This window comes from Monodelphis domestica, chromosome 2 (assembly GCF_027887165.1).
Source record: "Monodelphis domestica isolate mMonDom1 chromosome 2, mMonDom1.pri, whole genome shotgun sequence".
Lineage (NCBI taxonomy): Eukaryota > Metazoa > Chordata > Mammalia > Didelphimorphia > Didelphidae > Monodelphis > Monodelphis domestica.
The window spans coordinates 369,357,368-369,429,456 of NC_077228.1; the positions used below are offsets into that span (position 1 = coordinate 369,357,368).

General features: G+C 36.5%; 1 long non-coding RNA gene across 1 annotated transcript; it reads left to right on the forward strand.

Annotated features, from left to right (window-relative positions):
• Positions 1–12,122: 12,122 nt before the first annotated feature.
• Positions 12,123–18,579, forward strand: LOC103094359 (uncharacterized). The gene is made up of 3 exons (XR_462800.3): positions 12,123–12,253; positions 12,814–12,847; positions 18,128–18,579. It is a non-coding gene; the product is annotated as an uncharacterized LOC103094359 (long non-coding RNA).
• Positions 18,580–72,089: the final 53,510 nt, after the last annotated feature.

Below are 72,089 nucleotides of genomic sequence, written 5' to 3' on the forward strand. Positions count from 1 at the left end.
TGTCTGTCTGTGTCTGTCTATCTATCTATCTATGTTGTTTTTTCTGATAGAACATAGCTCCTTGAAAGCATGGACTGCCTTTGAATTTCCATCACTTGGCATGAATTGTTTGTTGCTAATAGCTACTGAGGTCAAGTTGCTAGTGCAGTTCTAGAAATTCATAGGATGTTAGGTCATAGAGATACAAGGGACTTCAGGGGAGGTCAAGGGGCCTTCAAAGGGCTATAGAAATGTCAGTTATTATAATTAGTCTAACTGTTTTATTTTGCACAAAAAACATACAGACAATTTTAGTTGGAAAGAGTAAAAATGTTTCACAAGCAATTCAGTTTCAATTTTATTCATAACTCTGTTAATGGTGAGCCAAATAATTTGGGTGTAGTAGTTTCATTTCCTGATCTTTATATACTCATTAGTGACTCTCTTGATTCATTGATGAAAAATTCTATATATTAAATGAATAATGTGGTTTAAAAGACAAAACTAAACTAAACATCAAACCGTCTTCCATATGAATACCCTTCTGATATGAGCAGCTAGGTGGAACAGTGGACCTGGAACTAGAGTCTGGAGTTTAAATTAAATTTTTGTCATCCTCAGTTTCTCCATCCAAAAAGTGATGCTAATAGTACCAATATCTCAATGTTTTTATGAGAATAAAATGAGATAATTAAATGTTAATGAGGGGTTTTTCAAATCATAAATCACTGGATAAAGGCTAGTTATTATTATTTATTATTGTATGTGAAGACAGTGAAACATTATCTTCCCAGGTTAGAAATGCTCATTTCCTTCCACCAATCCATTAATTGAACTTATTCTGTTCCACCCATGTGGGTGAAAGGGGTCAAATTTAGGAGCATTCAGCAAAATTATTAAAAACACAGATTTTTATATGATTAAAAAAAAGAATTCCTAACAATCAGAGCTGCCCCAAAGTGGTTTGGTGGGTTGTCTCAGGACATATGAAGTTTTTCATCCCTAACAATCTTTGAAAAAATTCTGAACAATTATTTTTCAGGGAGGTTGTAGAGAAAATTCATGCACCATAGAGAGATTAGGTTAAGTGCCTGGTACAATGTGAAAAAGTACTGACTGCATTAAGGCAATCAATGCTTAGTTAATGACCTGGGTTTAGGTCTCCATCTCTGAGGTTTATTACATGCATGACTTTGGGCAAATCACTTAACTTCCATGGGCCTCAGTTTCCTTATCTATAAAGTGAGAGACTTGGGGTTTAGTATCTATGATCCTATGAACCTATAACTTCCAGGTTTAAGACTTGAGTTTTAAATAATGATTCTAGGATCTTGAAAGCTTGGAATTCTAAAAGGACCCTGCCCCAGGTTAATATTCTTCTTTCTCCTATTCCCTGTGACTCACTGTTTTGATTCAATCAGTTATTCTGATTAGACAAAACTCCTCTCCCTGCTACCTCTACTGGTCTTCTAATCCTCTTCCTGGTCAATTTTCCCTCTTTCCTTTATTTTTCAGTCTCACCTTCCTATGATGCCTTCAAGAACTCCTGATTTATTGTTGGCAGAATCCCTTTCCTCCTAGGTCCCTTCCTTGTACATTTTTCACATTTTGTGTTTATGGAAATTTAGCTTTCTCTAGAAGACACTGAAGGGTACTTATTCCTTTTTTCATGCCCTACATTGAGCCAAGAGGAGGAATCCACATGCTCCTTTCCCCCCCTAGATCGTCCATGATCTTGGGCTCAGAAAATTCCCTCTCTGATCTCAATCACTTGACCTTCCATAGTTTTCTGTGTCTCTCCTAAACTTATTATTTGCCTTTTGTCCCTCCTTCATGTTGTTCTTCTAAGCCATTATTACTCCCTTTACCTTTCTTCACTTTCCTCTAGTCACAACTTTATCTCTGAGTTAAACATTATATACTCTTCCACCCTTGCCTCTCTTCCCTTTGTGTGTTTTTGTTTTTGTTTTTTTATGATCTGTCCTCTCTCTTCTATGTGTATTCTAATCCTCAAGTGGGATTAGAACAGGTCCAATTCTACCATCTTGTATAAAATGCTTCTTTCAGGCATTCAGAAACCTTTCTAAATCTGGACATGTTACTCCTTCTTCTCTAACCTAATTTTCCATCACTTCTCAACATGAACTCTCTAACCTTGTCAAGAAAATCACTCCTTTGGTTTTTCTCTAACCCATTCGTAGTTTGAAAACATTTCATTTTAAAGTTCTCACTTATTTCCCTCCAAATTTCATCCATTGTTCTAAGGCTTCACTCAAATTCTACCTCCTCATTGAGATTTCTCTATTTTCTAAAAGATTTAATTTAGTTTTAAACCATGTAAACCCTGTTTTCTACACATATGATAAGCACGGGTTTTGTAACTACTTCATATGTTTCAGTACTACTGTCAGTGTGACCTTAGATTTATCAGCCTCATCTGTAGAGTGGAAGTTACCTAGTCTCAAATAATCATTCATTTGAATAAATAAATCAAGCCTCTATTCTGTAGGGATACAGAGACACAAAAGGACTAGTTAATTGTTTGTTGTGTTTTGTACTCTGAAGAGAACCAAAATGGCATCACTAGGTAAATGTCTTTTGACTCACACAAAAATTGGATTTTAGTGAGGCAGAGTTGCAAAAAGTAGTTGGTCTTATTCTTTCTTCCATAGCCACTGAAGTCTAGTAGAAAGACAAAAAAGGTAAGACCAGTGATGACTTGGGATACAGTGGATGATTTTGGCATCTTCAAAATCTGACCAAACTCTAAGCTTTTCACAGTACCTACTTTGGCAACCTTCATGGCCACTGGAACAAATAATTCTTATCTGTCCATTCTACCAAAGGAAGTCTTTGTATGTCTGGGGTAGACACCCTCCTAACTCAACAATGGTTTTGAAGCCTGTTCTTTATCTTCAATCTGATTTAGTCCATCGGCCAAGATGATTTTTATCTGGATGTGGCCACTGCACATACTACAGCTATTTGAAATCACAGGTGAGAGTTGGGTGGACATCAAAGGTAGATAAACAGCCCCGAAAAGGGCTCAGGAAACTCTAGCACCAGAAATACTAGTCTTTTCTGAACATCTTGTACTAAGAGGAGTCAGCAAGTATAGAATAGAGGGGACAGGTATATTTTAGAGGTAGAATAGAAAACACTTGGTATGAAGGGTGAAAGAGAGGGGAGAATCTCTGTTAGAAGAATGAAGTCATGAGGAAGAGCAGGTTTTGTGGGAAAGATAATAAACTTGTTTCTGGACATGTTGGCAAGACATTAAGGGAGAGATATCTTATAGGTATTTAGAGATATGTCACTAGAAAGATATAGATCTGAAAATAATCCATAGATTAGGAGGTAGTTATCTAATGAGGAGTGAATGAGATTGAAGAAGGTAAGTGTGTAGATAGAAAACACAAGAAAAGGGCCAACCATAGAAACTTAGAGAGGGGCGACCATATTGCATAGGAACTAAGAAAGTGGTTGGTGAAGAAATGGAGGTGTTAGTTGTGACAGGGAAGGAGGAGAAAAGCTGGTTTAGGAATAAGGACTGAATGAAGATTTTTAGAATTGGGGAGACATGAGCATAGTTGCAATAGTGGAGCAGAACTTGGAAATTCATGAGAACTATTTCTTCATTATAGAGCAAGGTCCTGGAGGTGGTGGCAAAGGATAGGATCAAGGCCATTGGTAGCCAGGTTAGTCTTAGAAAGGCATAGAGATAATTCCATTTAAGACACAAAGAAAAGAGAGCATTTGAGGATTTTTAGAAGTTCTGAGGAGCAGATGAGGGAAGATAAGGAGACTATTGTTAGGAACTCTCAATCTTATTAATTAAATTAAAGAGCAAAAATGAGAGCCAAAGTATGGCTTGAGAATTGAAAAAAAAATGGTTTGCAGAGTTTTTATTGTAGTATGGTATAATGGCTAGAGTGTTAGACTCAAAGTCAGAGAGACTGAGGATTCAAATTGCTCCTGAAACATACTGATTATATGACTTTGGACAAGTCATCTAATCTCTCTGGGACTCAGTTTCTTCATATGTAAAAAGGAGATTTTTTAAATGGACAGCTAAATGGCTCACTGAATAGAGTATGGGACCTAAAATTAGTGAGTTCAAATCTGACCTCAATTCTTAACAAGCTGTGTGACCCTGGGCAAGTCACTTAATCCTACTTGCTTGATGTCCTCATTTGTAAAATGAGCTAAATATTGAAATGGTATACCACTCCAGTATCTCTGCCAAGAAAATCCCAACTAGGGCCACAGAGAGTCAAACTTGACTGAAAAATGACTTAATAAAAAAAAGAGGGGGTATTAATAATAGCACCTTGAGGAGTTGGAAGAATAAAATGTGAAAATTAATATGTAGCCCTATATTAACATTATAGAGAGGAATTAGGATTGTGATTTCATTAGTGGAAGGAGCTCCAGGCAAAGAAACTTCCTTTCCTAATACACTGAATCATCTTATTTTAAAATCTTAGAGAATTGCCTAGACCACTATTACTTGGGTAAATTATTTGCCTAGGGTAATACTGGTAGTATATCTTAGAGGCAGGACTTGAACCCAGGCTTTGTTGCCTTCAAGGTCAAGTCTTTATCCACTATGCCATGCTGCCTTTCCTATATGTGTTGGCTCTTAGAGATAGTAAGTCTATAAAAATAAAATATAAAAATTGCTTGGCTTGAGGTTATATAACCTAGATTCATAATGGATTAAGTATGAGTTATTGGATGAAATTAAAAAAAATCATGCTGGAGAATAGAATTTCTCAGGTCAGAATTTTGGATAGTGAAGGTGTGGTACACCTAAAAGAGTGATGGATTTGGAAATTGAAATTCTGACTTTACAACTTATTCCTTAAGGTGTGTACCATGTAACTTGGACACTAACTTCCTAGGTCTTAGTTTCCTCCTGTGAAATGAAGATATTACAAAAGATGGCATCCAGTCTTATGCATCTATCTTTTATCCTATATAGTATTTTGAGTTTGGCAAAGTATGTTACTTATGAAATTTTATTTGATCCTTATACCAATGTAGGGATATAGGTTTTCTAACTATCCCTATTTTATTTTATTTTATTTTATTTTTATTAAAACCCTTACCTTCTGTCTTAGAATCAATACTATGTATTGGTTCCAAGGCAGAAGAGTGGTAAGGACTAGGCAATGGGGGTTAAGTAACTTGCCCAGGGTCACACAGTTGGGAAGTGTCTGAGGCCAGATTTGAACCTAGGACCTCCCATCTCTAGGCCTGGCTCTCAATCCACTGAGCTACCCAGCTGCCCCCCTATCCCTATTTTATAGATGAGGAAACTGAGGTTGAGAGAAATTAAGAAACTTGCCCAGGGTCACACAGCTATGTGTCTGAGGCTAGATTTGAACTCAAGTCTTCCTGACTCTGCACTCAGTACTTTGTACATTTCATCACCAGCTAACAGAGAACAACAAGGACAGAGAGAGTGCCAGAAGTAGGTTGTATGGAAAATTCAATGGAGCAAAGCTTACTGAAGTCTTAGTGGAATGAACAGTCTGGAAGCAGCAGTTAGCAACAAGAGTATATTGATGCTTTTTTTCTAGCTCCATGAGTCAGGAGAGTGGGAAAGTGAGGAGAGGGTATATGATGATAAAAGCATATGATATTCTCAAGGAAAAGCCAAGTTTCTGATAAAGTGAGGAGGTGGAATAGGCTATTTCAATTGAGATAAAACCAGGAGAGTTTATTGAGAAAAGAAAAAAGAGTAGGGGGGAAAAGTGCCATGGAGCACAATTAAATAAATGGGTTAGGAGTTAGAAGTATTGAGTTTGGGTTGGTGTTGGGAAGCAGGGCTATCTACATAAGGATGAGACTTTAAGTGAAGGTGATAAAGGACAAAGAGCTGGCATCTAAAGTGGTGACTGTGTGACTAAGGTTGGGGATGATATTGTTGTGGGAGGTAAGATGGAGTATCTTGCTGGTAATAGTGAAGGATTACACAACAGGCAAAAATTTAACAATGGGAGAATTCTAAAGTGAGCCAGTCCTACAGTTTTAAATGGTATGTGGGATGCTGGTGTTTAGGAATGTCTGTAGGAAGCTGACTACAGGTGTTCTGCTACCCACATGGTTGGTAGCTGAGGATCTTACTATATGTAGGATTTTATTTTTGGATTCCCAGTCTAGTTCAGGGCCCATTCAATTATACCCATGTTGGCAAACCTATGGCATGTATGCCAGAGGGGGCAGCTTCCTTCCCACTCTTCACCAGGCTTGAGGACATTTTTCACATCACCCACCCCTCTGCTCCGCAGTCCAAGGGGAGTGTTTCTTCCCTCCCCTGTTTGGAATAAAGCAGAGGCTCACAGGCTGTGTGAGGGTTGCAGTTTGGGCACAGAGTCGCTAAGATTTGCCATCACTGATCTATACCATGAGCCAGAATTCTATTCATGTGAGCAGCAGTAGTACTCCTTTGATCTCTGTGCCTTATCTCTAGGACCAAGTGATTGAGAATTTGCTATATATCACTGTCCTTTTGGGGCAGCTAGGTAGTACAATGGATAGAGGGCCAGGCCTAAAATCAGGAAGACTCAACTTGAAAAATTCAAATCTGGCCTCAGACACTTACTAGCTTTGTGATGCTGGGCAAATCACTTAAGCTCTGCTAGCCTCAATTCTTCATCTATAAAATGACCTGGAGAAGGAAATAGCAAACCACTTTAGTATCTTTGCCAAGAAACCCCAAATAAGATTACAAAGAGTAAGACATGACTGAAAAGACTGAACAACACTGTCCTTTTGAAAGTTCTGATGTTTTTACTCAGTAACAGGAAAACAAGTAAAAATAGATCTCTGAGCAAATTGATGCACTTTAAAAACAAACCCCATTTATCTAAACCCCAGGAATGTAGTTCTGTGGCCCATAGCTCTTCCAAAGAAATGGGAATTCTGAACAGTGAAGTCTGGAGCCTCATACTAGAGAATCAGAACTGAGAAGGGATGATCACATCCATATTTAACCATTTTTATCTAGAAATAACCCTTTTCTTTCCTTCCAATTCTCAGGACAGCAATAGAAGGCATTTATCCCTTTCCCTTCAGATTAGTCCGTTTATGTGCTGGTTGGGGGAACCACCAAGGGAATCTTTTGACAGAATCATCACAAGTTGAGATTGAAGACCCAATGCCATCCTGAGGTAGTACTTCCCTGAAGTATCAGATACACACCCACAATAGCATTTGGATTCAAATTAAATCATAATCAAATGAAAATTAAAGGAAGTCTCATGGGGGGGTGGAGGGGAAAGTTCCAAAGAAGCAGTTTTGTGATTTGTGTGTTGAACAGGATAGGGAGGCAGTCACGTCTTGGTGACTGATAGCGGAAACAGTGGACGAGTGAGTCAGTCATGAGTTGATTATATGAACCTCAGACTTTTTTTAGCCTCTTCTTCACTGCCCTGGCTATCTCTCTGTGTATACCAGCCACTCAAAGCTTTGGACATGCTATGATTCCACATTCTCTAAGGCTGATTCCCTGTGTTGATTTAGGAATGGAGTTCTCTGGAACCAGAGGATCTGTGAAATAAGGGAATTGAAAGGAGGGAATAAAAAGGTGAATTTCCTGGTGGGTAGAAAGCACCCCATCTGACTTTTTGGAAATGAGTGTGCTGATAACTTATATTATCTGTCTTAATTAAGTTATCTCCTTTTCTCTTTCAAATGTTCTCTTCCTTGTCCCACTTAGTAAATGCAATGATAAATGGATAGAAGCTATGCTGAAAATAAATAAATAAATAAGATAGAGGATAATAGAGTTGGAATGAGTCCAATTCTTTTTCCTTCAAGGACTTAAGAATATTCTGAAGCCACTGAGGACTATCAGAGTAGTTCTGGTTGTATGTCTCTAAAAAGGGTGAAACAAATTTGGAACTATGCCCAAAGGGTTTTAAAAGACTGTCTGCCCTTTGATCCAGCTGTCCCACTGCTGGGTTTATACCCCAAAGAGATAATAAGGAAAAATATTTATACGAAAATATTTATAGCTGTGCTCTTTGTGGTGGCAAAAAATTGGAAAATGAGGGGATGCCCTTCAATTGGGGAATGGCTGAACAAATTGTAATGAAATACTATTGTGCTAAAAGAAATAATGACCTGGAGGAATTCCATGTGAACTGGAACCACCTCCAGGAATTGATGCAGAGTAAAAGGAACAGAACCAGTAGAACCTTATACACAGAGATGGATACACTGTGGCACAATAGAATGTAATGAACTTTTCTACTAGCAGCAATGCAACGATCCAGGACAATTGTGAGGGACATATGAGAAAGATCGCAATTCACATTCAGAGGAAGAACTGTGAGAGCAGAAACACAGAAGAAAAACAACTGCTTAATCACATGGTTTGATGGGCATATAATTGGGGATGTAGACTCTAAATGGTCACCCTAGTGCAATTATCAATAATATGGAAATAGGTCTTGATCAAAGACACATGTAAAACCCAGTGGAACTGCTTGTTGGCTATGGGAGGAGGATGAGAGGAGGGGAGGGAAAGAACATGAATCATATAACCATAGAAAAATATTCTAAATCAATTAATTAAATAAAAATTTCAAATAAAAATATTTTAAAAGGAAAAAAAAATTAAAAGGGTGAAGCAGAGAGTGACAGAGAAGAAGCTAGTGGTTCTGGACAAGTTGTGATGCTACTGTCTGTAATCATAGTCAAAGGGCTGCTCCCTGCCAGGATCTTGTTATCAGACTTTCAGTAAAGCAAAGTTCTTTTATCAGCTGCTATGTGGGCTGCTGTTTCCTAGTGAAACTACTGAGTGAGAACTAAGGAAACTTTCTTTCCTGCTGTGCCTGGGAAGACATGTTACTCATACTGTCTCAGAGCAGGAGAAAGCATTGACTCCTGACAATGCTAACACCAGCATTTTGACTGCAAAATAATTATAAATAGGCTTTCTTGGAGAAGAACCCAAGATGAGACAAACCATTTGCCACCCAGCTTGCCATATCTGGTGATTTGATTACTAGGGGCATGAAATGGCCCCTGTACAAGCAATATTAAATAGATCTTCAAATTATGGTGAGAGAGGGAGACTAAGACCCCCATTGAAGGAGAGACTCCAGGACTTTTGTTTATTTGAGGGATAGCTGGGGAAGCCAAAGGCAGCATTTCACCTGGAATGCATTTCTATACCCTCTAAAGTAGTGTCCTGATGACTTCAGAGAAACTCAGAAAGATTTGTGTGAACTGATGTAGATTGAATTGTGTAGAACGAGAACAACTTACACTGTGACAAGGACATTGTAAAGACAAACATTTTTGAAAGCCTACTCTGATGGACATAATGACCAATCATGACTCCAAAATACCAGTGATGCCCCCTGCCACCTGCTTCTTGACAGAGAAGCTACAGACTCAAGATGCAGGACAAGATATAAATTTGGTCAATGTAGTCAATGCAAGAATTTGCCTCACTGAGCTGTTCATGTTACAGGGGTTTTATTCTCTCTCTCTCTCTCTCTCTCTCTCTCTCTCTCTCTCTCTCTGTCCATAAGAGAGCATAAGAGAGAGAAAAAAATAAGAGCTTCTTAGAAAGCAAATGAAAAAGTGTTTCATTAAAAAATTGCAATGCCCTGATGCAAAGATCACAGAAATGTAGTTACAGCTTTGACAACCAATGTTTACTTGTATTATAAAAGGATTTACCTTATACTTCCTTCAAGTGGAAAGTTTCCTTATTGCTTTTATTTGCCTAAAAAAATAAATATAACAATTTCTCTAGAACTCATTGGCATTGTTTTTAGGATGGGTTTATTAATGATGGAATGGATAAGCAAATAGCTAAAGTATAAAGCAAGATGGACCTTTCTTTTAAATGAACTATAAAATAGTCACCAAAGAGTATATTCAAATTGCCCTATTAGTGAAGTAAGTATGGAAAATTGGAAAGAATGCTTGATTTGAAATAAGGGAATCTGGTTTTGAATTTGAGCTTTGCTCTTCATTACATGTAGATTCAAGGGTAGAAAGCTAGGTGGTACAGTGGATAGAGTTAGGAGGAACTGAGTTCAAATTCAGCTTCAGACACTTACTAGTTGTGTGATCCTGGACATCTTACTTAACCCTATTTGCCTCAGTTTCCTTATTTATAAAATGATCTGAAGAAGGAAATGGAACATCATTCTAGTATTTTTGCCAAGAAAACCTAAAAGGGGTCATGAAGAATTGGACATGACTAAAAAGTGACAAAAACAATATAAAAAAAAGTTAAAGGGCAGTCCTGGGAAAGGGATAGAAATGATTGGAAGGGGAAAGGAGAGACCCAATTATTGCTGGCTGCTTAACTCTAGAAACATTCACCTCTAAAAGCCGGTATGGACATGAGCCAAAAGTAACTACAATTGTGTTTTTTCCAGGATATTAGACAAATATACTTTCCATTTTGGTTTGGCAAGTGTTTTTAAAATCATACTTTTAGAAGGATTACTCTACACAAAACATTCCCAAATTCACCAGACCACACACACAAAAAAAAATTACCATTATTTATGGCCACAGAATTCTCCTCCAAGAATCCCAGGTGTTTTTACTTTGGGACTATGCCCCAGTGCTGAGCCTTCCATAGACCATTAAAAGAAAGAATGCTTTTATATTGTCTCTTTATGTTGGTGAACCTGCCTGTTTGGAACCTGAAATCCTTCTCACACTCCAGGTTACTGTAGTTCTTCACTGAGGAACAGAGGAAGCTGGGTAAAGTTGTAGACCCTTGAGAGTTCAAACGACTAAATTTTACAACAAACCCTGGAACCGTAGGATCTCCGAGTTGGCAGGGACTTCAGACATCATTCAAGAATAGGAATCCTTTCTCTAAAACTCCTGATAAGCAATAAGTCAGTAAGATGCTTGGTAACGATGACCTGGGATGATGAAGTCATTACCTCCTGAGATGCCTCTTTCTGAGGAAAAATAGTGTATTGATTATGGAATGAACATCAGGCTGAACAGTTAGCATCATCACTGAAACAAACTATGGTTTCACTAGCTCTTCCTTCACCAGTCACAAATATAGCGTTGTTGGTACTGAAAAAGCCTGCTCATTCTGGTCCATCCATACGCTCAGAGCATTAAGGAAATTAGGAATGAAAGGAAGGTCCCTGGAAGAATTGATTGTCTTCATTGAAATATAATCTCAGTAACATGAGCAGAGGGACTTCTAGGTAGCACGGGGGATAAAGTGCCAGGCCTGGAGTCAGAAAGACCTAAGTTCAGATCTGGATAGTTGTGTGACCCTGGGCAAGTCATTTAACCAACTCAGTTTCCTCATCCATAAGATGGGCTAGAGAAGGAAATGGCAAACCAGTGCAGTATCCTTGCCAAGAAAACCCAAATGAGGTCATGAGAAGTTGGACACGACTGAAAATAACTGAAGAACAACACAGATGTGTGGTTCTATGAATTTGGCAATTTCCAAAGCTTTCATCCTAAGTTTTCAGGGCCCTCCACCCTCCAAAGTATTTCTGAAAGTATCCCCCCACCCCAATGTAGCTATTTTGTTTACATAAAATCCATTAAATGTACACTTTTCACATGTCAAAGAAAGTGTTAATATACTGAGGGAGCCAGAGCAGCTGAGCTATGGGGATGACAAGTAGCAACTTGAATGTTACTCCTGAAGACTGCAACAGTCCCCCGACCACACTTGAGATTAATTTACTATTATAGCCTGGCCCACTGTACATACACTGCTGCTTGCAGAGCTGGGATAATGTGGCTTGGTGCATAGAGCACTGCACTTTTGAATTAAGAAGACCTGAAATCAAATTCCACCTCAAGACCTCATTAAATGTACAACTCTTGAAGACATTCAACCTCTTTGAAACTTGGGTTTCCTCATCTGTAAAATATGGGTGATAATTGAATTGCAATTGTATCGTAGGGCCAGTAGAGTGTATACATGTCAACCATTATTACTGTCTGTAGAGAAAGTAAAGAGACACACAGAGACAAAGACTGTGCCATGATCTCTTCCCCCAGCAACCATGCCACTGTAGAGGGGTGGGGGCATGGTAATTCCTGATGGCTTTTTCTGGTGATGATGTATTCTCCTGTATTGTATATCCCCTTCAGGTCCGGAGGGGATGTCTCGAAGAGTGATTCACACTATGTTTCCTACAGTGTTAGGCACAGAGAAGAATAAAGAGCTTGGCCAATGATTCTGTATTTGTTATAAGATCAGTGGAGGCTGACATCAACTGTTAACCTCTTGTTATTCTCTCAGGTATGGTTTTATAAAAAGTTACTAGACCCTCAAAGTCAGAGATCTCAGCATCCCAAGGAAAAGTACATTATTGATATAGGTCCCATTCCATTCAGCAAACTTTTTTTTTTATTAAACTCCTACTGCACACAATGGACTGTACTAAATGTTTGCATTTCATTTCTTTTTTGACCACAGATCCATGTATCTTAGTTCTTGTTTCTATTAGTTTATGTTAATTTGCTTTTTTATGATGTATAAAATGGGACAATTTGTCTGATTAAACAGTGTTTTGGAATCCTTCCAGGGGTCCTCTATAGAAGTCAGCATTATCACAAAATGTAACACAAATAAGTGGAATTTGGGTTGTAAAGTACATATGTGTGTATATTGAACACAACTCAATATGCACATATTTTCCGGTCAACATTTTCTTCTTGGGTGGTCTAGCTACATGTTGCTATTAAACTTCATTTTAAATGTAAATTAAAGATAGCTAAATAATACCACTTTTATGTTAATTGCACAAGTAACAATTTATACTGTCCAATTAGGTCTCTTTTTTGTTGTTGTTTTTACAGGAAGTGAAATCTCTGGTGCTAGATAGAACAGTAGGTAAGACTGGGATTTCTTGTTTGTAATAAGTGTGTTGTTCACATTATGCCTTTCAACATTTATCCCAAATCAACCCTTTAATCTAGTTGTCTTTGATCCTAGCTCCTAGCTGGAGCCTTCAATACCAGAACTTCCCTAATGCTATTTTTGTGTAAATCGATATGATGGATGTTAGACAGCAATAAATGAACAATGCTGAATCTAGTGTTTATAACAACAGGGATGATTAACTTAATTATCTTATCCTTTTGAAATATCTCAAAAAAAGAATTATAGCCCCCAGGGGCCTTGGCAACAAACTAATCTCTCTCCAAGGAAAGATCAGTCTATGTGGCTGTTGTCAGCTCAGCATCACCCAGCTTGAAAAGCAAGAGTGTGTAGGGTCTTATCCTAGTGTCTGGATTCCATATTCACAGAAGGAGATGAACTGTTGAAGAAATGATATGATCATCTGTTGTTGGCCTTAAAAGGGCAGTTAAGAGTTTGGCCACTTTCATTTCAGGAAATAGAGATGGTTTGGGGCAGTGAAAAGTACACTGGACTGAGAGTCAGAAGATTGGAGATATAGAGCTAGAAAGGACTATTGAGGCCATACTCAACCCCTCTTTCTACAAATGAGGAAACTGAGGCTCAAACAAGTAAAGGAATGTGTTCACGGTTATACAGTCAGTATCAGAGTCAGAATTAGAATGAGCTCTTCCTGACTCCTCTACCACTGTCCTGGCCACTGCCTTCCCGACCGTAATTTCACAACTGTTAAGTCACTAGGCTTCCAATTTCATCCTTCTCATCCTAGATTTATGTGTGCAGATCACTATGCATTCTGGTTTTCTTTTTCTTTTCTTTTTTTTTTAATAAATACAAATGAAATTATTTTAGCTAGTATTTCTATAGTGCTTTAAGGTGTTTGAGGTACTTCATAAATATTATTTCATTTTATCCTTAAAACAGCTATGGTGCAGCTAGTGTCTGAGGATGGATTTAAGTTAAGTTATTCTGACTCCAGAGAGAGATAGAGAAACCAAGAAAGAGTGAGAGAAAGATAGAGAGAGGAGAGAGGGAGAGAGGGAGAGAGGGAGAAAGACAGAGAGAAGGAGGAAGGAGGAAGAAAGGAGGAAGGAAGGAAAAAAGAAAAGCAGGTTAGAGAAAAATTAGGTCTTGGTCAATATTTTAATTAAACATAGATAATTAATAACAAATAACTTCTAATCTGTGAAGGTATCTTGCCCCCATGATTGGAGTTCAAAATGAATAGAATTATAAAATAGAATTATAAATAGAATTATCAAATTATAAAAGGTAAACATTCAAGATAATTTGAATAAGGGAAGAATTTAACTGTTTCCCTTAAATTTAAATAATCAAATAATTAATAAAAAGAATTAAATTTAAATAATTATGAAGGCAGAATGGTATTAAGTTTTATGCCCAAGTTACTAGAGCCTTTTCTTCTAAGGCTACCTATTATTTCCTCTGTGCATCTTGTTTTACATAATTCTATCCATGTTATCTCCTGAATTAGAATGTGAGCCCTTGAGATCAGTGACCCTTTCTTCTTCTTCTTCCCTTTTTTAAAAGATTTCTTTCCTCAAACCTTTTCTCTTTTTACATTTTCCCTTGGCTATCATCTTTATTCCTCTAATATCAATTGTCACCTCTACACAGATGACTGCAAGTCTCCTTATTCTGCCCTAATCTCTCTTCCAAGCCCCACACTCACAGAACTGCCATCAGAACAGCTCTCACCCTAGCTCTCTTGTGATCACTTCCTGTACTACTAGGTAAGGTGCAGAGACCCACTTGGAGGAGCTTTGGAATTGACCCCCAGGGCTCAGCCTTTGAAGACTAGTGAGATCTCACTCAATTTAGCTAGCAATATTTTCTATCCTGCCTCCAAATTTGCCTTCCCATTCAAACTTTTGTTCATAGATCAGTAACCAAATGAACACTACTATTGCTTCTGTAAAGGGTACATGAATTGTCTATGCTATTGTTCTACTCATCACGACAATGATTTCTCAGACCAAAAGATCTTTCCCTGGTCACCACTGCTTTATACCTACTAGAATGTAAGAGGGACATCAGAGGGGAAGGACAGTCTCGTTTACCTAATTGCATTTCCAGTGTTGGGGACACTACCTGTGAGTGTGTAATAAATGGAAATAAGTATTTCCAAAATCAATTTTGATATTTTCTCCTAAATAATAATATTAATAGCAATAATAGTGATGAGTATTTATATAACACTTTCAGATTTGCAAAACACTTTTTTCAATTTTATTTAGTAAATATTTATTAGGTGGTTGCTATATGCAAGGCATTGTGCTAGGTACCAGGATGGAAAGACTAAAAAAAATCCCTAAAAATACTACTGTACTTTAAGAAATGATGGACAAGTTAATTTTTTAAAAACATGGAAAGATTTACATGAAGTTATAAAGAGTTGAAACAAGCAGAATCACGAGAACATTATATATAGTAACAGAAATGTTGTTTGAAGAATGACTTGTGTATTAATTTTTTTCAGTATAAGGCTACATTTATTTTTTCCTCCAAAAATAATATTTAGTAAAACTAGTTTTCTTTATTACTGGTTGATTCAGATGCTTTGTAGAGTAACTCAACAATGTAATTTTTTAAGGAATTTCAATGGATGTAATATTGCTTTAAATTACAACAAATACAATGAGTAATGTCAGTCATGTTTCATAATCATACATCATTAGGGTTGGAGATGACTTAGATTATCTAGGCCAATTGTCTTAGTTTACAAATGACAGAACTGAGGCCCAGAGAGGTGAAGGGGAAAAAAAGTCTTTTAGAGCTTTCCAAATGTGGAAGACCTTGGAAGGTATCTAGTTATTCCTTAGTGGATACTTTGAATCAAAGGATCTATGACTATTTACCAGCTATATAGTAGAGAGGAATGTTTCATGGTATAGATTGAACTAAATCATAGATAGACCCTCTAGAGACACTTGACTGTCCTTGACCCTCCAGAGAAAGAACTGATAAATAGAAATAAGCAAGACGTAGTTTTATATAATGTACATTTTTTGTCAAATGATGCTTTCTCTTATGGGGGGAGGGGAAAAAGGAGGAAGGAATAACCTGGATATTTTAATGTAACTAATCAATGAATTAATTATTTTTATAAAAGAATATTGCTCTATCAGAGCAAATGTTAAAACTAAAAAAAATTGCTGCCTTCAAGAAACCTATACTCTAAGGAAGACCTCATACTCATTTTTCCTTTTTTTTATTGCATTTTTTTCCGAATCTGACATTTTTATAAAATACTTAATCTATTTTATTTCATTTGATGCTCCCAGCAACCATGTCAAGTAGGTGATAGTATAACCTTCATTTTGTGTATAAGAAAACTGAAGTTGAAATAGGTTAAAGAACTTACCCAGGGTATCAAAGATAGTGTCTGAGGCAGCATTTGATCAGATCTTCCTGACTTCAAGTCTAGCCTTTTATTCACGGCACCTTCCTTCCTCATAGGTTTGATTTTATTCTTTGTCAGGGTAACCACTATTTTCCCAGTCTCTCACAACTAAAACTTTGTATTATCTTAGACTCTTCTTTAGGCTCACTTGGTCCAGAGGACCTGAGGATTCTACTTCCATAATACTGTGTGTTCTTTCATGACTATTCCATTGCCTACATCCTGGCGCAAGCCCCTGTTACCACTTATTTGGACTATTAGAATAGATTGCTCCTTAGTCTACTCTTCCCCTTTCAAAGCCATATTTCATCTTACTGCCAGATAAGTTTTACTTTTTTGGAAAATCTAATCTTAACATTCCTCTTCTCAAAAATTCATGTGATCTGTCTCTATGCATTATCCTTCATGAAAGCTACCTACTTTTTCTATCTCAAATAGTTCCATTTTCCCTTCTCTCTCTTTGCTTATTTCCTGTCTTGAAAGTCTTCCCTTGATCTTTGCCTATTGATTTCCCGCCTATTCTAAAAACAAATAAATAAACAAAATCTTCAAATGCTTTTTCTTCCAAGAAGCCTTCCTTGATTAACCCTTCCTTCCTCCCATCAATTCAATAAGCTAGCTCCTCCCCACATAGGACCTTTTAAGCATAATTGTCATGTGTTATTTTGGATGATAAGTGTATGTATTATGTCCCCACATTCGGATTTCAAATTCTGCAATGGCAAGGATGAGATCTAATCCAAAGTTTCTATTACTTCTAGCTCCTCTAACACAAAATTTTTAATAAATATTTTAAATGAATTGAACTTTTCTATAGGAACACAAGGAGTTTGCATGATATATTTCACTGAAAATAAGATTTAAAAATCCTTCATATGATATTTTAACTGCTGATACTTTACCCTGGTTCAGGAACTTACATCTAAAACTCTTGTAGTATTTGAGGTTGGTGGAAAGATTGGTAATTCTCATAATTGCATCCTGGTTAGACATTATTTCTGTGTGATATTGATAATATTGAATGTGAAAATAAACTCCTCTGGAATGCAATCATCACTTGAAAATGCTCTTTGGAATAGCTATGATAGAGTAGCATTTTCAAAAAGAAGAGGCAGAAAAGGGTTTTCTTATGCATGGCATTTAATTTGGAAGCAGAGCTATAACTAGCATTTGGTACTTGGGGCAGCACAAGCCAGGCAGTGATATTATTCTTTATTAGAAAAGGTTGAAGGAATTGGGGAGCTTGGCTCCATCCCAAGTACTAGAAAAATGGTGCATTGGTGGTTGTTGTCTTTTTTTAATAGAAAGTACTTGAGGATTTTATTTAATATTCATATGCTATATAATAAGTGTTAATATATAACATAATAATAAATTATAATAATATATAATAGAATATTTCATAGAAAGGATCTTTTCCCTCGCACAGTGCTGTGAAAGACATTGAATAGAATGACCATGGGAAAGCATCTTTGAAATCTCTGAGGACAGAGCCAGAGATGGGAAGTCCTGGGTTCAAATCTGGAATCAGACACTTCCTACCTGTGCAAACCTGGGCAAGTCACTTAACCCCCATTGCCTAACCCTTACCGCTATTCTGCCTTAGACCCAATACATAGTATTGATTCTAAGATGGAAGGTAAGGGTTTAAAAAAAAAGAATTCTCACAGGAAGGAAATATATCCTTTGCATGTTTTAATCTTGAAGCATCTTCAACTAAAAAAATCATTCCACAAGAAAGAGAACAATATATATGGTTATTATTGCTATAATGTTATATAATAATAATAATGATAGCTAACGTTTCTATAATGCTTAATGTGTTCTAGGAACTCGGCTAAATGCTTACAGTTACTGTCTTCATGATTCTCACAACAACCTTGGAAAGAAGGAGCTATTTTTATAACCACTTTATGTATAAGGAAACTGAAGCAGACAGAGGTTGAGTGACTCATCCCTGGAAATAGTTAGTATGTATCTGAATCAGGATTTGAATTCATGTCTTCCTGACTCCAGACACAACGATTTATCCTCTGTGCCAATTACAAGCTTGTGATTTCACCAATCCAGGAAATTCTTGAAGTGGAAACTGTCTCTAATGAAGAAGATCAACAACTCAATGGGAATTAGAGAATTGTGTGGGAAACTAAGAGGTCAAGAAATTAACTCTCAGCATCACAGACAGTTTTCGTTACAAGCAGAACTTGAATGCAGGACTTCCTGATTCCAAGAGTAATCCATTGTACACTCTGTCAGTAATATCAATAATAAATATTATAATCCCTAAGGAATGAACTTTCTTCCCCAATGAGAACAATTTCCTAATTCAAAATGCATTAAAAGGGTTTTAAAGTATTTTTTCCCCTCATAAGCATCATCAAATTGTGAAATGCCTTCTCAAATCCTTTTCTAAGCAATTTTTGTTTCCTGTCCATACCACCCCCAGAGTGGATTGAGTATATGAGTTCACCCAACAGTATTGAACCTGGAGCACAATTGCAACAGTTTTAGAGAAACATAAGCTGTGGGGGATGGAGAGTAGTAGGGATGGGTACATAACCATAGATAAAATCCTTATTTGGAGGACTTTTTTCTTTAGGAGGCAACTACATGACTCAGTGAATAGAATTCTGGGTTTGGAGTCAGGAAGACCCAAGCAAATCTGCCTTTAAATAGTTCCTAGCTGTGTGATCCTGGACAAGTCACTTATTCTACTGGAGAATAAAATGGTAAACCATTTCAGTATCTTTTCCAAGAAAACCCCTTGGGAGGGATGGTCCACAAGGTCATGAAGGACAAAACCACAATGGTTTAGATGAAGCAGTATGACATAATAGATGAAGGTCAAGCCTTGGAGTCAGAAAGACATATTCAAATTAAACTTCTATATTAAGATTTTGATCATAGTTAAATGGTTTGACCTCTTGGTGTCTTGTCCCTTTTTCTAAGATTAAAAGTTATAGATCTAATCTATATTTGTGGAGGGATTTTATGTAGTGGGAATGGAGAACCTTCCCAATCCGCTTATTTGGTTTAGACATCTTATGCTGTATCCACATTCTGGTTTTGGGAAATTTTCTGGTGACATGCCGCCATGCCTGATTAATAAAGTGAAATGAAATTAATATTGTGAAATGATCCAGTGGCATGGTTTATTGAAAGAATCATGGTAATTAGCAGGGTGCCATTAGAAAAGCACTAAATCTAGGGTGAGAAGTTCTGAGTTCAAATCCTCCTGAAGAATCTTTATAGATCCTGGGTGAGTCATAACCTTCTCAGATTTATTCCTGCCATTGTGAAATGGGTGGAGGGGGAGTTTAGGCTATATGAACTCTGAGGTTCTTTGCAGCTATACATTTATGATCTTATGAACCCAAATGATCTGGAAACACTGAAGTTGTCTTAAAGTCGGGGTTATTAATAGCCAGACTGGTTGTAAACAGCAGTATTTTTAATCCATTTCACAGTAAACATATGGAGGGGAGTGCCACTCTGTGTGAACAGGATCACATATAATTCACTATTTCTCATTATTTACGGAGTTAGTGGGTCAACTTGAGACAGTTCCCACTGAGTGGAGCTAGAGAATAAAACAGGATGGGAGCAGACGTGCCTAGCAAGTATGAGTCAGTGTGTTCTCAGACACAACAACGGGCACTGTTGAATAGACAGAGCTCTCGGCAAGGGACTGGAGACCATTAAAAAGTGAAATCCCTGCAGGGAGGCATTGTGAGATTCTACAGGAATACAGGAAATCTACATTAGGATATGTGGTTTCCTGCAAATGGGGAATCTAAGAGAAAAAGCATACATTCCAACTATCATCAGAGTCATAAAGACACTCCCCAAAGGTTTTCACTCTATATATGTCTGAGGCAAACATATGTAGGATTCATTCAAGGGTCAAAGGGCAAAAATTCTAGAGGAAAGGGATAACCAGGAGTATTCCCTGGGAAAAAAAATGATTGGGAAGTGGCATGAAGGATAGTGCTAAGTATTGCACAGGTGAAATAAAAAGGAGATTCTCAATTCATTTCACATAGTTGTAAGCATTCACATTTATGTCCTTTTGCTTGCTTATGGAGAGATTTTTTTTAAAAATGCAGTTCCTGCCCTCAAGGAACTCACTCCAAATGGGGAGAATAGGGGGAGAAGAGTTAATAGGACAAGAATGCAAATAAATATACATGGTAGAATATGCTAGGGAAGATGAGGGAGTCAAAGTGTTCCAGGAAAATGTGAAGAGGGAGAAATGATTTTTAAAAATGAGGTTATTAAAGAAGGCTTTATGGAGGAAGGAGAACCTGAGCTGGGCTGGAAAGGGAAAGGAAAGATTTTAATAGGCAGAGATGAGGCGCTTTTCACGGATGGATGACCTTGGCCAATGTATGCAAGTGGGGGAATTTAGGACCGGAATGTGGAATAGTGACTAGCCTAGTTTGATTTGAGCACAAAGTGTGTGAAGGGGAGCAACTTGAAATGAGGCTGGAGAGGCAAATTGTGCAGCCTCGTACAATTTCCTACTGAGGTTTTTGTTTTATCCATTAGCAAACCTATGCATTATAAGATTATTTTGACAACTTTATGAAAACAATATGGATAGAGTGTAGGACCTGGTTTCTTTAAAACCTGGATTGAAATCCTGACTCAAGCACTGCTTAGTTGCTTCCTGATATTTAAAATGTGTTTGATTTAAAATGTGGTTTGATTAGATAACCTCTAGATTCCCTTCCAGTTCTTCATTGATGACCCTATAATACTAAGGAGGGAGGAGTAACTGGAAGCAGAGACCAGGTTGGAAGCTGTTGCAAATGTCCAAGTGAGAGGTGAGGAAAAACTAAGCTCGGAAGGTAGAAATGTATGGAGAAGAGAAGATGCATGCAAGAGAAATGGTGACGAAAAATTTGACTGGATTTGGCAAAGTTATCTCCATGTTGAGGTCATCTCGACATGGGGGACTTAGGAAGAAGAAAAAGTCAAAGGTGATCCTGAAGTTTATTGTATAAGGATGGTGGTACCCGGAGAAACAGAGATGTTGGGAGGACAGCAGGCTTTTGCGGAGTGGGGTGGAATATGAATTCAGTTTTAGTTAGTGGGAAATTGTAGAGGTGTGAGTAGAACTCAAGGGGGACACTGTGGCTGGATACACAAATTTAAGATTTTGCTGAACAGCAGTGGTAATAAAAATTTGAAAGTCGTTTAACTCAGCAAGGGAGACAGGAGGCAGAGCCTTGGGGTAGAGGGTCACTCACATTTAGCAACTGGAAGCCAGAATATTCTTTAGCAAAAGAAATGGCAAAAGGTTGTTGATACAGGTAAGAAAAGCAGGAGAGAAGAGCCACAGAAAGGAGGCTAGAATATTCAGAATGCAGGGCCAACTTTGGCAAGTGCTACCAATGGGTCCACATAGTAAGGACTGAGAGAAAGTCCTTAGATTTGTTCATAAGTGGATTTCTGGAATTTTAGAGAAAGTAATTCTAGTGGAGTGGTGAGGTTGTAAGTTAAATTGTAAGGCTTGGAGGAGGAGGTGGGTAATGATGAGAGAATGAGCGAGGAACATTGCAGAAGGCCAGAAGTGAAGGAGAGAAGAGAGAGGATAATAGTTCCAGGCAGTTAGCAGTATCAAGGAAAAATTTTCCTCTTTTTAAGTATAGGAGAAATATGAGCATGTTTATTTATAAGAATGGGAAAGGAGTCAGAGAGAAGGAAGTGATTAAAGATAAGAAAGATACTCTTTCCCTCCCCTTCTTAATCTGTTCTTAATACTTTTGAAAGAGTGTGGGAAGGTTTGTTTCCTGAGGTTGGGAGTCTATGAATATGTAATATTTATTGGATATACTGTTAGGCACAGTTATATGTTATTTAGCTTTCCTGAACTGTTTTTCCCTCTCTTTATTTTTTATTTATTGTTCTAAGAAATAGCCCAATGAGTAGGGGAAGAGATGTGTATAGGCAGAAGGATGTATTCAGAAATAAAGGTAACATAAAAATAAAAAGAAGCAGTAAAAATGGGGTTGAAAAAAAAGAGAGGATAGATAGATCAAAGTGATGATTCCAATAGTGTTATTGTCCAGTCTTGTCCAACTCCCTATGACCCTGTGGATCATACTATCCATGGAGTTTTCTTGGCAAGGATACTAGACTGGTTTGTCATTTGTTTCTCCAGTGGATAAAGGCAAACAAATGTTAAGGGAGTTGTCTAGGGTCACACAAGTAGTAAGAGTCTCAGGCCAGATTTGATCTCTGCCCTTCTTGATTCCAAGTCCACTGTTCTATCCACAGAGGCACCGAGCAGCCTCTACTTCTAGATTACTGACAAGCAGGGTGTTCTGGGAAGACTAGCACTTCTGGTGTGAGGTCTTCTTACCAAGCCCTTTTCCAGGAATGCTCATCTTCCTTTGGTATCCATCTTTTACTCACCCGTGGCTCCAAGAAGCTGTAGTTTCTCAGCTTCCCCACTCCAGCAAAAATGTCTCAGCAGGACAGTTAAACCAGGTTGCTGGTAACTGACATATCTCAAACCCCACTTGTGAGTTAGAGGGTGTGTCTATTGCAAGCATGGGAAGAAATCCTCCAAGGAATGGGTAGATGAGAACAATTAGTTCCACAGGCCATGAAGGTGGCTGAAGTGGGTTTTGTGGAGTGCTTAGAGCCTGGTCAAACATTGAAGATACTAAAGGTCTTCCACTGTATCCTGGGCCACTGCCAGTCATCCTGACTTTTAACACTGGACTTCACTATCTCGGGAAACGAGAAGGAGGCTGACAGCATTATGCAACTCTGCTTCACTTAAATTCAATTCATGTGCAAGTTGAGGCATATTTTGAAGGAAAATTGAAATGAAACTAAAGATTAAAAGTAGACAAAGCATATCCATTTAAATAAATACCGTAGAGTGAACCAGATTTAAATGGTTCTTGAACATGTAAAACACTTGACTTTATTGTTACTAAGAATTCAATTCCTCTTGACTGTAGGACACTGGCTGAAAGAGAGCTTCCCAGAAGGTCGGGGGGTGTCAGGAATTTGGCCAGCTTTTTGGAAAATAATACTTAGGATTCTTTTTGCCACTACTACTACATGTTCAACTCTTGTCTACTTGTGCAATACTTAACCCATAACATATCAGTCAACCTTTCAACCCTGAAGTCTTTTCTTAAAATAAAGATTATGGTCTCCTTGCTGTCAAGAGGCTACCAGGAAGCCCAGTGATAGAGTATTGGGCCTGGAGTCAGGAAGACCTGAGTTCAATTCTAATTCACAAACTTATCTGGTTAATCCTGGGCAAGTCTTTTTCTTCTTTAGTTTTCTCAACTCTAAGAGGCTGGTCAAACATGGAAGATACCAAAGCTATCCATTGTACCCTGGGCCATTGGCAGTTGACTTTTGTCTTGACCCTAGACTTCAATATCTAATGTCATCATATGAAATGTAAGATTAAAATTAATATCGAATAACTCCAAGTATTATATTTTATAAGATTTATTAATAATCACTTGAAATAACAGAAAAGTATAGCCTGAGTAAAGAGCAGTTTGCCAGACTGCGAAAGCAAGAAGAGAGAAGAGAGAGCATGTGAGAGGGTGGGGTTACAGAAACTTATCTCCAAAATGTAAGGATGTAATGTGAGGATGAAAAGGGGATGCTGGGAAATGTAGTCCTGGGGTACAAAATTCTAATTATACAATCCCCCCTGTGATTCCCATGGAAAATGAGCATGTAGAAATCCCCCAGATTTACATGCCTAGTTTCCCCATGGAATCAGAACACTTAACCAACTTATAACTAAAGATTTTTATCTAAAGGTAGTTTCTAAGGGGAAATTACAATAATTTGGGGATGCTGGGAAACATAGTCCTGGGGTACAAAATTCTAATTACATACATGTAAAATTGGTATGATAATAACTCTTGCCTCCCCAGGTTTGTTATAAGGATCAATGAGATAATATTTGTAAGGTGCTTAGCACAGTGTCTGGCACACAGTGGACACTTAATAAGTACTTATTTTCTTCCCTTTAATGGACTATACCTATAATCATTTGACTTTCTTTACCCACTATTTATTATAATGGATGGTTGTGTTTAATGGAAAGGGTTATCCTCTTTTGTGAGAGTTGGGGGGAGGGACATAGATGTTAGGAAATAAAGAGAATGGATTGCACTGTAAGAAATGAGGAAAAAACATGGAAAGACATGAAGTTATGAAGACTGAAAGAAGCAGAACCAATAGGACATTAGATACAGCAACAGAAATATTGTTTGAAGAATGAATTGTGTATGCCCACCTCTAGAGATAGATGTTAAGTGGAAATGAGTAAGACATAGTTTTATATACACATATATCTTTTTGCCAAATAATGCTTTCTCTAGTGCAGGGAGGGGAGGGAGTTAACCGGGTATTTTCATGTAACAAGCAAACAAATAGATGAATAAGTTTAAATTATAAAAAAAGAAAGCCAAAAGATATCAGTAAAATTAAAAATAAAACAGTCAATAACAATAAAAGAAATTGACTTTATGGGACAGTAGAAAAAAATCTGGCTTAGTGTTTAATACATGCTTATTCACTGACTGATTTAGAATGAGGTTAAACTATATAAGCTGAATTTAGAATTAGATCTGGTTTAGAATTCTAGCTCTTCTACTCACTACTTAGATGATCTTAGTTGAGTGAATACACATCTTTGGGCCTCATTTTCCTCACTATAAAATGAGAAGGTAAGACTATAAGATCTCTTGTGTTCCAAAAGGGACAGTTCTAAATCTATAAGCCTATGATCTTCTAATATCAATATAACCAAAATAAAATTGAAAGTTAAGACAATTACTGGGGCAATTTATGCGAAAATAAATCTCACCTGTTTTATTCCTCCTCCTCAAATCTCCAAATCCCCTTACCCAAAGTAGCAAATGAAACAAAGGCTCTTGGACAAATCTTATTGGAAGTCCCTTCTGGACTATTTTAATCATCTGTAAAATGGGAGCGTGGACTCAAAATGCATTCTAAGAGCCCTTTCACTTGTGTGACCCTGAGCAAATCATTTAATCTTCGTTTGCCTTAATCGAACAGAGAAGGAAATGTCAAACCATTCCAGATCTTTGCTAAGAAAACCCCATTTGGGGTCACAAAGAGTCAGATATAACTGAACAATTGAACAATAACAAACATTACTTGAACCCCTACACTTTCTATGCTTGAAGGTGAAAATTAATTCTAAGCTTAGTAGATTTTCATGACTTAAATCTTCATGTTGACTATTTGGCTCTTTTGTCCTTCTATTTCCACCTCCTGATCCACTAGTTTCCTGTCATTTCCTTTTGCCATGTCTGCTTTGCTCCTTTCCAGCAGGCTATATATGCTCAATGATAAGAATTAGCTTGGAATAATTTTGTGCTGTAATTGGTGCCTGAAGCCTTGTTTGGATCTATGGGGAGCTAGTCACGGCAAAACAAAACAAAAGCAAAGAGGAAAAACTACCAGGTTCTCCCATATTTGGACAGCCCAGATGTTATTTACAGCATTGTTTATGAAGCAATTTCTTGGCTGGACTGGCTTTAAGCCACACACTTTGTCAGCTTGGAGCACACACGTCCTGTCACATGGCGACTGTGTGCCCTGAGTAAGTAAACACACTGGAATTCTATTATAAGGACATGGCCAAGGAGGTATTAAATGTAAACCCTACAAGGAAGACAAAAGAAAGTATCCAGGAAGATAACTAAATCTGCTCAGTTCACAGGATTTCGGAGCAATGGTAACTCCCATGGCGTGGCAGAAAGAACACGAGATTTAGAGTCAAGAGAGTGGGGTTTGAATGGTCATGCCCATTCTTACTTGCTGGGAACCTATAAACAGATATGTTAACCTCTTTGCCTTATTTTCCACAGCTGTAAAGTGGGAATTATACTACTAAACTTCACAGTAATATTGAAAAGAAAGTGCTTTGTGAAAAAAAACCCCACCATATTTATATGTCATTATTGTATACCACATTCAATTCAATTCAATTCAATTTAATTCAATTCACTAAACCTTTACAAAATACCTAGCCACAGAGGGCACAAAGGCAAAAACTGAAGCACTCTCTGCCCTAAAAGAATTTCTGTTCTACTGGGGTAGAATGGGGTGGTAGGGGAGGCAATAGGGACACAGTTGTATAAAATAATTTCAAAATGGAAAGAACATTAACAATTGGGATGATCAGGAGAATCCTTATGTGGGAGATAGCACCTGAACTGTGCCACTACTTGAAGCATCCAATGTTAAGGGTAAAATTAAGGTTGTTGACTGAATATATTATATTAGTGATCGCCAGGGATTTAAATTCAATCCCAATAAAATACTCAAGCCAGTTTGGGATTTTATGGTGGTTTAATTACAATAGAAGGAAGAAATTAAGAAGAAGAGAGAGAGGAAAGGGTATAAGATTTCTCTGGCCTAGCTTGAGCCAAGGGAAGTTCAGAGACCTCAGCCAAGGGGCCTTCTCAGATTAAATCTAGGGGGCAGTTGGATAGCTCAGTGGTTTGAGAGTCAGGCCTAGAGACAGGAGGTCCTATGTTAAAATCTGGGCTCAGACACTTCCCAGCTGTGTGACCCTGGGCAAGTCACTTGACCCCCATTGCCTAGCCCTTACCATTTTTCTGCCTTGTGCAGAATACTTCTGCACAGTATTGACTCCAAGACAGAAGGTAAGGATTTAAAAAAATAAAAAGAAGAAGTAGACGATTAAATCTAGCTTGGCTTCCAGCCTCGAGGCTTCCTCCAAGATGGGGGCTGGTCAAGGAAAGGAGAAATCAGCCTTGGTTTACTCACCAAGGTTGCTCAGGGAAGATGCCTCACCTAAACCACGCTACAGAGGCAAAACCCACAAGCACACCCAGAGCTCCCAATGCTGCTGAGAGGTGCTCACAGGAAGTGATGCGAAATATAAAGGCAGTTCTTTACATCACTTCCTGTGTCTCACATGTACCAATGGTGGCTTCAGCTTGACTTAGGACAGCCCAGGGTCTCAGTCAGTTGTTTCTAATTTGTCACTTGCTAGCACACGTTGGTCATAGGCGATCCTCCCCTACAGCTAATCCTTAAGTGGGGGTGTATACATTCCTGGGTGCTAGAATTCTAAAGACTAAGCAGGGTGAAGTAAATCTAAAATTCACACCAGGTAATTTAAAATATTTTGTTAACAAAATCTGTTGCATCAGAGTTGCTCATTAGATGTGCAACTAGAAAGTTCCTACATACACAAAATCTTTAAGACTAATAATCACATTTGAATTTAATGAAATTAGAGAGAAGTTAGTTAGCACAGTGGCTAGTCAGCCATCATACACTGATGCCACAGCAGCTAGTGACCTAAGAGAATCCCTATTCTTTACATGCCATAGTGGTTTTCTGTGGTTCAACTCTGGGAAACTTGACCTCTCCTTAGAGGATTAGGCTCCCCACTATTAAATTTATTGGCTCATCATTCCTATTTTGGTTTCCTGAGGAAAATTGTTAGTTATGGCAATATAATGTTTGGCTCTAGTTGAGGGTTTCCCTAAAAGGAGAAGAGAAAATGAAATAGGCATTTCACTATATAAAGTATAAATCAGATATGGAATAGATGCATTCCCATTCAGAAAAGGGAATGCTGGAGATTAAAGAATGCTATAGCATGCACTAGAGAATGATTAGCACAGAATCTAGTCACTAATTTCTGGTCTTTTGGGGACAAATACAGCTTTTGCAGTGCTGCTAATGATTCATTTTACATTTCACCCAGATGAGCATGGTTCAGTCAAACACCAAGCATGATCTTCTTGATGGCTCCACTCTTTCCAATGCTGACTCTTTTTTTTGGTGCTAGCTTATTCTTGCTACTGCTATAACTGCAAGCATTTTCATAGGTGTTGTTGCTTCTGGCAAGCCTTCCATGATCTTTCAGTGTTCTCGGGGTCAATGTTAAAGGAAGAAAACACATAAAGGCAAAAACTGAAATATTCCATTCCCTAAAGGAATTTCTATGCTACTGGGATGAGATTAGGGGACAGTATGGACACAAACAATTAAACACATATATGCCATTGTGGCAAAAAGCAACCAAAGTCCAAGCTGAATCTACAAAGTATATGGGGAGCCTCAACTGCCATTATATTGGGGTAGAGAGGGAGTATCCTCAACTTCTTGATTTACAGAATGTTTTGTTCCCTGAGAAACTGCAGCCAACAAAGATTAAAGTTCAGAAGTCCCTTCCTATATTAGATATAGCACTTTGCCCCCTTTCTGTTGCTAAAGTGTGTAGGGTGGGATGCTGCAACCAAAAGACCACTTAGGGTCTATAATTCTAAAGAAACCAATTTTTTTTCATTGTGGTCATCATATGGCCTGGAAAAGACACTACTTTAAAGCAATGTCTCCATTATTCTTGGGGTTCCCAATGTCTTCAAGAAATCTATGGGTATATTTTCTGGGATGGCCCCTAGAGTGATTCCCCTTTTCTATTCTCATAGAATTTTATGTTTCCTAAAGGCAATATTTGATCCATTAGGATCAAATGTAGTGTTTTGTTTGGTATTTAAAACTTTCCAATTTTCCAGTCTTTTATACATTTTTCTTTCTTTGATCACTCTATAATCCAGGTTTACTTGTTCCTCAAACATGATTCTAAAATTTTCCAAGTATTTTTCCTTCTGACTCTTATCCTGCATAGGTAAAACTAGGGCTCTTCTCCCTATCTCTGGGAAAACAACAACAAAAAGAAACAAACCCCCAACATATTCATGTTTCCTCATTTAATGAGTTTCCTTGTTACTTGAAATTGCTTGTATCTTAAATTAGTAAAATCTGAGCCACAAGTGAGAGGGTAAGGTATATGGGATATATAGGGAGGACCAGCACCTCTGGTATAAGGACTTGTTGAATCCTTTTCAGGGCCACTCATTCACCTTTGGTGTTCATCTTTCACCAAACTTTCAATGGATTACACCCCCATAAAACTATCTTGGTAGATGGGCTAAATCAGGTTTAGGGTAGTGGACAGATGTCAAACTCATCAGTGAATCAGAGGACTGTCTATCCTAAGCATGTGAAGCCTTTCTCTGTTGGAATGGATGGAATGGAAGGGATAGAGAACAATTTCTTCCAGTGGCCAAAAAGGTAGCTGAAGCAGGTGCTGTAGAGTACTTAGAGTTTGTTCAGATATTGAAGATGCCCAGATCATTTGCTGCATCCCAGGCAGTCACCAGTCATCCTCATTTTTGTTTTGCCACTGAACTTTGGTGACTCTGGAAGAGCATGAGGTCAACAACTTTGTGCCACTTTGCCTCATTTAAATTCATTTCAGGTACAAGTCAAGACATTACTCAATGATTTCCTTAGTCCTCTTCAAAAATGAAGGACCATCACCACTACCACCAACAAAAATGTGAAATAAGGTTGGAGAAATAAAGTTTTATATAATGGTAAAATAGTCTATTAAGTAATCATTACTACAACTCTGAGCTTTGGTCAGAGACTAAACTTATGGTAATCCTAGTGAGGAATCTCTTCCATAAAGTTATGTGATGGAAGAAGGTAAAAGAGACCATTTCTCGCTTGAGCTCAAGTGCAAAACTTCAATATCCAGGAATGGAAAAGAAGGAAAACCACTTGACCTAAGGGGATTTGGCTGGGGTCATTCCATTTGGCTAGGATTGGGTGAGATTCTAGAGAGTGAAACCTCAACATGCTTTATGTACTCCCCAAGTCCTTGAGCCTTTGCCTCAAATTTTTAATTAAGGGTTGGGATTGGTGAGGGTCTGGAGTTTGGGGGTTGGAGAAGAAAGGGAAGATTGAGTTTAAGTTTTAGCTCAGGAACTGGCTACTTTCCCATCCCACACAGGTCCAGATGATACCCTTTGGAGGTTCAGGAAATGTCTGGGGTCAGATGCTGAAAATATGATGCTAGTAATATTTGTAATGCCATACAATATCAAGATGTTAATTTGATGAACTCAGAACATCAGCTCATCCTTCTTGAAGGTGGTGGCACCTCTAGGAACCTTTGGCATTTGTCAGGTTTTAAGTTCTTCAAAGCAAAGAAACACAGAGTTAAAAAATACCGTGAAGATTAGAATTGTGATTGAAAACCATAAGGGATCTCAGAATCCATCTAATTCCACCCCAACCTACAGATGAAGAAACTGAAGGTGATGGTTATTAGGATAGTTCTTTCTTATATTGAGTGGAGAATCCCTTTACCCTACTGGACCTAATTTTGATTTCAGAGCAATAGAGAACAAACAATAATAATAACTAGCACTTTGTAGCACATACTGTATGCTAGACACTAAGCTAAGGAATTTTAACAAATATTAATTTCATTTGATCTTTATAACAATCCTTGGAGGTAGATGCTATTATTATTATTACTACAATTTTTACAGAAGAGAAAAGTGAGGTTAAGTGACTTCCCCAAAATGATATGGTTAAGTAAGTGCCTGAGACAGGATTTGAAGCCAGGTTTTCCCCACTCCAAGCCCAGTGCTCCATCCCCTACACTACCTAGCTATAGCTTTCTTTCTCTACCTCACAACCATGTCCACATTTTAAGACTATCTCTTGCAGGGCACAGTTAGATGGTTCAGTAGCTAAAATGTCAAAGCAGGAATTGAGAGGACCTGGGTTCAGATTTGACCTCAGACATTTCCTAGCTGTATGACCCTGAGCAAATCACTGAACCCCAATTTTTTAGCCCTTGCTATGCTTCTGTTTTAGAATTGATACTAAGACAGAAGAGAAGGGCTTTATTTTTTTAAAGGTGTCTTTTTTCCAGCCTCAGTAACTCACTCTGCTAATGATTCACTTTGTAACAGCCAAATTTAGTTCATTTTCCTGTAGCCCTTTCATTGTTGTAGTTCATTATTTTGAAGGTGAGAGGTTTTGTTTTGTTTTTGGGAGGGGGAGGGTGCTGGAATAGAAGGTTGTTTCCTTTTATTTTCCAGTGTTTTATAATTAATTCCTCATTCTGTCTTCAACCTCTTTTTTTTTGTGCTTGTTCCTTCACCTGTTTCTAAAATATTTAAAATATGTTGGAGGATAGTTACAAAATTGAATAGGGAATTAGAAATAGACTGACACAATATATAATAATCAGGCCACTGAGATCTCAAAGAAGGACCACTTCAGATAAAGAATAGGACAAAATGGGGAGAGGGGAGGGAAAGAAAATGATTTTTGTAATCCTGGAAAAATACTCTAAATTAATCAATTAAATAAAATTTTAAAAAATATACAAAACAAAAAATAAAAAGAATAGGACAAAAGAAAACCTCCCATCTCATAGAGAATTCCTATTAGAAAAGGGATAAGGATGTTCATGTAGGATGGTGGAAGTTTCCAGAAAGATAGATGAATATGGTATTAATCAGGTATTTTTTGGTCCTAAAAAAATTTGTCTTCTTCCAAGATGTGAAATGGGGTTAGCATAAGACTACTCCACCTTTTTTCCTTTTCTATTTCTTTTTCCTTCCCTTGTCTTTCTTTCCTTTCCCTCCCTTTCCTTTTCTTCCCTTCCCTTTTTTCATAGTACAAATTACCTTGTGGGTTCAATGAATTCAATCAAACAACTAGTATATTTGGTAAAAATAAATACTTCAGACAAATTAATCCTGCAATTCAATAGAAATTATAGTTGTTAGTAGGTCCAAGTTGGAACAGCCTCACCATATAACCTAGTACCAGTTTTAACCATTGTGATTATAGACTAGAAGGTCTTGAGGGTACCTAATAGAAACTGACTGTATCTGAAGTGAACCAATGAAAAACAGGTATATTCATGAAGTTGGTAGTACTGTGGAGAAATGAAGGAGAAGAAAGATTGACAGTGGGGAAGAAAGAAGAGACATAGAAGAAAAAGAAGGGCAGGAAATTTGTGAAACAAAAATACAGGGACAAAAAGAAAAAATGAGGAGAAAATGGATAAATCTCCTCTTGATTTCATAAAGAATCCATGAAACTATATAGAAATAAAAACTTTCAACAAAACTTATTTTTAAAAAATAGTCCATGAAACTATCTTTTGAATAATTGGTCTTGGCTGAGTACTGGAGATGACTGAAAGGTAGGCTTAGTTCCCTTTAGAAGAGGCTTAGTGGGAGGTGGAACCACCTTGTGATAAAATATTTATAATATTTTTTCATTGATCCCTCTCTTTGGTGGACATGGCTAGAGATTCAAAAGTGAAGCAAAGTTCTAGAACTATAACCAAAGACGATTAGAGGAAAAGGTCAAGAAGAATCCTGTATATTTTTGAAAGGGGAAAGTACACCCTCTGAAACCAAAATTAACAAAACTCAGTTCTCCATCAACAGGACTGTTTACAGGAAATATTCCCAGAAGTGATTTGGTGATGGCTTACTGATAAAGATAAGGTCCCTCCCTGTATGTCATCAGGAAGAGCCATCCAAAAATGTAATCAGTGTAATATTATCTGTAAACTAGGAATTAGAATATGCTAGGAAAACATGCTGATAAATGACATATGTAAACAGAGTGGAATGGTCAGCCTGAAGTCTAAAAAAAGGAGAGTTAAAAGCATAAACATTTTTTAGCTTATTTCTCCAGACTCCCTATAATTCAGAGACTATTGCGGCAAGAAACTTGAAGTGGGTTTTGTGACTAAATGTAGGTTTTTGTGACATTATAGTGACTATCACTATCTCCCAATAGGCCTCTTTCAAGGGAACTAACTCTACCTGTCAGTCATCTCCAGGACTCAGCCAAGTCCACTTATTCAAAAGACAGTTTCATGGACTGTTTTTTAAAAAATAAGTTTTGTTCTGAGTTTTTATTTCTACATGGTTTCATAGATTCTTTATAAAATCAAGAGGATTTTTATCCATTTTCTCCTTATTTTCTTTCTTTTTTTATCCTTGGACTATTATTTCACAAATATGTCACTATCATCAACTTCGGTGCTGATAACTTTTTAGATTTTGTTCTTTTATTTAAAAAAGTCTTAAAGTCGTTTTTGTTTAGTTCAAAATATTGTCATACTTTCTATGACACGATTCCTAATCATATCTTTAATTTCTTTTACAAAACATTGATTATTGCTGAATCTTCAAACAACTATTTGGTCTTTTTTCTAATTGAATATGAAGATGTGAATTTCAATAAGAGATGTTATGCCTCCTTTCACTATTTCCTTAAAAACCTTTAAAAATGCTCCAGAACAATTACAATTCATTCTCTAGGTTATTCATAAGTTTCTTTTCTTTTCTTTATTCTTCTTTCCTTTCTTTTCCTCTTCCCCTTATTTGAAACATGTTTTAGTGCTTGGTTTTCCCAGATCAGTTTTGCCAAAATTGCTTATCTTTCTCATTATTTGATTTTTTTCCCTTTCCTTCTTCTAATTCTCCCTATTCTCTTTTAAAAAATTATTTATTCTAATTCTAATATTCTTGTTACGACTATGGATTCGAGATAACATGGATTTGATTAATCCTTACAATTCCTTACAATAATTCAGAGTGCAACCCAAATAGGTTGGAAATAAATCAAATAGGCCTCTTCCACAACCTCCCTTAATTTTTCACTGTTTCCACCTGATTTTCTGGTGACCTTCCTAATCTTCTCTCCACATCTTGAGGATGCCAGTGGGGACCAGACCTGTCACTGGTGTTCTCTCTCTGTCTCCCTCTGTCTGTCTATCTGTCTGTCTGTCTGTCTGTCTCCCTCTCCTTTCTTTTCTTTTCTCTTCCCCTTTCTCTATCTTTCTCTCACTCTTTGTTTCTATCTTTCTCTTTCTCTCTGTTCTCTCTCTCTGTTTTGCTTTGTCTTTGCTGTTTCTATCTCTCTCTTCTCCTACCCTTCTTCTTTCTTGACCAGGCTATTATCTTTTCATACATTTGCCTGATGACATATTTTATACCTCTTCTCCTTCATAATTCCTTATTTATAATGTGATGCAGCCTGATCATGCTCACCATGTACCTATGTAAAAAACAATTATTGCCACCCTACAATACTGAGTTGACAATCTGATGGAATTGACAAGCTCACTAAACACATTGTTAGTGGAGCTGTGAATTAATGCAATCATTCTGTAAAGAAATGTGGGATTATATGAGAAAAAAAATGATTAACAAGTCCATTCTCTTTAACTAGAGAGTGAAAAGAGCTTTGGATTTTGAGAGATAGAACCTGTGTGACTTTTGGCAAGTCGCTGTGTGATCTAGTCACTTCCACCAGCCTTGGTTTTCTCATCTGTAAAAGGGAATTAAATTAGATGACTTCCCTTTCAGATCCAACCACAGACTTTTTTTTTGTCTTTCATTTGTCTTTTTCATTGCAACTTGAACTAATCAGATGCTCAGTGTTCTCCATTTCTTTAAAGAAGGAAGGTGATACATTTTCTTCTCTCTTCTTTGGGAAGAAGCTTAGTCTTTATAAGTGTTCAGTTTATTTTTACCCACTTATTTTATTGTAGTTGTTTATATAGTTTTCCTTTTTCTATTTACTATATTTTGTATCAGTTCAAGTAGGATTTCCCATGCTTCTCTGAATTATTAATAGTAATAATTTCTTATATAACAGAAATATTCCATTATATTCAAACACCATAATTTGTTTTGCCAATTGATAGACATCTACTTTACCTCCAATACTTTGCTACTACTAAAAGTATTACTAGAAATATTTTAGTACATTAGGAATACTTCTTTTTGCCTTTGATCTCCTTGGAGTTTATACCTAATGGTGGGGTCTCTATAGTATAGACTTTTTAGCTAATTTCCTAATATAATCCCAAATTGTTTCCCAGAATGGTTGTACTAATTCAAAGCTTTACTAATAGTGCAGTAGTGTGTCTACTTTTCTACATCTCCACCCACATTGATTCTATTGATCTTGACTAGTTTACTGTGTGTGCAATAAAAGTCCAGCATTTTGGGATTTGCATTTCTTTTGTTATTACTGATTTAGAACAAGATTTTTTATGGTTATTAGTACTTATCATTTCTGTTTTTGAAAATGACATGATCATATCTTTTGACTGCTTATTTTTTGGGGAATGGTTCTTGGTCTGATATATTCATGACATTTAACGCTATGTCTTGGAAATTAGACTATCATAGATATTTGACTAGATTTTTCTTCCATAAAAAGTTTGATTTTATTCATGCAAATTTCATGTAATTAAAATGCTCTATCCTATCTTTTGTTATCATCTCTACTCACTTTTGTTTATTATCTTTCACAGTAGCCATAGCTATGAAAGATGATTTTCTATTTTTTTAATATAACTGTTACTATTTAGGTCACACATCCATTTTGAGATTATTGTGGTATATGGTAGAAAATGCTAGTCTAGACCTAAATTCTGCCAAACTAACTTTCAGTTTCCCCAGAAGTTCTTGTCAAATAAGGAGATTTTCATCCAAGTAATTTAAGTTTCCACCAAAGGAAGCATCAAGAGCCTGACTTGAATTGCTCTCAGTTTGGATATGACAGTTTGAGTAAAATGTCCCTGGGAACAAGAGTTGGTACTGAGAGCAAGAGAAATAATTATTCCGTTATGATCTTTAGTTATGGGTGCTATTTGCCACAATTTATTTCTCTGCTCCATTTACATTCTAATAAAACAAATATTTTGATGTTTTTTCCATACTGAAATTATTCATGGGATAACTTTCAGTGCTTTTATTTTTTTCCCAGTCCTTGCTTTTCCTTTGTCTTTCAAAAATATTTTAAAACACTTATGGTTTTATAATCTTATGTTTATTCATAGTACAAAGATATAAGGCCATCAAGTTTTAAAAATATTTTACTTATATTATTATTATTATTGCACTTTCATTATTTATAGAGAGCATGACAGAGTGGAAAGATGTCTGGACATGGAGTCAGGAAATAATTTGAATGTGAGCACTGATGCCTACTACCCATGTCTTGGGCAAAGAGCTTAGTCTTTTTGGACCTCTATTTCCCCATGTGTAAATTGAAGATAGTCAGCTAGATGACACAGTAGATAGAATGCTGGGCCTGAAGTCAGGAAGACCCATCTTCTTGAGTTCAAATCTGGCCTCGGACACTTACTTGCTGTGTTACCCTGATCAAGTCACTTAATCTTATTTGCATTAATTTTCTCAAGTATAAAATAAGCTGGAGAAGAAACTGGCAAACCGTTCCAGTATCCTTTTGAAGAAAACTCCAAATGAGGAAACGAAGAGTCAGATAGGATTGAAATGACTGAACAACAGCAAATTGATGAAAATGATATTTACACTAACTGCCTCAAAGCTTTAAGATTTTTAAACCCTAAAGAATCCTAAATGAATTCTATTATAGATAGAAAATATCATTACAATTCAATTTATGTAATGACAGACCTCTAATGAATGCCTATTAACTGAAGAAATGGATTTTATTGGTGGATAGTAAGTAGTCTTGAGATTAAGATTTGCCCTTGGATTATAGGAGAGGAATTCATTAGAGGTAACTGTGGTTGGGCGCATGGCTTTTAGAAATAATATCATTACTTTATAAATACATACTCTATATGTACATCCACATTGGTTATCATTTTCAAACCAACCCTTTAAAAAGTCTGGTGTATTTTTTTTTTGTTAAAAACCAAAGTTTGTACTATGTTCTTTAGTGAAACTGTCCTTCCAATTAAGTATCTATGTATAAAATACAAAATATAAGAATAGACACATTTTGCAAGACAACAAATTTACTTCTTCATTACTTGATCATTAGTCCTCCTGCACTAGAGATCTCATGGAGGAAGTCATAGTTTCAAATCTTGCTCTCTGATACTACTACTCACAACTTGACTATATCTCACTCCATTGAACCAGGAAGGACATCCTCTTCAGAAAGGAGGCTGGAGCAAGGCTTACACACTTCCCTGAAGCCACAGAAGAGATGACTTCTACTCCAGATCTGGAGACTTCCACTATGATGATTTCAGGTCCAGGAGCAGACCCTAGATGACTACTGCACAGACTCATGTGAGAACCACAGCTGATCCAGAGACCCAGAGTATGATGGGAGGTTTTTGGAAGAGGTAATGAGAAAAGAGAGGGTAGGATAGAGGAGAAGATCTTACAGAGATGAGGAAGAACTCTATTAACCTCAGCTCTACCTCCATTCACTGAAACTAACTCCCAGCCTTCTGGAGAAAGAAAGCTCCAGAAGACCCTAGCCCTTAGGCAAGAAAGTCTGATGGTCTGACCTGATGAGGTGCTCATCAATTTTGTAGTTTTTGTATGTTTTGTAAGGTGTGTTGTGGGTGGGGAACAGTCCCTTCTGTTTCTGCTCAATAAAGTTTTTAATCGCTTGGGGGAAAATTCATTGCTAGCATGTGTGATATGACATCTAAATGACTTCTCTGAGGGGTCAGTAATTGGGAAGATTTTTAAAGTACTATCAGAACCATCATTCTCATTAATTTGAACATTGACTAGCGTGACCTTATGCCTCTTCCCTGATCTTTCTTTCAAGCTTTCCTGTTTCTGTTGAGAGCACTACCATCCTGCTAGTCAATCAGATTTGTAACTTTGGTGTCATCCTCAACTCTTCCCTTTCTCTCATTCCCAAACCAATCTGTTATCAAGTTTTGGCAATTCTAACTCCACACAAACTAGTTCATCCTTCACTCTTCTCTCTAGTTATACAACAACCATCCAAGTTAAGGCTTTCACTACTTATTTCAATAGGCTCCTTAACGGGATTCTATGCTTCCAGTATATCACCTCTCCAACTCATCCTTAATAAGATGGTCAAAGTAACTTTCCTAATGCACAAGTCTGACTACATTATTTGCTTGATTAAGTACCACCAGGAGCTTCCTATTGTCTCTAGAATAAAATATAAACTTCCCAGTTTGGCATTTAAAGCCTCTCACAACTTGCCTCCACTCCACTTTTCAAGGATGTTTCCAGGATGTTTCCAGGATATGCTCTGCATCCTAGTCAAACTGAACTACTTGATCTTCCCCTAACTTAGCATATCACTAGCCAGTGTCATGCCTTCTAACAAGTTGCCCTTCATCCCTATAATGTGCTCTCTTTTGTCCAGGAATTTGTCAGTGTACCAACTAGCTGCCCTACAAAAGCAGTACAGTATGATATGATATGATATGATATGATATATATATATATGTATATATATATATTTGTTGTTTAACAAATATTGAACATTTATTAAGTACCTACTAGGTTTCAGGCACTACAAGCAAGAAAAATAAAATTAATCCTAGCTTTCAAGAAATTTATAATCTAATGGAGGAAGATAACATGCAAAAGGAAGCTGAAAATAGTAAAAGGCATGTTGAAGGTGGAGTCAAAACTTGGCAGGGCAGCTCTTGGGAAATAAAGTTAGGCTGGTTTTAGCCTTATTTAAATGGGTGGAGGAGGTATGGGAGTAATTTTTTGTTCTATCCTCCAGCCCTCCAATCCCTGGGGCAAAGTCAGAAGGGAATAACTAACTCCCTGGGCCTCAACTTTCTCTTCCATAAGACAAGGGGATTGGACTCACTGACCTCTAAGGTCTTTTCTAGCTCTAAGTCTATCATCCTAAATAACTGGTAGTAGGTTCAATGAGACCCTTTCCTCAACCTAGCTAGGTATAGTAGGAAAAACAAGGGATAGATTTCTAGTTGCGAGGACTTGTGATTGAATGGGATCTGCTACATATTATATTTATAACCCTGGGCAAGTCACATCATCTCCCAGGGACTGTTTCCTCATCTGTTAATTTAGGGAGTTAAATTAGATGATTTCTAATGTTGCTTTCAGCTTTAAATTCTCCAATTCTATTTATACCAGAAAAAATTCTGTTCCAAGCACCAAACATTTTACTTCTCCTTTTTTATAGATTTGCTTTACTTGTATGCTAATGTTCCTATTCAGATTCAAGAATGTAACCAGGATGTTTTATAACAGAAAACCATCCAACTGGAACTCCTTCCTTCTTCCAAAGATAAAAGTTGCATGCATTTGCTGCCATTGTTGATTCTTTCCAAATTCAAGTAAAATGTGTCTTACACACACACACACACACACACACACACACACACACACACACACACACACACACGCAGTCCTTCAAAGGCTGTTCATAAACTTCATTAGACAAAATTTGATAGAATGCTCTAGGCATTTACTGAGATTAATAAGATCTCTTTGAAAGTAAGAAAAGATCTAGGTTAAAATATCCCTAGTGGAAGGGTCCTTCAGAGAAAGAGTTTGTGCCCCTAACAGAGGATACTCCAGAGTCCACTGATGCATGCGTGCATGCACATACACACACACACACATACACAGATATAAAAACATAAATACACAGAGTCCTCTGAGCAAGCTCCTCCTTGCTCTGTTGATGCCTGGTTCTAAATGCCTCATAGATAATATTATAGACATTTAAATGTTCTGTCTTGGAAAAAGAAAAATGCACTAGATTTTGAATCATACAACATGGATTTTAAATCCTAGCACAAGGATTGCTCTGTGAACCTTGGGCAATAATACTTCATCTCTCTTTTTCTCAATTTCTTAGGGGCAGCGAGGTGCAACAGTGGATAAGGCACTAGATCTGAAATTAGGAGGCTCTGGGTTCAAATATGACCTTAGCTATTTCCTGTGTGACCCTGGGCAAGTCACTTAACCTCTGCTTTTCTAGCCCTTGCCATTCTTAGAGTTATTTTAAAGATAAAATGCAAGAGTTTTAGGAAAAAAAGAACTCACTTTCTTCAAGAGGCAATTGACTAAATGAACTCTAGTTCCCTTATAACTATAAATTCTAAGTTTCCATGACCCTGTGATATAAATAATTTAAAGTAAATAAGCATAAAATCCAGCAGCAAATATGTTCTGTGCCTCCTTCCTGTGAGAAGATTTTTATACTTTGAAAAGCAAAGGTTAAAATTTTTGCATAATGGATGGTAGGAATTTGTTGTCCAAATTTTACTCTTAATCACATTTATTACTACAGAATGAGAACTTTTCTTTCTTTCTTTCTTTTTTTTTTGGTCACCCTACATGCCCCCACCCCACCAACTCTCCCTCCCTCGTATTAATTACTCCTTTACCCACCACCCCATTCCTTATATATCCCCCTTCTACTTTTCTATAAGGTAAGGTACAATTCTATCTTATTTGTTTTTCTTTTCCCCAAAGAACCAGCTCCTAGTCTTATTAGTTCAACAGTTCTTTTACTTTCAATTTTATTAATTTCTCCTTTGATTTTTATGATTTTCAATTTAGTTTTTATCTGGGCTTTTAAAATTTGTTCTTTTTCTAGTTTTTTAAAGCTGTATTCCCAATTCATTAATATTATCCCTCTCTATTGATATAGGCACTCAGGGCTATAACTTTCTCCCTGTGTACTGCTTTGGCTTTATCCCATATATTTTGATATGTTGTCTCTTCATTGTCATTCTCTTCAATGAAATCAGTAATTGTTTCTTTTATTTGTTCTCTGACCCACCAGTTTTGAAGAATTAGATTATTTAGTTTCCAATAGATTTTAAATTTGCCTCTCCATGAACCCTTATTATGATTTTTATAGCATTATGATCTGAGAAAGTTATGTTTATTATTTCTGCTTTTCTGCATTTGTTTGCAATGTTTATATGACCTAGTACATGATCAATCTTTGTATATGTATCATGTATTATAGAAAAGAAGGTATATTCCTTTTCGTTTCATTTTTTAACTTTTAGTGTAGTATGTATACTGAAAAATGCTGTTTATTTAGTGTCCTATGTTTCAGTCCCAATTGGTCCCTCTGGGGGAGTTTCCTTTCACAAAACTTGGAATGCATCTTGTCTAGGTGTTTCCAAAATAGTGAAGACTCTACTTGTACATGTTATTATTGTCATAGTTGCTATTCAGTCATAGTCTGACTCTTTGAAACACCATGGATAGTCCATGGAGTTTTCTTGACAAAGATACTGATCTGGTTTGCCATTTTCTTCTCCAGTAGATCAAGGTAAACAGAGGTCAAAATTACTTGCCCAGAGTTACATAGGTAGTAAGTGTATGAAGCCAGATTTGAAGTGAGATCTTCCTGATTTCAGGCCTAGTGCTCTACCCACTGAGCCACTGTAACTTCTTACTCAATTTGTATATAGTAGGCATTTAATGAATGTTTGTTGAATTCAATTAGCTCCTTGGGCTTGAGATTAACTGGGACAACAGCTTAGTTTAACCTAATCATGTTTTAGTGTGGGACTTCTGTCTTTACTTTCAAGGAATAATATCTAGGGTAGAGATGTCATCTTTTTAGACAACAAGTATGACAATCTGATTGGAACAGAGGACTTTGGTTTTGTTTTTGTTTTTTGAAAATTTTGTTTAATTAGTCAAATTTAAAACATTATTCCTTGGTTACAAGAATCATATTCTTTCCCTCCCCTCCCCCATCCCTTCCTATAGCTGATACACATTTCCAATAGGTTTTATATATGTCCTTGATCAGAACCTATTTCCATGTTGTTGATGTTTGCACTAAAATGGTCATTTAGAGTCTACATCCCCAATCATATCCCCCTTGACCCATGTAATCAAGCAGTCATTTTTCTTCTGTGTTTCTGCTTCCACAGTTTTCTCTGAATGTGGATAGCAATCTTTCTCATAAGTCCTTTAGAATTGTTCTGGATCATTGCATTACCACTAATGGAGAAGTCCATTACATTTGATTGTACCACAGCGTATCAGTCTCTGTGTACAAGAAGAGAGGATTTTGTATACCTACTGGTGTCATAAGTGAAAAGGAAGCTATGAAGTTTGCTTATCTGGGAATATTCCTATTTTTCTTTCAGTTCATCTGGGAAAGAAGTAATGAAAGGTGTGTATTTTTAGGAAATGAATGATTATTACTTGCTTCACTGCATGAATGGATCTTATGGCATATATACACATATAAACATATATATGTTTGTGTATATATACAGTATGGTAGTATGTTAATTTCATTGCATAACTATCATTTTCCCCAATATACTTTTTCAGGGTCCCTTGGGACCTCAAAATCCTCTAATCCTCTAAATGAGACAGAGAGACAGAGAGAGACAGAGAAAGAGAGACACATGTATAGAGAGAGAGAGAGAGAGAGAGAGAGAGAGAGAGAGAGGGAGAGAGAAAGAGAGAGAGAGGGAGAGAGAAAGAGAGAGAGAGAGAGAGGGGGGTGGGGAGGGAGAGGGAGAGAGAAAGTCTTAGGAATTAATCAGGCAACCAGAGTTTTTCTTAAGTACCCATCAGGTACATACCAGATAAGTGCTAGGGATACAAAGAAAGGTTAGAAAAAAACTGATCTTCAGGAACTCACAGTCCAATGGGGAAGGCCACATGGGAACAACTCAGTACAAACATGATAGATGATGGATAGATAGAAAGCTATAAATAGAGACAGGGATAGCTAGCTATATATATATATATATATATATATATATATATATATATATATATATATATATATATATGAGGAGATTACTGGTTTACAGCCTGTGGATTCTATTTCCTTCACTAAAGTGTCAAGAGAAAGTGAATATCCATAAAGGTAAAATTAGATATTCTTTTGCATTTGAGTGTGAATGGTAATTATTTGTTCAAATAAAACCCAACCCCTTGATTATATAATTATTATTAAATAAAATTATTGAGTAACCCTGTTAAGAGACAGAAGAGTTTGAGGATCACACAAAGTTTTGATAGATATCTATTTCCATGTATCTAGCTGTTCATCTGTCTATCCATCCTTCCATCCACCTATCTATCTATCTATCTATCTATCTATCTATCTATCTATCCTTAGATATATATTTTACTCACACACATGCACACACACAAATGGAATGTCTTATGTGAGGAAAAGCAAGGAGGCCAGTTGTGTGTATGTATGAGTGTGTAATTTTATAGATTATGCTCCTCCTGAAGAGTTGGAACCTAAGTTGCCAGACTTGCCCTATGTACTCAAACTCCCAAACCATAAAGTACAAAAGTGATTAGCCTTTTCTTAATAGTCAGAAGCTATGGCACATTCATCCATTGAACCCACTGACATATAGGAAAGAGTACTGGACTTTCAAGTCAGGACAGACCTGGGCATACCTCTCCTGCCTGATACAAGGTGAGCCTCTGAACCTCAGTTTCCTTTCTTTGAAAATGGATCAGAAAAGTAATTATCCTATCTAATGCATAGGGTTATTATAAGGGAAACAGTTATTTTAAAGGGCTAAAGAAATGTGAGCCAGCATCACTCATTCAACAGAAATTATTAACTGCTAATACATGTGAAGCACCAAATGAGTAACTGGGAAGGATAGTAAAGATAAACAGGTTCCACAGTGTAACGCAGGTTCAGTTCCACTTTAAAGATGACTATAATTTTAGGGAAATAGTGTGGTGGGATAGGCCTGAGAGTGGACTAGATTTCTGGATCAGCTCTGCCCTGACCATTTGTGTAGCTTTAGGTTTTTTATCTTAAAAAGAACATGTTGTGTTATATACTCTCTAAGGTGATTCCTAGTTCCAAAAATCTATGACTCTATGAAATAAAATAGTCCCTTTAATAAGAACATTGAGATCAAGCAATTGGGTTTCATTTGCACTAACAAATGATTATCCTTCACATTCATACTCAAATGAATTTGTGATCTTATTGGGGGTATTCCTTCCAGTAATCTATAACTCTCCTTTCCTATGTGACTTTTGTCCTTCATAAATTAACCAAAACTGGTCCAGTCAATAATTTGGAAACCTTCCTTATTTCCTCCTGACATTTTAGTGAAGAGAATGAAACCCACATGCTGTAGATCAGTGGTCCCCTCATTTTGACCAATAATGAGTCCATTTTCTTTTAAAATCATATTCTTTGGTACCATTCTTTACACTGCTTCCCCTTCATAATCCACTGTTTATAATGTTTGTACTCTATTCCTATTCATCTTTCTTTTTTTAATAATTTTAAAAAAATTAGAATATTTTTCCATGGTTACATGATCCATGTTCTTTCCCACCCTCTTCCCTCCCCACTCCTGGAGCTGACAAGCAATTCCACTGGCTTATACATGTAATATTGTTCAAAACCTGTTTCCATGTTATTCATATTTGCAACAGAGTGATTTTTTAACATCAAAACCCTAATCATATCCCCATTGAACAACGTGATCGGTCATATGTTTTTCTTCTGCGTTTCTGCTCCCACAGTTCTTTCTCTGGATGTGGATAGTGATTTTTCTCCTAAGTTCCTCTGGATTGTCCTGGGTTATTGCATTGCTGCTAGTAGAGAAGCTCATTGCCTTCAATTGTACCACAGTGTATCAGTCTATGTGTTCAATGTTCTCCTGATTCTGCTCCTTTTGCTCTGCATCAATTCCTGGAGGTCATTCCATTTCACATGGAATTCCTCCAGTTCATCATTCCTTTTAGCACATTATTATTCCATCACTATCAGATACCACAATTTCACATCCATCTTTCCATTGCCTTCTAAATGGCATTCTTTTTCAATACTGCATATTCTATATGCATATATATAAAACAATATTCAAAAAATAATAGCATTAAATTTTTAAAGAGAAACTTGAATTATTTATTAGAATGTTACCATTTCCTAAAGGTAATTCAACTCATTCTCTTCCTTCTCTTCAATATTAGACATATATATGTGTGCGCATATATATGTATATATATGAGCACACATATGAAAGAGGAAGCAAAAGAGATTAAGAAATTATAAGGGAATAGTTTCAGAGGAAAGGCATTAAGATGAAGGATGACTTAGGGAAAGGTTTCCTGCAAAAGGTTACACTGGAGCTAAGGCTTAAAAGAAGACAGGGAAGATAAGGAAGAAGAGCTCCATAGGTTTACTTATAATTTTATATACAATCCTGTAGACTCTCCGTCGATAATATAGCTAAAGCAAGACTTTCATGGACAAGTATTCTTTAATTTGTATCTTGAGTCCTTATTATTCCTAAATCCAAATCTCAGCACATTGAATCAAGACGTTAGGCCAGCTATTTTAAGAGCTAGTGGCCTCAAGCAAATGGTTCACCCCCCTCCAGGTCTCAGTTTTTGCATCCTCTAAAATAAGGAGGACTGGATGAAGGGATATCCCATATAACTTCAGGTTCTAAAATGTAATGACACTTCCATGAAATAGTAGTTCTCACACACCTGGATTTGTATTAACTGATAGAGAAATTGTATAGTATGGTGGAAGACACACTGGGTCAAAGTCTAAAAATATTTGGGTTCAATTCCATCCTGTATTATCTGCATATGACCACAGGCTAATCTTTTTACCTATGATCCTTTCTTTCCTCAAGTATAGATTAGGGATAACTATACCTGCAATATCTCCCTATTAGAATTGGTATGATGATCAAATGAAATATTATATATGATGTACTTAAATCATGAAGTGCTTTACAAATGTAAACTGTTATTTTAGAGCAAAATTGTTTCCTAACCACATAGAACTTTTCCTCCATTCATTAATTCAGCAAATATTTATTATATACCATATATGCTAAGCTCTGTGGTAGGCATTATGGGATATAAAAAAATTATTAAAACACAATTCCTATCCTTTCAGGGAATTTATAGTTGGAGAGGTAAAACATGAATGCAAATGATATCATAAAAACTGAAATGGACTGAGTGCATAAATACAACTATCTATTTTTGACTCTAAAGTTTCTCAGAAAATAAGTGGTAGAATGATAATTATAAAGCAGAATTTCTTAATTGCTATAGGTAGCTAGTTGGAATAGTGCAGAAAGAGCTGGGATTAGAGTCAGGAAGGTCTGAATCCAGTTCCAACTTTAGACTCTTAATTAGTTGGGTATCCTTGGACAATTCATTTAATTGCTATATGTCTCTGTTTCTTCAAGTGTAAAAAGAGAATAATAATAATAATAATAGCACCTACTTCTGAGAGTTGTTGGGAAGATCACACGAGAAATTCATGAAGGACTCAGCAGAGTGTCTGGCACATTGTTGTTGTTTAGTCTTTTCAATTATATCTAACTCTTAGGGACTCCATTTGGGGGTTTCTTGACAAAGATACTAGAATGGTTTGCCATTGTTTTCTCCAAATCATTTTACAGATGAGGAAACTAAGGCAATCAGGGTTAAGTGCCTTTCATAGGCTAACACAGTATGAATTTTAGAATTTCTGTGCCCTGATTAGTTTTAAAAATCCTAACAAACAGGAATGTCTACACCCCTAATTAAGGATTAAGTGTTTAGGGAGGATGGCCTATGACAGACATGTGCAAGCACGTGACAAATAAGAAACAATTGACAGACCCCCTGGGCTGTCCTAAGTCAAGCTTAAGCTACCATTGGTACATGTGAGATACAGGAAGTGATGTAAAAAAAAAGTCTATATATTCTCATCACTTTCTCTGGCCAGTCTCTTTTCGCAGAGACGTGGCTCTGCCTCTTTCTCGGAGACATGGCTCTGTCTCTCTTGTGGAGATGTGGCTCTTGCTCTGGCTGGTGTGGCTCATGGCAGTGTGCTGGGTGTCCTGGGAGAAGCTCTGTAGCATGGTTTAGGTGAGGCATCTTCCCTGAGCGACCTGGGTGAATGTTTAGGCTGATGCCTTTTTCCTTTACCTCCTAAAATGCTATCCTTTTAGGAGACCCCTCATCTCGGAGGAGGCCTCTTGGCTGGAAGCCAAGCTAGATTAAATCTTCTGAGGAGTACTCCTGGCTGAGTTCTCTGAACTTCCCTTGGCTTAGGCTAGACCAGAGAAATCTTATACCCTTTTCTCTCTCTCTTCTTCTTAATTCCTTCCCTCTATATTAATTAAACCACCATAAAATTTGAGTTGAGTTGAATATTTTTATTGGGATTTGAATTAATCCCTGGTGACCACTAGTATAATATATTCAGTCAAAACCCCCTAAATTTACCCCTTACAACAGGTACTAAGTATCTGGGGACAAATTTGAATTCAGACGTGCCTGACTCCAGGTCTATGCTCTATCTACTGTGCCATCTAGCTGTCCAACTGGCACAGAGTACGTACTTAATAAACACTTGTTCCCAGTATCACTGAAGTTAGAGGTAGCTTGTATGAAGGGAAAAACATTAGATTTGCCATCTGGACACTATCTAAATTCATATTCCTCCTTTGACACTTACTAGCTTTACTGAGGTCAAATGACTTAAATTGTCTGAACCTCAGTTTCTCCATTTGGAAAATGAATATGATGATAATACTTGTATGACTTACCTTACAGGGATCAAAGGAGATACTCTGTGTCATGTGCTCTGCAAACCCTCCATCTTAATGCCAATTATTTCCATAGGAATAAGGTCACAGGAAACATTTAATCCAATTTTCTTAAGAATAAGGAATCCATCACTCCTTGGTTATTGTCAATCAGCCCTTCAGAGACTGACTATTCTTGAATACACATTAGGAATATGTTTCTCATTATATGACATGGGGGAAGCACACCATTATTCCCTTTCAAGTGATGGGAAGAAGGGATAAGACTTGTCCAAAAAGTTGGTTCTCAAGAAGAGTTCTGAAGAACTGTCATGAAAGCAGCCAGGCACAAAGGGGAGGGTGGGATCCTTTAGATGGCTTTTGATTTGGTTCTTCCTGGAAAAGTTACACAGGGTCACTATTCACGAAAGTAAGCCTTGTTTCAACTTGTTAAATACTGTCATCGGAGTTTCCAGGGAAGAGAGACTTGGCTTCCAGTCAGCTAGATGAGTCTGAGTCTTAAGGAAGATTAACTGAATCGTTTCTTTGAAGGGCTTCATACTCAAGCTCCTTTTAATTCTTATATAATGAAATAGCACAATTGCAAGTACATTTGAAAACACACACACACACACACACACACACACACACACACACACACACACACACACCTTAAGACTTTCTCCTCCCAGGGTATAGTTTTCCAGTAGGTGATGAATAGATGGAACATTTCTTTGCCAGAGAATGCTCCATGGTAACAGGAGGAAGTGGTGTCCCATCACGAATTATTGGTGACTTGATATAACTTTCTAAAATCTTCTAAATGAAATTCCTCTGATTGATTTGCTCATTTAGTTTCTGTGGAGGAAATGGGATTTAGGAGGAACATGAGGTCCTGAGAGAGGAGGTGTCATATATTGAATATCTATCTTTATCAAAACGATAGTGTTATGAGATATATTTCAATTTATCAAACTATGATTCATGAAGTACCTCTTGTGTGCAAGGAACTGTGCTTTGCATTGAGGATGCACAGTCAAAAACCTTCAAAGAACTTAGAATCTAACATTCTTGTGACTAGGGATTGTTTGAGTCTGTGTTTTGATTCTGACTGCCTTGACCTCTGAGTCACATTGTAGGTCTTTAATTAATGTTTGCTGATAGATTCTATAAAGAGACAATATCATGTACATACACGTAGATCTAAAATGACGTCTGGTAATTTTTATAGTATGAGAATGTATCTTTCCAAAAAATCATTGAATTCTTGAAGTGGAAGCAATATTAGAAGCCATCTAGTTTAACTCATACCCGAAAAAGAATGCCCACTCTGTTATATTAGATAATTGGTCACCAAACTTTTATTTTTTAACCTTCTTAGATCTCTTTGTTTATTTTTTATATTCTGTACATTTGAATAAGGATTCATGGCTATTCTTTTCCTAGTTATTCTAGTTTTTGCTTCTTTTTGAAAAGGAACTAATGCCTTTCTTTTTGCTAATTTCTTTTTTTCACCAGGCTTTTTGCTCGAAGACCTAAAATGAAGGAGAATGCAACACCTCTGGAAACTGTCTATTCCATATGGAATAGAGAACAACAAACACACATCCTCATTAGAAAAAGGGAGTCTATATGAATCAAGCTAATGTGAGAGAAGGGAGGGGGACAGAAATGAAGGTAGATGGTTTTGGGGGGTTTACTCTAAAAGGGTAACAAGCTGAATCCACAAATAGGACTGTCAATGTACTGAATGAAACAAATTTTGATATCACACATCCATATACTAGAGACTAATTTCAGGAAGATCAAGTTAAATCATTTTAGATAAAAAAGCACTTATTTTAGTTCATATGTAACAGTATTTGAAGTGAAGATCTAAAGAAAAGAAAAAAGTAGTCTCTGCTACTCTCTGTGAGATATGTATTTCTCTTCAATTAAAATCATGAAGAGTATTTGCAGGGACAGCTAGATGGCTCAGTGAATAGAAAGCATGCATAGAGTTGGGAAATCCTGGGTTCAAATTGGCCTCAGACACTTTCTAGCTGTATGATCCTAGAAAAGTCGCTTAACCTCAATTGCCTAGCTTTTACTTCTCATGCCCCAGAACCAATACTTAGTATTGATTCTAGGAGAGAATGTAAGGGTTTAAAAAAACAGTATTTTCATAGCTGCTGTTATAGAATTCTTCTGCTTGTCAAATAGTCTCACAGCTATTTAAAATATTCTATAATAATTTTGAATGGAATTTCTTCTTGTATCCTTTTCTTTATAGTTCTGCTGGTGATATACAGGAATGCTGATGATTTTTGTGGTCTTATTTGATTAAACTACTATTTACTGAAGTTATTAAAAATTAATAAATTATTATTAAATTAATACATATTAAATATTTCTGTTAATAATAGAATTCCAAGTAAGCCACAAATCATAATTATGTTTATTCTTTACTTATGCTTATTCCATAATCGTTTTCTTATATTTTCCTACGGCTAGTATTTATAAAACTATATCAACTCAGTGTGGTGACAATGGACATTTTACAGAAGTTGCTAGCTCTTGACTTTAGATAAATACTATTTAATCTATTAATAAGTAGTCTCTTTATTCCTTTCCTTTCTGATAAAAAATAGTTATTGGATTGAGTCTGTAACAGTTAAATTAGTTTCTCTACTAAAAGTATTATATTTTTAGAGGTTTATTAAAGATTATTAGAAATGAAGGATAAAGAAATACAAAATAAGAAGGCAGGTGCCTAGAGCACTAGCCCATTCACAATTCACTCACTACATCTTGAGAGCTGCGTGTGCCTAGAAGCAGAAGCAGAGAGATCAAGTAGACGGTACAGTCAGTTTAAATACCCATTTTGTTCTCGACTCAGGTGGGTATCTCTGGTGAGATTTTAGGGCATTCTGGGAAGTGCCAAGGACTTCTGGGGATTGAAGTCTGGGGTTCAAATCTCCATTTTTACAAGTCAAAGGCATTTTAGCACCTATTTTTTGCTATTTCTAGGATCTATTATGTTTATTGTTTCCCTAGTATTGAAATGACTGAATCATATATTCCATATATATTCTATATGTAAATCTAACCTGATCATAGAATATTGCTGTCATTGCTGCAAACTCTTTATTAATATTTTATTAAATTTGTGCATCAATATTCATTGGAAATATTTAGCTTTAGTTTTCTTTCTCTGACTTCTCCCTTCTTGGTTCAGTTACAAAGACCATATTTATTTATTGGGAGGGGCTTTGTAGAAGTCATATTTTTGTAAACAATTTAATCAGAATCACTGTTTGAACATATGATAGAAATCAGTTTAAATTCTGTCCCCACTCCCACTTTGAAAGTTCATTGAGAGTTTTTTTTCATTTTTTGCTGAGATTGGATTTTATTTAAATTATTGAATTCTTTTCTGATAAAATTGATATTTTTATAAATATTCATACATTTCACTTAAGTTATTTTTGCTGGCTCATAATTAGGCAATATAATTTATAATTTCCTTTATTTACAATTCACTTGTTGTGAGTGCTCCTTTTTCATCATTTTTTTCAGATTAAGAATAGTTTCTTTAAATAGCTCATAATTTTATTTGTCAATATAATGATTTTTTGTTTTCAGTATTTTAGCAATTCGTTTACTTTCAGAATTTCTATTTGTGTGTTTAGTTGGTGCATTATTTTTAAATTTTTACCTTTTTGACACACTTGACTAATCTATCTGTTCTTTTATTCTTGTTGATAAAAATATTTAAAGGTATATATTTTCCTTTTAGGACTATCTTGGCTAAATTCCCAAAGTTTGGTTGTATTTTTTCATTGTTATCATTTCATTTTCTTTTGTGAAAATAATTATTGTTTTTGTGTTTTATTATTTATTCATTATTTCTTTAAAAATATAACCCTTACCTTCTGTCTCAAAAGCAATATTTAGTATCAGTTCCAATGTAGAAGAGCCATAAGGGTGAGGCAATTGGGGTTCAGTGACTTGCCCATTGTCACACAACTGGAAAGTATCTGAAATCAGATTTGAAGCTGACCATAGGCCTGATTTTTAATTACTGAGTCACCTAACTGCCTCTACTCACTGATTCTTTAGGGTTGAATTATTAATTATCCATTCAAGTTTTAGTTATTTCTTCATAGTTCTTTCATTAATTATACTATTTTGTGATCAGTTAGACATTTCTGAATTTCTTTAGGAGAAATTCATGCGCTTTTTACATAATGAGTATAGGTATGGATCACTGAGAAATATGCATATTATTTTCTATTTTGATTCAGCAAATTACCAGAAATTTATTGTATCTATTTTTTTTCATTCTATTCAGGCACTTAATTTTTCTCCCTGTATTTAACTTTTTTGTTATACTTGTCTAGGTTTGAAAGGAGCACATTAAGTGCATTTATATTACTGACATTTAATTATCTATGGTATCTTTAATCATGATTTAGTTTCTCCATTTATCTCTTTAATTCATTTCTATTTTTTCTTTGTACCTTCTTTGAAATCATAATTGTGACTTATTTATAAAAAAATTTCCTGAAGGATAACCTTTGCTCCCACTCTTTATTTGAACTCTGTGTAAATATTTGTTTTTTTAGTGCATTGCTTAGAAATTAACATATTACTATATACTTATTTCTAAATTTATTCTCTTTCCTACCTCTATTTTATGGATAAGTTTATCCAAAGTAGGGCTTGAAGTCAGGCCATCCTGAGTCCAAGGCTAAGCCTCTAGCTATTGTGAATTTTAGATTTACTCCACCCTGCTTAGTCTTTAGGATTCTAGCAACCAGGAATGTATACACCCCCACTTAAGGATTAACTGTGAGGAGGATGTCCTATGACCAACATGTGATAAACAAATCAGAAACAACTGACAGACCCCCTGCACTGTCCTAAGCCCATTGGTACATGTGAGACACAGGAAGTGATGTAAAGAACTGCCTATTTATTTTGCGTCACTTCCTCTCTCTGTCTCTCTCAACTTAAAATTATCATTTGGAAGCAATTATACAGAACAAGACATTTATGATTTATAACAAATAAATATCTTTCTACACAAAATAAAGTTAAAAGAAAATAGAAAGTTATTGGTTTTGAAAAAATTATGGAAAATATGACATAAAAATTATCATCTATAATACATGAAGAACTATAATAGAATAACCAAAATAACTCCTGGTCCACAAGGAATAATTAACAAAATACATGAACAGAGGATTTTAAATAGAAGAAATAAAACTTGTTTAATAATTACTTAACAAAATGCTCAATATTGTTAATTATCAGAAAGTTGAAAATTAAAACAATTTTGAACTATTCATTTCCATACATCATTTGCTTCTTATTATAATTATTACTCTTGAAATCATGAATCTTTGGAAGAGCAGTAATGATTACAAAAATAATCACATCCTTTGACCCAACAATTCCATGCCACTGTTAGAAATGAGAAATGTACTCTGAAAGTTATCAAGCATAAATATAACCCTTACCAAGATTTTCATAGAAGCATTATAACTAATTGGAAAAACCCAAGATAATAATGTTTGCTTGTCTAGTAAATAGGCAGCCCTTGCTATCCATCATTTTCTTCCTTCTTTTTTTCTTCTTCTACCCTGCCCATGCATACTTTGTATGGACAGAAATTCCCTGAGACTCACTTCTCCTTTAGAACATGATTTATTTCCTAATCATTTACTCAGTTCCCTCCCTTCTGGGAAAGTGTAATCCTTTTAGACCTGGTGCCCATGAGTCCCAGAGATGAATGGCAATGCCTGACTCACCAATCACCAGCTGGCCTATTTTTATTCAAAGGACTCACCAGCAAAATTTTTCTCTTTCCTTTGGGAAGCTGCTAAAAATAAATCAATACATTTTTCTTCTTTTCTTGAATATGAACCCCCAGCACCTAATGTTGGCAACACATCAGTTTCAATTTCTTCACCTCCTAGGGTTTCCCAGTTGTTACTCTTAACATTGTATCCCAAATTTGGGTACACATATTTTAACTCGTAAACATGGTTTTATTAGTGGCTTGAACTACAAAGAAAAAGAAGGCACAATGGGATTTTTAACTAAGTATGTTCCCAGATATTGATTAGTGAGTGCTTATAACCAAAAAGACAATTACTTAGGTTCTTTTCCCTCTCCTACTTTTTGCCCCATGTCCTTCTTGCCTTCTTGAAGGGAGTGCAGGAAGGAGATATCTGGTCCATAAACAAATGTACAAATTAGTTCATTGTTGAGTTTTGATTAGCTAGGCTATCTCATCCACTACCTTTTGTTTCTGCCTATTAGCTCCCAATCCTGACTGCTCACAGAGAGTTCAAGGAAGGCAAAGGGAGTGATTGGTCCCCCAACTGGTAAATCTATCACAAATGCCACTTTCCTGAGCCAGCTGGATTCTTGATTCCAACAGGGTTACCTGGCATATCTTTCCTTCTTCCTTGATTTTTTCTTCTTTCTTCGGAGGCATTTTCACTTTTCATCTTGTAATTGATACCCTGAAGAGAATGAAAACTGGAGTGCATGTGTCCTCTAATACAGTCACTTTTCCAATTTTCACTGATTTATCTCTTGAGCAAGACCATCAGCATCTCAGAGGGCATTCTGTGCTTGGAAGATAAGATCCTGGAGGGAAGGAATTATTTTCATTTTTGTCTTGGATCCCTAATACTTCGCAGAGACTAACATATAATAGAATTTGATGTAGGCTTGTTGAATTTAAATGAATTTAATTTAATTACAGGAACTTAAATGTTGAATTTTAAAGAATGGATTCAACCAACAAGAATTTATTAAGTTCCTACTATGTGCCAGGTCCTGGGAATATTAAGACAAAAATGAAATAAACACTCCCTGACCTAACAAAGCTTACATTCTATCAGGAGAAACAACATGTAGAAAAATAAGCATATATGAAACATATTGTGAGGCAGTTGGGTAAATCAGGAAATGCTTCTTTTTTCTTAAGCTGAACTTTGAAAGGAAAAAAACAGGGATTCTATGAATTGGAAGTAAGGCATGAAGATGGGAGATGGAGTGTCAAATGTAAGAGACCACAACAAAGCCAATGTAGATGGACCATAAAATTCAATTGGTAATGTATATAGCAAAACTGGAAAGATAAGTTGGAATTAGGCTGTGAGAAATTATAGTACGGGGGTGGGAGAGTCATTTTCCCATCATGTCTGATTCTTTTTGACCCCTTTAGGACCCCTTTAGGAGTCAAACTTGGCAAAGACTGGAGTGATTTGCCTTTTCCTTTACCAGCTTATTTTACAGATGAGGAAACTAAGACAAACAAGATTAAGTAATTTCCTGTTACACAGATAGTAAGTGTCTGAGGCTGGATTTAAATTCAGAAAGAAGAGTTTTCCTGCCTCTAGACCCTATATTCTTATCTACTGCACTATCTAGCTGTCCTGATACAGTGGAATGATATCACACTCTCAAGATTAGCAAAGAAGGGGAATATAAAGAAATGCCAAAATTCTTTGTAAAAAAAAACAGAGAAAAAAAGAAAAAGTAGTATGAGTACAGGTTACTCACTAACCTTGACCTCACAAGAGGAAGAGTAATTGAGACTGAATGGGCAAGATAACAACTTAGACGAAATTACTAAAAAGCATGTTGATATCTAAATGGTTAAAATGAATTAAATAGGTCTTTGGTCAAGATGGCAGCTTAGAGAAAGCTAAAGTTCGGAGCTCCAGAAACCCTTCCTTACCGATCTCAAACTCCTAGGGCATCGAAATGCAAAAGAAACAGCAGAATAGACCCAGGAAACACTCCTCCTGGACCTAGATCAAAAGATACGGCCCCCCAAGAGTCGGAGCCCAAGATCACTCGGATCTAAGGGGAAGGCAAAGGGAAGGTCCCAGGACCCATCCCCCCCCAACCCAGAGTGCTGAGTCTGAGGCAGCAGCAGGAACCTCAGGGCAGGTAGGGGGGCCTTGGGAGCCGGCTGTTCTGAGGGCCGCCCTCTGAAAACGACCTGAGCCAGTCTCGGGGGCACCCAGATAGCACGGAGGCAGAGAGAGACGGGGGGGTGGGGTTGGGGGGGAGCCTATAGCCCCCTGACCAGAACCTTCCATCTGGGTCTCACTGAATGTCACTGCCTGAGGGCATACTCAGTCTGAGGTTAATCCTATCACCAGCCCTCCGAGCTCCAGGAAGCCAGGGCACCTTCCCCCTCAGAGTGCAGGGTGTTCTGAAACAACAGTAACCCTCAGGGCTGGCAAAAGGGCCTTGGAGCTGAAGGCCGAATCCTGAAAACAACCTGACCCAGTCGAGGGGGCACCCAGACAGCAGGGAAACAGAGAGAGACAGGAGGAGCCTGTAGCCCCCTGACCAGATCCTTCCATCTGAGTCTCACTGAAGGTCCTTGCCTGAGGGCATACTCAGTCTGAGGTTAATCCTTCACATGCCCTCAGAGCTCCGGGAAGCCATAGCCCCTCCCCCCTCAGAGTGCTGGCTCTTCAGGCTGGCTGAGGCACAGAAACAAGGGCCAAGCCATAGAATGGACAATCTGCCTAGGGCTAAAACCTCTGAACGCCAGACAGAGATAAGAAAAGCTGATCCTCCCCACTCAGATAGAAATGGCAAACTCCACAGAAGCACAAAAAACCCAAAATTCAAAAAAAAAATAAGAAGAAGGAGGCAACTTTGGACACATTTTATGGAGCAAAAATACAAAACACAGAGGAAATAGAAGAGGAAACACAAGCAAATGCTCTGAAACCTTCCAAAGGAAATGGAAACTCTCCACAAACCCATGAAGAATATGAATCAGAAATGATCAAAAAGATGGAAGCCTGGGAGGAAAAATGGGAAATAATGCAAAAGAAATTCACGCATCTAAAAAACCAGTTTGACCAAACTGAAAAGGAAAACCAGGCTTTAAAGCAAGAACTAATAAAGCAAAGCCAAAAGACCAAGAAATTAGAAGAGAACATAAAATATCTCACCGACAAGGTGTCAGATCTGGAAAATAGAGGGAGAAGAGATAATTTAAGAATAATTGGACTTCCAGAAAAGCCAGAAATAAACACCAAACTAGACATCGTGATACAAGGTATAATCAAAGAAAATTGCCCAGAGATTCTAGAACAAGGGGGTAATACAGCCACTGACAGAGCTCACAGAACACCTTCTACACTAAACCCCCGAACGACAACTCCCAGGAATGTAATAGCCAAATTCCAAAGCTCTCAAACAAAAGAAAAAATCCTACAAGAAGCCAGAAAAAGACAATTTAGATATAAAGGAATGCCAATCAGGGTCACACAAGACATTGCAATTTCTACTCTGAATGATCATAAGGCATGGAACATGATCTTCAGAAAGGCAAGAGAGCTGGGTCTTCAACCAAGAATCAGCTACCCAGCAAAACTGACTATATACTTCCAAGGGAATGTACGGGCATTCAACAAAATAGAAGATTTCCAAGTTTTTGCAAAGAAAAGACACCAAAAGTTCGACACTGAAAAACAAAGAGCATGGAATACCTGAAAAGGTAAATATGAAGGAAAGGGAAAAGGAGAAAAATGTTATCTTCTTCTTTTAGTCAAACTCTCTTCTATAAGGACTACAATTATATCAATCTATGTATACTAACATGTGGGGAAAATGTAATGTGTAAATAGGGGGAAAAGAAAGACCAAATAGAATAATCTTTCTCACACAAAGATTCACATGGGAAGGGGAGGGGAAGGAAACTCCTATAAGAAGGAGAGGAAGAGAATTTTTACTTAAACCTTAATCTCAGGGAAATCAACTCTGAGAGGGAAAAACACCCAGATCCATTGGGATCTTGAATTCTATCTTACCCAACAAGGGTAGGGAGAAGGGAAAACCAAGGGGGGGGAGGAGGGGAGGGAAAACTAAAAGGGAGGGAAAGACAGGGGGGGAGGGAATTAAGAGGGAGGGGCTAAAAAAGGAAACATATCAAGGGAGGGGACAAGGGGGACTGATTTAAAGTAAATCACTGGACTAAAAGGTAGAGCTGAAGAAGAAAAGGTTAGAATTAGGGAAGGATATCATAATGCCAGGGAATCCACAAGTGACAGTCATAACTTTGAACATGAATGGGATGAACTCACCCATAAAACATAGATGAATAGCAGAATGGATTAGAATCCAAAACCCTACCCTATGTTGTCTTCAAGAAACATACATGAGGAGGGTTGATACCCACAAGGTCAGAATGAAAGGATGGAGTAAGACCTTCTGGGCCTCAACTGACAAAAAGAAGGTAGGAGTGGTAATCATGATATCTGATAAAGCCAAAGCAAAAATAGACCTGATCAAAAGGGATAGGGAAGGTAATTATATTTTGTTAAAAGGGACTTTAGATAATGAGGAAATATCACTAATCAACATGTATGCACCAAATAATATAGCACCCAAATTTCTAATGGAGAAACTAGGAGAATTGAAGGAAGAAATAGACAGTAAAACCATATTAGTGGGAGACTTAAACCAACCATTATCAAACTTAGATAAATCAAATAAAAAAATAAATAGGAAAGAGGTAAAAGAAGTGAATGAAATCTTAGAAAAATTAGAATTAATAGACATATGGAGAAAAATAAATAGGGATAAAAAGGGATACACCTTCTTCTCAGCACCACATGGCACATTCACAAAGATTGACCATACATTAGGTAACAGAAATATGGCACACAAATGCAGAAAATCAGAAATAATAAATGCAGCCTTTTTAGATCACAAGGCAATAAAAATAATGTTCAGTAATGGTACATGGAAAACCAAATAAAAAACTAATTGGAAATTAAACAATATGATACCCCAAAATCATTTAGTTAGAGAAGAAATCATAGAAACAATTAACAATTTCATCGAGGAAAATGACAATGGCGAGACATCCTTTCAAACCTTTTGGGATGCAGCCAAAGCAGTAATCAGAGGTAAATTCATATCCCTGTGTGCATATATCAACAAACTATTGAGAGCAGAGATCAATCAATTGGAAATGCAAATAAAAAAACTCGAAAATGATCAAATTAACCCCCCCCAGCAGAAAACCAAACTAGAAATCCTAAAAATTAAGGGAGAAATCAATAAAATTGAAAGTGACAGAACTATTGATTTAATAAATAAGACAAGAAGCTGGTACTTTGAAAAAACAAACAAAATAGACAAAGTACTGGTCAATCTAATTAAAAAAAGGAAGGAAGAAAAGCAAATTAACAGCATCAAAGATGAAAAGGGGGACAGCACCTCCAATGAGGAGGAAATTAAGGCAATCATTAGAAATTACTTTGCCCAATTATATGGCAATAAATACACCAATTTAGGTGATATGGATGAATATATACAAAAATACAAACTGCCTAGACTAACAGCAGAAGAAATAGAATTCTTAAATAATCCCATATCAGAAAATGTAATCCAACAAGCCATCAAAGAACTCCCTAAGAAAAAATCCCCAGGGCCTGATGGAATCACAAGTGAATTCTATCAAACATTCAGAGAACAGTTAATCCCAATACTATACAAACTATTTGACATAATAAGCAAAGAGGGAGTTCTACCAAACTCCTTTTATGACACAAACATGGTATTGCTTCCAAAACCAGGCAGGTAAAAACAGAGAAAGAAAACTATAGACCAATCTCCCTAATGAATATAGATGCAAAAATCTTAAATAGGATATTAGCAAAAAGACACCAGCAAGTGATCAGAAAGGTCATCCACCATGATCAAGTAGGATTTATACCAGGGATGCAGGGCTGGTTCAATATTAGGAAAACCATCCACATAATTGACCACATCAACAAGCAAACCAACAAGAACCACATGATTATCTCAATAGATGCCGAAAAAGCCTTTGATAAAATACAACACCAATTCCTATTAAAAACACTAAAAAGCATAAGAATAGAAGGGTCATTCCTAAAAATAATAAACAGTATATATCTAAAACCATCAGCTAATATCATCTGCAATGGGGATAAACTAGATGCATTCCCAATAAGATCAGGAGTGAAACAAGGATGCCCATGATCACCTCTATTATTTAACATTGTACTAGAAACACTAGCAGTAGCAATTAGAGAAGAAAAAGAAATTGAAGGCATCAAAATAGGAAAGGAGGAGAACAAGTTATCACTCTTTGTGGATGACATGATGGTCTACTTAAAGAATCCTAGAGATTCAACCAAAAAGTTAATTGAAATAATCAACAACTTTAGCAAAGTTGCAGGATACAAAATAAACCCACATAAGTCATCAGCATTTCTATATATCTCTAACCCATTTCAGCAGCAAGAATTAGAAAGAGCAATACCATTCAAAATCACCCTAGACAATAGAAAATACTTAGGAATCTATCTACCGAGACAAACACAGGAACTATATGAACACAACTACAAAACACTTTCCACACAGCTAAAACTAGATCTAAACAATTGGAAAAACATTGATTGCTCATGGGTAGGACGAGCTAACATAATAAAAATGACAATCCTACCCAAATTAATTTACTTATTTAGTGCCATACCCATTGAACTCCCAAAATATTTCTTCACTGATTTAGAAAAAACCATAACAAAATTCATCTGGAATAACAAAAGATCAAGGATATCCAGGGAAATAATGAAAAAAAAAACACAAATGATGGGGGCCTTGCAGTCCCAGATCTTAAAATATATTACAAAGCAGCAGTCATCAAAACAATTTGGTACTGGCTAAGAGACAGAAAGGAAGATCAGTGGAATAGACTGGGGGAAAGCGACCTCAGCAAGACTGTATACGATAAACCCAAAGATCCCAGCTTTTAGGACAAAAATCCACTATTTGATAAAAACTGCTGGGAAAACTGGAAGACAGTGTGGGAGAGATTAGGTTTGGATCAATACCTCACACCCTACACCAAGATAAATTCAAAATGGGTGAATGACTTAGACATAAAGAAGGAAATCATAAGTAAATTGGGTAAACACAGAATAGTATATATGTCAGACCTTTGGGAGGCCAAAGACTTTAAAACCAAGCAAGACATAGAAAGAATCACAAAATGTAAAATAAATAATTTTGACTACATCAAATTAAAAAGCTTTAGTACAAACAAAACCAATGTAACTAAAATCAGAAGGAAAACAACAAATTGGGAAAAAATCTTCATAGAAACCTCTGACAAAGGTTTAATTACTCAAATTAACAAAGAGCTAAATCAATTATACCACAAAATCAAGCCATTATCCAATTGATAAATGGGCGAGGGACATGGATAGGCAGTTTTCAGATAAAGAAATCAAAACTATTAATAAGCACATGAAGAAGTGTTCTAAATCTCTTAAAATCAGAGAGATGCAAATCAAAACAACTCTGAGGTATCACCTCACACCAAGCAGATTGGCTAACATGATAGCAAAGGAAAGTAATGAATGCTGGAGGGGATGTGGCAAAGTAGGGACATTAATTCATTGCTGGTGGAGTTGTGAACTGATCCAACCATTCTGGAGGGCAATTTGGAACTATGCCCAAAGGGCGACAAAAGAATATCTACCCTTTGACCCAGCCATAGCACTGCTGGGTCTGTACCCCAAAAAGATAATAAGGAAAAAGACTTGTACAAGAATATTCATAGCTGCACTCTTTGTGGTGGCCAAAAACTGGAAAACGAGGGGATGCCCATCAATTGGGGAATGGCTGAACAAACTGTGGTACATGTTGGTGATGGAATACTATTGTGCTAAAAGGAATAATGAAGTGGAGGAGTTCCATGGAGACTGGAACAACCTCCAGGAAGTGATGCAGAGCGAGAGGAGCAGAACCAGGAGAACATTGTACACAGAGACTAATACACTGTGGTATAATCGAACGTAATGAACTTCTCCATTAGTGGCGGTGTAATGTCCCTGAACAATCTGCAGGGATCTAGGAGAAAAAACACTATTCATAAGCAGAGGATAAACTGTGGGAGTAGAAACACGGAGGAAAAGCAGTTGCCTGACTACAGCGGTTGAGGGGACATGACAGAGGAGAGACTCTAAAGGAAACCCTAATGCAAATATTAACAACATGGCAATGGGTTCGAATCAAGAACACATGTAATACCCAGTGGAATCACGCGTCGGCTACGGGGGTTGGGGGGGAGGAAAAGAAAATGATCTTTGTCTTTAATGAATAATACTTGGAAATGATCAAATAAAATATTATAAAATTTAAAAAAATGAATTAAATAGTTTCTACTTGGATATAGTTAGTATATTATATTTCAGTATTAAAGTTTTAATTATTTTCTTTCTTTTAAAGAATAATCAAGTTGAATAAAAGAAAACCAGCAATAGATTCATGTTTTTAACCATTTGGTGGAAAGGAGACTGACATATGCCCTGAAGGTAGGGATCAGATGTTCTCTAAACTTTTATTTCTTCTAGGGCCTATCAGAGCATAAAATAGATGCTTAATAAATGTTTGTAGAATGAATGGATGAATATGTTACCATCTGTGCAGCTGGGATAGGAATGGTATGGTTCTCTGCTATCTCGGCTTCCCCTCTCATGTTGGTTGCCTTTAAGGACTTTGACACATGTTTTAAATCTTCCCTTTCAGGGTCTCAATTTGTAAAATAAGGATAATAATTACACACACCTATATCACAAGGACTGTCACAAACTGATTATTATTAAGGCACCATGTATATCAGAGCTAAGTATTATTAGATTTCCCCCTGGAAAGAAATACAGTTTCTCTCTCTCTCTCTCTCTTTTTCCTTCTTAGACAAGAAAGGATGAAAATTGGCAGTGAGAGAGGGACTGGGAAGGAAATTACACCAACTTGTCATTATGGGTTCATTTACCCATTCATTCATTTTCTGGGAACATGGATAACTTATCATTAAAGGGAAACCACATTTAACAATACTTTTTTGAGTGATATAAAAAGCAGAATTTGGTTCACACAGCATATTACTGAAGTAATGTGTGCATTGGTAATTCTCTAGACATCAAAGGTTTTATTCAGGAACTTATAGCTTAAAAATCCAAGTTAAGAAGACCCCTGGTTTTGCTTCAACAAAGCATCCATTGGTTTGGTTGTTTAAAAAAAAATATCTCTAACAACATTCTGTTGCTAATGCCTCATCATAGAATGGGGAAAAAAAAGAAGCATTTATTAAGCACCAACTATATTCCAGGCACTATGCTAAGCATTTTTATAAATATTTCCTCATTTGCTCCTCACAACAACCTTGTGAGGTAGGTGTTATTATTATCCCCATTTTATAGCTGAGGAAACTAAGGTAGATAGAAGTTGTGACTTGTCCAAGGTCCCATAGGTAATATATTTCTGAGGCTGGATTTGAACTGAGGATTTTTTAACTTCAAATTCACTGCTTCACATGACTCTGAGTTCTAGAAGTCCATGCATAGAATGTAAACCCAGTCAAATGCTACTAAATCTAAACGACTGAATGAGATCCCTTCAGTAGAATCTCTTTTTGTTGTATGGGAAAATTGTAGCTGAGAAGGATCTAGTGATTGCCCAGAGTTACTCACATAGTTAAAAGTCTGAGGCAGATTCAGTCTTAGGTCTTCCTGATTCCACACTCTGTACCCCATCCACTATTCTACCTAACTGCCTTAGCTAGGGAATCTCAACTATCTGTATCTCTATCAAGTATATTATAAAGAATAAAAAGAAGGAATCTGTAGATCATTCTGAGTTCTTTTGAGGGAGATGAGACATCTTATTTTAGGAGAGGCAACATTATTCTAAGAAATTAAGTCTATGGGGTGGCTGAATTTGACCCATAATAGAAATTCCAGAGGGGAAAAAAACCCTATCATTTCTCTATGTCTGACTTTTTGCACTGCTGAAGAAAAGACAATTTAAAAAAAGTTCATGCAAGTGCTGAAATGCAAATCTTGAATAGTTTAAAGTTTATACTTGAAAAGTTTTGAGATAGAAGTTTTTTGTGAATATATTGGAAAAAAGCAGAAGATGGAGTTTTCTCCTGAAGTTCCTTTATCTTTAATAAATGTAGAATATCTTTTGAAACTCTGATTCTGTGAACAAGAGTGACATGAAAAGACAGATGTCTTCACCTTCTCAGGAGAGAAGTGGTTTACTAGAGGTATAGAATGAGGTGTACATTACCTGCTATGGCCAATGTATTGATTCATTTGGTTTAAATGCACCTCTTTATTTCAAGAGAAGGTTCTATAGTGTATAAGGATCAATGGGAAGAGAAATCTATTTTTTAAAAAGTATAAATAAAGGGTAGATGTTATATATATTATATATTAGGGTGGAAACAACACTGAACCAAAAAAATCACTATAGATATAAAAAAGTATCAATAAAATATTTCAAATAAAAAGAGAATCATTTTGTGTGAAGCATAGAGCAAAAATGAATTTTTTATGGTGACCCATATATGTCTCTTTGCTCTAGTTTTTATAAAACTGGCCAGTCATAGAACTGATTGCAATTAAGTTTTAGTTTGGTTTTATTTAAGTGAGAAACTGGTTATTCCTTTTCTCTTATAAACCACACAAGAGAGAAGCTGGGGTGGGGGAGACTTTGTTTCAGAAACTTTTCTACCCAATGATTTAAAGGGAACTGGAAAAAATCCATCTGTATCCATGATCGTGTGCATTGTGAAGAAAACATTGTTGTTTTTCCTTCAATTTTATTAAAGGAGTTAAAATAAGCAGTTTCCTTATGTTTTGAAGAGAGTTGCATTGAGTCAGCCTGTCAGGCTCCAGGGGCATCTCTGAAAAGAGATGGATGTCACCATGTGGAATTAATAGTGTCTTGTGAAGAAAATAAATAGATTGTATTGTGTTATACAGGACCATTCCCAGGAGCATTGTGTAAGAGACTTCTTGCTGTTGGTCAAGCCCCAAAAAGAGCCTGTTTTCACTAGTTTCCAAAATAACACCCAAATATTCAGTGACAGTATTTGTAGTTCCCTCATTTTAATAGCTTCATGGATGCCAAAAAGTCCACTTCTTGGGGAAGAAGAGAAATGACTCCCTAAACAAATTCATACATTTAAACAGATAACTGATGGCATTGAAAACTTTTAGTTAATAGTATGTCCAACCTACGTATCAACTTATGGGGAATATGTGTTACTAATTATGGGGTCTTTGGTAGCGTCATTCTTAGAAGGACAATGCTACAAAGACATACATGAGAGATTCTCTCAGGAGGTGTTATTTTTCACATTAGCTATTGGGCCAAGATCACGAATATTTGTAAAGGAGCTAAGAGAATAAATATGTCCATGGGAGCATAGATATGAGGCCTAGACTAAAGAGAATCAGGAAGAAAACGAAAAGAAATGTCTCCTATGTTTGTGCCAAAGCTGGCAGAAAAACAATGACAAACAGATGTGATACGATTGGGGATAAAGTGGGGAAAAGCATTGATGTGTAAAAGTAATACTTTTAAAAACTCTTTTAAAATAGGTGTTGAATTGACTCTGTAAATATCCATCACATGGGTAGGAATAGAAAGGACCCCAGACTGCAATTCAAAAGACCTAAACTATGGTCTACATTTCAGTATTTATTAGCTGAATAGTGAATTACTTCTCATTTTCCACAGCAGCAAAAATGAGAATCTTACTACTACTAATCTTGAACTTAATAGGGTTATTTTGAGAAAAGTACTTTGTAAATCATAAAGCATAATGGTTGTGTATTATCAACATCACTTTTATCAATATCATAAGTATTATCAAAAATACTTCTTTAAAATAGTCCTAGTAAAACAACATGCTGTAACTTTTTCCTTCTAGGATATCTAACACCATCTTTGAATACATACATATATATGTATGTGTATACACACATATATACATTTATTTCCTTAAATATTTTCATTATCTATAAAAAAGTTTCAGCATTAATTTAAAAATTCCCTTCCTCCTTCCTGCCCTTCTATCACCCATTGAGAAGGCATTCATTATATCTATTATACATGCAAAGTCATACAAAAATATTTCTGTATTAGACATGTTGCAAAAGAAAACACACACATGAAAAAATAAAGGAAAAAAATGTACTTTAATCTGTACTCAGAGTTCATCAATTATCTCTCTCTTGAAGTAGATCCCATTCTTCATCATGGGTTCTTTGGAATAGTCTTGGAATATTGTCTTGATCAGAGTAGCTAAGTCTTTTACAGTTAATCATCCTTGCAATATTACTGTTATAGTGTCTAGTTTCTTCTGGTTCTGCTCACTTCACTCTGTATAAGCATATAATTCATCCCAGGCTTTTCTGAAACTGTCCTGCTTGCAATAGTACAATAGTATGCCACTACAATCATTGAATGTGTTCAATCATTCCTCAGTTGATGGGCATCCCCTTGGTTTCCAATTCTTTTCCACTACAAAAAGAGGTGCTATAAATATTTTTGTACAAATAGCCCCACACCCTTTTTTTTTATCTCTTTGTACAGACTTACTAGTGGAATTGTTGGGTCAGAGGATATATACAGTTTTAGGGCCCATTGGACGTGGTTTCAAATTGCTCTCCAGAATGTTAATCTCATCTTTTTGGAAAGGGAAGATCAATCAATATATCAATGAATAAACATTTGTTTATTACTCTACTATGTTGGACATTTGTGCATATAAATATAAAAGTAAGCTAGTTCTTGTTCTCAGAGAGACATTCTACTTGCGGAATACAACATATTTAGTTAACTAAGTACACAATAGATACAAAATAAATATGAAATTGCCACTCATTAGCACATGAGTTAAAGGAACCAACTCATTTCGTGCTTGAATTTTACAAGTTTATTTGATTGTCATAGAGAAATTCTGAAAGGCAAAGAAATCAGGATTAAAAAAAAAAAGAAGACAAAGGCTAACAGGGATGTATGACCCAAATCTATAAAAGCAGGAAATGTATGGAAAGAATGAGTATCTATTTGTTTAATAAAGTCAGAATCAGTTATATTAACATTAAAATAAAGTTAGAATCTGAGTATACCCACAGAACTTGAAATCTGAGGGAAGGGGGGTTAGAATAAGTGACTGGAAATACTAAATTATATAACATATTAAACTTATGGAGATGTTACGTTTTAAAATACATTTCCAAGTCAACATTGCTCTTTCTTCCCACAAACAATCCTTTGATGTCATTGTCAGAGACTCTTGAACTAGATAAAAAATGAGTCTAACCAAATATGATTCATCTTATGTTCTTACATACTCACATTTCCATTGTCCATTTTAAATCATTGTCTTGTTTGTATACTAAATTTGTCAGGTCCAAGAAGAAAAAAAATTCTAGCAAAGGAAAATATATGTCTTATTGGCATTATTTGTGGATTACTTCATAGCCTTTCCCTCCTACTAGATACATTATTAGAATTTTTTTTCAACTTTTGGAGACAGTTATTTTGGATGCCTGAAGTTGGACCCATATCTGGAGTAAGAAATCAATAACTTGGTTTGTTCCTTGATATTTTCAAATTTCCAAGTCTGTTTGAAAGGCAGCTAGTGGATAGAATATATAGGGAGCACAGTGGATAGAGTGCTGGGTCTGGAGTCAGGAAGACTCATCTTCCTGGATTTTGAATCTGGCTTCAGGCACTAACTATAGTTATTGGTCTCCTTGGGCAAGTCACTTAACCTTTCGTTTCCTCATTTATAAAATGAGCTGGAGAAGGAAGTGGCAAAGTGTTCTAGTATCTTTGCCAAGAAAACTCCAATTGGGGTCATGAAAAGTTGGATATGACTGGAATGATTGAACAATAAAAAGTCTGTTTGAAATTGGAATAAAATGATCACATCACTTACTCCTTTCATAATACTCACATGCCCTACTGAGTCAACTAATTTACTTTCAGCTTGCCAGTTTACCAAACTTGATTCAACAGAGAATTATTTCAAAACCTACTGTGTTCTAGACACTATGCTAAGGTTACAAAAGCAAAAAAAAAATCATTCCTGAGATTGAAGAGTTTGTATTCTCTTGGGGAAATAAAATATATACAAAGATAAGTAAAGGCAAAATTTTAAAAAGCAGTTTTTGGTAGAGGAGAATCACCAATATTTGAGACATTAGGAAAGACTTGACATTGAGTTGACTACTGAAGGACTGAAGGGAGGTAGGAATTCTAAAAAAGAGAAGGTGACTAGAGAAAGCATTCAAGGCATGGTGAATAGTCTGGGCAAAGGAATGGAGATGGAAGATAAATGTAGAGTTCTTGGAATAGCGAATAGATATTTTTGCCTGAAATAAGGCATGTGGGAAAGGAAATAATAGGAATATATCTGAAAATAGAGGTTGGAAACAGGCTAGGAAATATTATTTTAAAGACAAAAAAGAGCGTGTATAATGCTTGAAATAAGAGAAACATTCTGATGATTCTTAAATAAGAGAGTGAAATGATCAAACCTGGATTCTAGGAATATGGATCTATCACCTTTGTGTAAGACAGTTTGGAGTTAGAGAACCTAGAGTCAAGGAGACCAATTAGAAAACTGCTAAAGTAATCAAAAATCTATACAAAAAGTGATAAGACTTGTAGTAGGTTACTGGCTATGGTAGTACAGAGAAGGGCACAGATGTGAAGTTTGTTTTGGAGGCAGCATTGATATGTTTTAGTTACTGATTAAGTGAAGGGATAAAGTATAGAGAAAAGTCAAGGTGGACCTTGGTGACTGGGAGGATGGCAATACCTTTGACAGAAATGGAGAAGTTAGGAGGAGGCATGAATTTCAGGGGGAAAGGTAATGTTCTTCATTGTTAAATGATTCTTTCAAGTCATGTGGGAAAGTCTGAGAAAAGGAATTCAAATCTCTACTAGAATTTTGAAAAATGTTTTATGATGCCCTCTTTTATTTTTTATTTACTTATTTTTCTAAATCCTTGCCTTCCATCTTAGAGTCAATACTGTGTATTGGTTCTAAGGCAGAAGAGTGTTAAGGGCTAGGTAATGGGGGTCAAGTGACTTTCCCAGGATCACACAGCTAGGAAGTGTCTGGAGTAAAATTTGAACCCAGGACCTCCCATCTCTAGACCTGGTTCTCAATCCACTGAGCCACCCAGTTGCCCACTATGTTCCCCTCTTTTAAAATAGATTTTAACTGCATTAAAATTTTTTTTCTCTTGAAGAAGTTGATCTTTAACTCATGTGAATTTTATTATGCAAATAGCAATATTTCCTTCAGTCAGAGGAAGTTCTTGGAAATCTGGTAAATACCAGCTTTTAAGATAAAAAACCATCATAGCATTGCATATGGGTGATAGTTCCCATGAGATTGGGTCGATGCTCAAATGGTCTCCATGTCTGTCTTGGAAAAGGTTTGCCATCGCCTTCTATTTATATGACTCCATTGAAAGTTAGAGGCTTTCCCCAGCCCTTGGCTTCTTTAATTGGGGAATGAAACACAATTCCCATCAAGATGCCACTTAAATCAAGGAAGCAGTATTCATTTCCTGTGAGCAGATGCAGTTTTTCCCATTCATGCCAATGTATGTGTCTCAATTCCTGAACACGGCAGCAAAAAGGGTCAGAAAAGCTCTGGGTTTCCAGGATTTGGGAAAGGGGAAACCTGGGAGCCCTCCCTCATGCCTGAAGGAAATTTGTTTATTCTGAGAAACTCATAGTTATTTAGTCTTATAATAATTAGTCATTTCTAATTTGAGAGAGAGTCATTTGGGAAGCAAAAGTCTAGTGCCAGTGATTCATTTATTTCTTTCATAGGGATTAAATGCACTACTGGATGAAGTACAATACAAGTTGCATCATTTTCACATTGAAAATAGGAGTCATATGAAATATTAAGAAATGGAAGTACTCCAGAGTATCATTCTGCCTTCTGTCAACAGCAGGGCAACATTAAGGGTATTATTATTTTTATTTCAAAGTGTCTCCAATTGGAACATCATGGGGCAAGAGACCTAAGAATCACAGAGTGAACACAAAACAAGTAGCCTAGTATTCTGTTTCTAATCTCATGGAAGACACTAAAAGAAGGATAGTCATCTGGGGCTGGCCTTTGTACTAGATTTGGAAACACTGCTTTGGGGAAGAGAATAGTTTTGGGGGAAGATGTCTAAACAAGAGAAAAAGAACTGGCCTCCGAAGACTAAAAGACCCAAATAGAAAAGGGCCAAGAGAGTACTATAAGGAAAAAAAAAGGGGGGCAGAAAGGAAAAAAGGAAAAATAGTAAAGATTGTTGAAGAGTTATAGGTAGATGGGGACAACTAAGTAGCTGCTGCGTTGAGAACCAGGCCTAGAGATGGGAGGTCCTGAGTTCTGGCTTCTGGCACTTCCTAGCAGTGTGACCCTAGGCAAGTTACTAAAACTCAAGTACCTGGCCTTGCCACTCTACTGCCTTGGAACCAAAACTTAGTATTGATTCCAAGATGGAAGGTAAAGTTTAAAAAGAAAAAAAAAAGAGTTATAGGCAGATGCATGGAAAACCAGAAGTATGAGATTATTGTATAGGAAGACATATATAGCATAAGAATAAGATAAACACTCTGAATTTATAATCAAGGTATTTTACATCTATTCCTTTAGTTCTGCATAAATTTCTGACTAGATCTAAAAGTTCATTGGCATTAAAAACTACTAGAGTGAAAATTTCTTTCACTGATTCAGATCCTCAAATTACTGGTAACTTGTAGCTCCAGAGTAATGAGAAATTAAGTGATTTGTTCAGTCACATAGCTTCTAAAGCTAACTCTCTTCTTTCTCTCTCTCTCTCTTACTCACTAACCCACTATACTACAACATTATAGCTTTTGTTATTTTAATTTAATGCAAAAACCTTTATCAAGTACTTGCTACACGCAAGATATGGCACTAGGCACTGGGGGATACAAAGACAAAAATATTGCTCTTAGGGAATTCATATTTCACTTGAAACCCTTTCTCAGTTTATTGGTTGATATTAAAGTTTTCATTTTATAGCATATATTAAGAGATGAGAAAAGACAGACAATAAAAAATGCCAATCAAAGATTTTCCTGGCCTTATTTCAGATGAATAAATGGCCAAATGTATATGTAACATGATTTATAATATTTTGGATTCCTAAAAGATAATTGTAAAAGATTGACATTTGTTTGTTTTCCAAAAAAAACAGGCAAATTATTAAGAGAACTTTTTTTTAATTGGTAAGCTACATAAATAGATGAAACATGACTTGGGGTTATGTGTGATTACATTTTTACTGTTATCTTTTGTGTTTGTTGTTTATTTTCCAAACTTTACAGCCATTCCTTATTCTTTATCCCTATCCATTACTGTATGACTTCATTTTTGAATAAAACAAGTTCTCTGTATCTTCTGACTTGTTGAAATTAAAAAAAAAATTGTTGACAATTTTAGGATGCCCTTGTTGGCATTAGAAGTTCTGGCAAAGCCTCATTCATTACCAAAGGCAATGAATCATAAGGGTAGATTTGGGACTTTCAGATGCTGTGTCTGTAGGCATACATGTTCATACACGTCCCTCTGACATTGCTATGTATCAAGTGATGAACATTATGAAACATCATGTATCAGACACTATGTAACACACTGAGGATCTGAAGAAAAACAAAGAGAGTGCCTGCCCTGAAAAAGCTTACATTCTCGTGCATATAAACTAGAAGATACAAGGTACATCATTGTTTATTCTTCACTTTCAAGTAGGATCAGTGATCTCATGGGGGAAGTCTTGACTTGTGCACGAATTGGACATAAAAGAGACAGAGAGGCACAAGGTTGTTGGCCTCTCTCTTCCAGTCATTGAAGTCCAGAGACAAGACAAAAGTTAGGATGAATGGTGATGCCCCAGAATCAATGAATGATCTTGGCATCTTCATCATCTGACCAAGCTCTAAGTGCTCCATAATGCCCATTTCCACCACCTTCATGGCCATTGAAACAAGTTGTTCTCATCTGTCTATTCTACCTGGGGAAATCTTTACATGCTTGAGGTAGACACTCTTCTAATTCAATGATGGGTTTATGTCTCATCAATTACTTCTCAACCTGGTTTAGCCCATCTGCCAAGATGATTTACCAGTGTGTGGCTGCTGTGTATGCTACACAGCTTCTTGGAGCCTCAGATGAGAGCTGGTTGAGAGGTGGACACCAAAGGTGGATAAGAACTGCTGAAAAGAACTCGACAACCTTCACAATAGAATTTTGTCCTCCTTGAACACCCATACACAAAGTACTAAGGTAGCCTTAGAAGGGAAGGTACCAGAGGAATCAGGGAAAGACCTCTTGCAGGCAGTAGTACTTGAACTGCGTCTTAAGGGAAGCCAGCGATTCAAAGAATTAGAAGTTAGAATATTCTAGGCATGAGGGCCAGGAAATATTAAAGTATGGAGTGCTATAGTTAGTATAGTAAGCCAGGATTACGGGTGAAAAATGCATTCAATGATTCAAAAGATAGGATGACAGAAGATTTCAAACCTCAGTTCTCTTCTTAGAATGATTTCTAAATTGCCTTAGAATCTTGATGTAATTTGTTTCCTTTTTTGCTCTCTCCTGTACTTCTTTGACCCAACCTACTGCTTTTTCATCTTGAAGAGAAAAAATAAATTAGATCTTATTTCAGGATTAAGTT